Genomic DNA, 71,861 nt, shown 5'->3' with positions numbered 1-71,861 from the left:
AAACTTAGCTTAAAGAAGTATCTATCTATCTAGACAAATCTTAGCTAAAGAAAACAGTATATATCTGTTCAAAGTTAGTTTTAACTTAGCTTAAAGAAGTATCTATATATCTAGACAAATCTTAGCTAAAAGAAGACGGTATATATCTGCTCAAAGTTAGTTTAAACTTAGCTTAAAGAAGTATCTATATATCTAGACAAATCTTAGCTAAAAGAAGACAGTATATATCTGCTCAAAGTTAGTTTTAACTTAGCTTAAAGAAGTATCTATCTATCTAGACAAATCTTAGCTAAAGAAAACAGTATATATCTGTTCAAAGTTAGTTAAAACTTAGCTTAAAGAAGTATCTATCTATCTAGACAAATCTTAGCTAAAATAAGACAGTATATATCTGTTCAAAGTTAGTTTTAACTTAGCTTAAAGAAGTATCTATCTATCTAGACAAATCTTAGCTAAAAGAAGACAGTATATATCTGTTCAAAGTTAATTTAAACTTAGCTTAAAGAAGTATCTATCTATCTAGACAAATCTTAGCTAAAAGAAAACAGTATATATCTGTTCAAAGTTAGTTAAAACTTAGCTTAAAGAAGTATCTATCTATCTAGACAAATCTTAGCTAAAAGAAGACAGTATATATCTGTTCAAAGTTAGTTTTAACTTAGCTTAAAGAAGTAACTATCTATCTAGACACATCTTAGCTAAAAGAAGACAGTATATATCTGTTCAAAGTTAGTTTTAACTTAGCTTAAAGAAGTATCTGTCTATCTTGACAAATTTTAGCTAAAAGAAGACAGTATATATCTGTTCAAAGTTAGTTAAAACTTAGCTTAAAGAAGTATCTATCTATCTAGACAAATCTTAGCTAAAAGAAGACAGTATATATCTGTTCAAAGTTAGTTTTAACTTAGCTTAAAGAAGTAACTATCTATCTAGACAAATCTTAGCTAAAAGAAGACAGTATATATCTGTTCAAAACTAGTTTTAACTTAGCTTAAAGAAGTAACTATCTATCTAGACAAATCTTAGCTAAAAGAAGACAGTATATATCTGTTCAAAGTTAGTTTTAACTTAGCTTAAAGAAGTAACTATCTATCTAGACAAATCTTAGCTAAAAGAAGACAGTATATATCTGCTCAAAGTTAGTTTTAACTTAGCTTAAAGAAGTATCTATCTATCTAGACAAATCTTAGCTAAAAGAAGACAGTATATATCTGCTCAAAGTTAGTTTTAACTTAGCTTAAAGAAGAATCTATCTATCTATCTAGACAAATCTTAGCTAAAAGAAGACAGTATATATCTGCTCAAATTAGTTTAAACTTAGCTTAAAGAAGTATCTATCGATCTAGACAAATCTTAGCTAAAAGAAGACAGTATATATCTGTTCAAAGTTAGTTTTAACTTAGCTTAAAGAGGTATCTATCTATCTAGACAAATCATAGCTAAAAGAAGACAGTATATGTATGTTCAAAGTTAGTTTTAACTTAGCTTAAAGAGGTATCTATCTATCTAGACAAATCTTAGCTAAAAGAAGACAGTTTATATCTGTTCAAAGTTAGTTTTAACTTAGCTTAAAGAAGTATCTATCTATCTATCTAGACAAATCTTAGCTAAAAGAAGACAGTTTATATCTGTTCAAAGTTAGTTTTAACTTAGCTCAAACTTAGTTAAGGAAGACCATATCTATGTATCTACTCTCCTTAAAACTGTATTGTTTCAGGAGTGTTATTCAGAATTCATTATCGGGGAAAAAGAATAAACATGTTCCAATGATTGCTGCAGTGTAACTTTGATCAGCTGCTTCTCAGCTGATTGATGGTTTCCTCAGGGTTTCTAGAGAAAAGTGAACACGTCACAGCTGTTGTTCACTCACAGGACGTCCACAGTGAGGTAACAGTGTGGAGTGGACTCAGGGTTACGAGTCACACTCCGCTCACACACTCTGCTCACACACTCCGCTCACACACTCCGCTCACACACTCCGCTCACACACTCCTCTATTCCTCCACTCGACCGCTCGTTTCCAGCCAACGGATCAGAGGAGCAGAATTAGTGACGTCACATTGATGTGTCAATGAAGAAGATCAGTCACTGCCCAAAACACGGTGTCACCTGTGTTTTCATCCAGTGGATCCATTGGTTTCAATGGGTTTTACCGTACTTGGATTTTAACAGGTTTTCCACCACTTAAATTTAAATGGGTTTTGATTATAGAGTTGTTGGACAGTTTCATCAGGGTCAAACCTGTTTGAATGACTTTTTACAACTTTAACCCATTTGTATTTATTTTTGACCCATTTTTACCTTTTTGTTTAAGTGGGTTTTTGACCTGTTCTACCTCGGGTTAAATCGTTTTTTTGATACGTTTTATCTGGATTTTAATAGAGTTTTCACCAGATTAACTGATTAAAATGGGCTTTGACTTTTTTTACCATTTTGCCCCATTTTACAGGGTTTTGACAAGCTGGGTTTATAGAGTTGCTGGACAGTCTTATCAGGGTTAAAGCTGTTATTTTCGCCACTTACACCGATTTGATTGGGTTTTTACCAATTTATCCCATTTGTATTAGTTTTTGACCCATTTTTACTTAGTTTGAACTAGGTTTTTAATATATAGAAATTGATTTGACATGTTCTACCTGGGTTTAGACAGGTTTATGACCAGTTTATTTGGCTATTTTGACTATTTTGGTTTTCGACCTGGGATTAAAAGTTAAAGTAAGTAAGTAGATGTTGGATCAGACACCTAAACCTCTCTCAAAGGTCTGGACAGCTCTGACATGACTCAGCAGATGGTTGCAGAGTTTAAGAGCTGCCACAGAAAAGTGTGACACATGAAACGACCTCACACAGCACAATGTCACATTCTAGTTATTTTACAAGCTTAAAATGATTCTCCTCAAGGTTTCAATGAAGCTAAAAGACAAAAACCCTAACCTGTGCACATGGACCAGTGTTTATATAAAGTGAGGGAGTAACGCGTGAACGGGCTGCAGGTGACGAAGTGGGCGGGGCAACGCAGGTGTAGCGAGTTAGATAATTATCTGACATGACTGAGAATCACTTCTTTAAAAAACATTTTTTTATTACTCATGAAATGAACTTATGATGGAAATCTTAAATTTTAATTATTTATTTGTCTTTGAGGAAAACAATGTTGCATTTAAAGCTGCAGTGTGTAACTTAAAAAAACACACAGAGTGATGTGGGAACTTTAGGTTAAGGAGTTAACCCAAGTTCTCCGAAACGCAAGTGACATGAAACGACTGTTGATTGATATGTTTAGGTTAAGGAGTTAACCCCAGTTCTCTGAAACATAAATGACAGATAACGTTCAGCCTTCTAGAGGAATTACATACTGCAGCTTTAAGCTCTTTCTGAACTTCCTGCACTGTAGGAACTTCTGTAGATGAACAAGTGAATGTTAGGGGACTTTAGGCAACACAACGTCAACAGGAAACACACACACACACACACACACACACACACACACACACTGAAAGCAGAGCTGGACAAACATGAAGCGATGACGGGGCCATTATGGTCTGATCACTGTGCATCAACACTCGTCCATTAAAGGTGGAGACAACATCAGCCGGCGTGGTTTCCATTATTATGAACCACAGGCGAGCGACAAACAGAGATAATGCACACAATTAACCACACACACACACACACACACACACACATACATGTGACATTTCTCATCCCGATTTCATGGATTCATTAATCACACGATGTCACGTGTCACAAGTTTTTGTTCATCATCATCATCATCATCTTCATCATAACAGAGTTATAGAGTGAAAGCTGGAGCCTGGTCCATTAGAGGAGGAGAGGTGAGTCACACACACACACACACATATTTTATGGTGTTAATAGGATTGAATGGTGAAACATATGAATCACATGATTGTGTTTACAGTGAAATATTGAAGAGTGTGTGTGTGTGCGTGCGTGCGTGCGTGTGTGTGTGTGTGTGTTGACTTCTGACACAAGAATCTTAAATGAATGGGATTTTCAGTAGAATAAACCACAATAAAATTCAATGAAAACATTATGTGTGGCTGTGTTTTTCATGTGCTTAATGAACATGAATCAGTCTAACCCATTCATTTACCGATAGTGGTCACTTCTGAATCTAAGTCGAATAAACCACTCAAAATTCCATGAAAGTGACGGTGTCGGTGAGTGTAGTGTCGTCTCACCCATTCATCTTCAATGGTGGTCATTTATGACCAGGAACATCAAAATGTCAAATGATAAGTCCAATACAATCAAAGTGGTTGTGTGAGTGTAAATGTTTTTCAGCTGTTGAATGAACATATCGTAGCTTTACCCATTCGTTTTCAATGGTCGTTTCTGACCATAAACACCACAAATTAAAGGTCAGAATTCAGTGAAAGTTGTTATTTTATGAGTTGAGATGTTTATTGTGGAGGACGACATGAAGTGAGTGAGATTAAAAACACAGACTGGGTGAGAATGATGAAGAAACACGAGCTCAGACCAAACTAATTATTCTATGAATTATAAATTATTTCTTTTTCTTTTTTTCCCTTTTCCTTCTTTCTTGTGCATTTTCTGACAAAACAAAGAGTCTGTGGGACGTCATGTGTCTCCTATTAATCTGCTTCAGTGTGGAGAGACGACGCTGCTGCTGTTACTGCTGCTGCTGTTACTGCTGCTGCTGTTACTGCTACTGCTGATGCTGCTGTTACTGCTGCTGATGCTGCTGATGTTACTGCTGCTGCTGATGATGATGCTACTGCTGATGATGATGATGCTGTTACTGCTGCTGATGATGATGCTGCCGTTACTGCTGCTGTTACTGCTGCTGCTGCTGTTACTGCTGCTGTTACTGCTGCTGCTGCTGTTACTGCTGCTGCTGCTGTTACTGCTGCTGCTGTTACTGCTGCTGTTACTGCTGATGCTGTTACTGCTGCTGTTACTGCTGCTGATGCTGCTGATGCTGCTGATGTTACTGCTGCTGCTGCTGATGATGCTGCTGATGATGATGCTGCTGATGATGATGCTGCTGCTGATGATGATGCTGCCGTTACTGCTGCTGTTGCTGCTGCTGATGCTGTTACTGCTGCTGTTACTGCTGCTGATGTTACTACTGCTGTTACTGCTGCTGCTGCTGCTGATGATGATGCTGCTGTTCCTGCTGCTGCTGCTGCTGTTACTGCTGCTGATGCTGCTGTTACTGCTGCTGCTGTTACTGCCCCCTAATGTTCACTCTGAGTGAAAACATGGCAGCCAGCAGGGACACGTCTTGATCTCACTGTGAGACAGACTTTTCCAACAGGAAAGTGAAGTTTGTAAACCACTCACTCTCCCACACCAAACCCCAGAGAGAAAACCAGTGATTTTAACATCCACTGCTGCCTCCATTACTAAGTTCTAATGTCTTATTCTATTAATTCTGCATTTAAAATCCTTCATTCCAATTGACCTCAGTGACACAAAGTGACCACACGAGGCAGCAGAGGACCAGCAGCTCCTGTGTCCCCACAAAGCTGATAAAAATGGTATTCAAATGGTTTAAAAATCCAATCTAAACCTGGGATGAAACCATATTTTTAACCAGTGGAAGTGTGGCAGTAGCTCCCTGCTGCGACAGAAGCAAAAACTGCTTCTACGTGTCCTGGTTTTGTTCTTTCAGCACATGAAAGTCCCATAACAAAGCACTTCATTTTACATTTGACATTAATGAAGCCCAGTGCAGATCCATGTAATTGGTGTCAAATCCCTGGGATTCCATGGAAATGAAGTGAAAACGTACGCACACTGAGAGCCTGTGTGTGTGTGCGTGTGTGTGTGTGATTATTCCATAACCTCAGTGTACTCTATCTGCAGCTATTTTTAGGGAGGTACAAAATCTTCCTGTCCAGAGGTGGGAACATGCAGGTGGAGCTGATGGACGGAGCATAACAACTGAAAATGAGCGAGTGATTTAGCTGCTCAGTGCTCACACACACACACACACACTATTCTCTGGCAAAGTCAGCAGCTCTCACTGTGAAATCTGACAAATTTTTATTTACCTCATGGCTTCATGTGAAAAGTGCTGCTGCTGTTTTTTGAGCCGCAGCAGAGACACAGACGCTGCGCTGAGGAGCTGCTCACACATGCACTTACATGAAAAGTCAATGATCATTAGTGTGGTTTTGTGTCTACCTTTAGTTCACAGAGACACTGCTGTGCTGATATTATATTCATGTACATGCTTGGCTCCTCAGGGAGGGATTATATACTGTAAATACACTTTCTGTGTGCGTGTGTATGTGAGTGAGAACACAGAGAGGACAGTCATGAAAGTGATGGACATGAAAGGCGGTCTCTCCCTTCAGACGGCGTGTGAACGTTCTGTAATTCAAATGACTCATCACAGACTCGATGATGTGTTTACTTCAGGGAGATGTTACAGAGAACTGACTGCTGCCCAGGTAAATCACCTGGAAACAGCCTTTTAATCACAGCACACACACACACACACACACACACACACTGCTGCCTCCATCACTAAGTTCTAATGTCTGATTTTATTAACCCAGCATCTAAAATCCTTTGCTCAGATTGACCTCAGTGACACAAAGTGACCACACGAGGACCAGCAGCTCCTGTGTCCCCGCAGCTACAATCACTGATTTTCTTTGGGCTTTGGTGTGGGAGACACACACACACACACACACACACAACCATTGTCCTCAGTGTCATCACTGCTGACACACAGTAGACGTTTGAGAGCTGGAGGCTAAAAAGTCTTCATGCTAAAAGTGTGAAATGTGCAAATGCACAGAGAAGGAAGACAACACGACTGAGAGAGAGAATCATCATCTCCACAATCCACCCCTCTGTCTGAGTTATTCTCTCATGTCAGGCACCGTTAGGAGACTCAGTCATGTGACCAGAGGACCTGACGTTGTCAGAATTCAAATGTTCAGGAATCGTCATTGAGTCTGAGACACGGAGGCTTTTATCTCACTGACCACATGACACACAACCAACAGGAAACTCACTCTCCAACACCAAAGTCCAGAAAACCAGTGGTTTTAGCTCACAGGGACACAGGAGCTGCTGGTCCTCTGCTGCCTCGTGTGTGTGTGTGTGATGACAACAGGTCACTGCAAGCCTCTAATCACTCTCATCTCCTGGACACGGACGACACACACAAGCACAATGAGGTGTCTGTGTGTGTGTCTGCGTGTGTGTGTGTGCGTGCGTGCGTGCATGTGTGCATGCGTGTGTGTGTGTGTGAGACACAAATGCCAGCCTGCAGCCTTCACACAAAAGCCAAGGCGATTAAATGGAGACACTCAACTTTCTCCTCCTGTGTTTTTCTTTTCTTTGCTTTGTCTTCACGTCCATCAGTCAGTGAAGGAGGAGGAGACTGACTGACGTGTGTGTGTGTGTGTGTGTGGTCACACACTGTTGAGTTTTATAATCACAACAGATTAATATAAAAAAAACATCCTAAATCCTGCAGAGAAATAGATAGATAGATAGATAGATAGATAGATAGATAGATAGATAGATAGATAGATAGATAGATAGATAGATAGATAGATAGAATTGTTTTAACATAGCAGCAATACAATTCAAAAAAAAAAAATATTATAAACATAAAATGTAAAATGTGCAACAGTGGGGGAAAAATTGCGCAATAATAAAGGAATGGCATAATGGATCTCAAATGAGCAGTCCGTTTTTTTTTTTACATTGTTATTGTAAGTCTTGATGGCTGATGGCAGGAATGACTTCCTGAATCTGTCCTTGTGTCTCTTGGAGAATGTGCTCTCCTAGGCCTGGAGGATGTGGTGGAGAGGATGATCAGGGTCATCCATGATGGAAAAAAGTTTCTTCAGCATCCTCCTCTCCACCGTTTCCACGGTGTCCTGTTTGCAGCCGATGATGGAGCCGGCCTTCTTTATCATTTTTTGAGTTTGTTAGTTTCACCAGCTCCACTGCTGCTCCCCCAGCACACCACAGCAAAGAACAGTGCACTGGCCACAACAGACTGGTAAAATAACTCCAACATCTTGCTGCATACATCAGAGGATCGCAGCCTCCTAAGAAAGAAGAGCCTGCTCATCCCCTTCCTGTACACAGCACTGGTGTTAGCCTTCCAGTCCAGTCTGTTGTTCAGCCTCACACCAAGGAATTTGCATTCCTCCACCATCTCAATGTCCTCCCCCAGTACCCTCAACGGTTGTGTGATGTGTGGGGGAAGCAGCAGGGGGCTGTGTTAAAGACTGTGAGCTGAACCTGTTGAAGAAGAGGTTCAGCTGATTAGCCCTCTCGACGGAGCCCTCTGTCGGTTTCTCCTTCACGTTGAATCCAGTGATGGTCTTCATTCCGGACCACACCTCCCTCATGTCATTCTGCTGGAGTTTGGACTTCAGCTTCCTGTAGGTGTCTTTGCTCTGCCTCAGCTTCTCCTTAAGGTCACACTGTACCTTCCTCAGCTCCTCCTGGTCCCCATGTCTGAAAGCCTCTTTTTTTTGTTGAGGAGAGTCTTCAGATCTTTGGTAATCCAAGGTTTGTTGTTGGGAAAGCAATAGACAGTCCGGGCAGGGAGAACCGTGTGTTCACAGAACCTGATGTAATCTGTGATGCAGTCTGTCATGGAGTTGATGGAGCTCCCCATGTGGCAAGCAGAGCGCATCCCAATCAGTAGACTCAAAGCAGTCCTGCAGAGCCATGTTAGCCTCCTGTATACTCCTTCTCACTGAGCGGGTGGCAACAGGAAGCCTCTTCACTACAGGGACATACCTGGGAGTCAGCTGGACCAAGTTGTTATCAGACAAGCCAAGGGGGGGAAGGGCAGTGGCTGTGTATGCATCCCTAGCATTTGCATACAAAAGGTCAATTGTTTTATTGTCTCTGGTGGGGCAGTCGACATATTGGTGGAAGGTAGGTAAAACAGAGTCCAGGTTGGTGTGGTTAAAATCCCCAGTGATGGTGATAAATGCAGTGGGATGCTGTGTCTGTAATCTGGACACAGCAGAGTGGACACCGTCTACTGCTGCCGCTGCATCAGCTGAGGGAGGGATGGTAGACAGCCAACAATCACGGAGGTGTATTCCCTGGGGAGGTAGTATGGGCGCATTCCAACAGCCAAAAGTTCCATGTCCGGGCTACACAGACGCTCCTTCTCACAAACATGTCCGGGGTCCCCAGAGATCTCACATTCCCCGTGATTATTGCAGGTACGGCTGGTTTGTACCTCCTCGCTTTGGCTCTCACTTTGGCTCCGGCTCTGCAGCCCCGACACTTCTGCTTCAGTTCGGAAGTTCGGACCGTGTTGTGATCAGGAGTGCCGGCTCCCTCAGCGTGATCAGCTGGTCGCGTGTGTGAACAATGCAATTGCACTGTGCGTCCGTCTCGCCACAGAAAAGTAAAAAAAAAGTAACAGAAGAGCCACAGAAACCGCACAAAAGTAGCGGAGTACATGGCGCAACTGTTCTGGAAAGTGTCACGAAAAGTGTCATGCAAAAATAATAAGTTAGGAAAAAGTACTTAAATTAAAAGAAAACACTAAAACACTAAGGGAGCTGCTGTGTCAAGCTGCTGCTAGCATGGCGCCTAGTGAAGCTAACTTTAAACTAACTTTTATCAGATAGATAGCTACTATCTTCCTTTAGCTAAGTTTAAGCTAAGTTTTGGCATCATCGGCATCCATCTTGTCCCCTCCCTTGTGCCCTCTGTCCTTGTGTCCTCTGTCCTTGTGTCCTCTGTCCTTGTGTCCTATGTCCTTGCACTCACTCTCACCGTTAAATGTCACTAATCCTCACTACACCGCTCCTCCGCTCCCTTCACTGGCTTCCTGTAGCTGCTCGCATCCACTTCAAGACTCCAGTGCTTGCATTCCATGCTACAAACGGATCCGGTCCAGCCTACATCCAGGACATGATCAAAACCTACACCCCAGCCCGCCCACTCCGCTCTGCATCGGCGAACCGGCTTGCTCCCCCCTCACTGAGAGGATCGCAGAGGCATTCGCAGAACTCTAGAGTGTTCACTGTCCTAGCTCCCAAATGGTGGAACGAGCTCCCATCAACATCCGGACAGCGGAAAGCCTCCACATCTTCCGCCGCCGACTAAAAACACATTTCTTTCGACTCTACCTTGACTAAGACGACGACGACAACACTAACTTATACATCGCACTTACTTGAAGCACTTACTAACTTCTAGCTCTTGTTTGTACACAAATGTTTAAATGCACTTATTGTAAGTCGCTTTGGATAAAAGTGTCTGCTAAATGACATGTAATGTAATGTAATGTAACTGCAGCTTTAATGCTCTCTCTCTCTCTCACTCTCTGTCTCTCTCTCTCTCCCTCTGTCTCTCTATGTCTCTCTCTCTCTCCCTCTGTCTCCCTCTCTCTCTCTCAGTCTCTCTCTCTCTCTCTCTCAGTCTCTTTGTATATTTTGAGATGCACTCCATCATCAGAGGAGAGGAAGAGACTTCTGAGCAGAGAAGTTTGGCAGCAATGTGAAGCGTAGTATCTGAAATCAGAGGTCAGAGAGCCAGGACGTGCTGCTGACAGAAGGCTGAGAGGAATGAGCGGTGTGCGTGGCTGTGGGCGTGTGGTTGATCCACTGCTGCCTCCATCACTAGTAAATTCCAGTAAATTCAAATGTCTTATTTTATTAATTCTGTGTTTGAAATTCTGCATTAGCATTTACCTCAGTGACACAAAGTGACCACATGAGGCAGCAGAGGACCAGCAGCTCCTGTGTCCCCATGAGCTAAAGTGTGTCTGACATCGTAGACTTGAGTAACTGTTGATTTTATTCCCTGATTCTTTGGATTCATACAGCCACATTCCCAAAAACCCAAACTATTGCTTTAAGTCACCTCTGAATACCTTTCTTGTAATGCGTTTACACCTCTTTTCATTACAACCTAACACTTTCATGCATATTGTTTTTATTCAACTTTTTTCCGCTTCAGTTCAGACATTTCAGGATTTTATGTTTTTATAAAAAAAATTGTTGCCAACTTGAAGTTTTTGGAAGCACAGATTAAAAATGCTGATTAAAACCGTCAGGGTTGAAGGAAGGAGCCACCTTAGGTATTCTGAACCAGCTCTGTATTAGCATGAGTCATGACGACTGTCATCAAATATGTTACAGATGAGGTTCAGGGAAGCGTGCCCCGTACATCGGTCCACACGTTACCAATCCTGCCTGTCCTCCTGGAACCTGTTCTCTCCATGTCCTCCATTTATTCATGACGTTTCCGTGGCCGCAGACAGATGCCCTGTCACCCTGGGAGATGGAGGCCAAAAGTCATTTTACATGTGTGTGTGTTAGTGCTGCCTTCACGGTGCAGAGGACGGACGTCACACAGTGGCAGAAAGAGAAATGTCTCTGTCAGAGATAACGATGTCTACTGTATCATTCATGAGCACATGACATGAATCCATGTGTAAAAGGCAGTTAGACAACTTAAGAATGTGTTCACGTCTTTATCTCACAGACGTTTTTAACAGGAAACTGAAGTTTGTAAACCACTCACTCTCCCACACCAAAGTCCATAGAGAAAATCTGTGATTTTTAGTGATTTTAACATCACAGCACACAGGAGTTGTTGATCCACTGCTGCCTCCATCACTAAGTTCAAAAGAGTTTTTTTTTAATTTGGTGAGTGAAATCCTTTGTTTAAATTGACCTCAGTGACATAAAGTGACCACACGAGGCAGCAGCAGACCAGCAGCTCCTGTGTCCCTGCAGCTAAAATCACTGATTTTCTCTATGGACTTTGGTGTTAGGAGAAAACTCGGGAAAGTCTGTGTAACAGTGAGATAAAGATGTGAACATATACAGAGGCAGTAACATAACATTTTGTAAGCCTACTGCCATAAAACACTGAAGAAGAACACTGATGAGCCACATGCCTCATCACAGGGGGGCGCTCACAAATGTACTTCAAAAAACGAATTATCTTTAAAGCAGGAAACCTCACTTTTACAAACTAAATATATAGATTTTCTAAGGCCACCGTAGTTCTGTGACACATGAGGAACCCTGCGTTTGTTACACCCTGCAGTCTCAACGGACCTTTTTCATGTATTGAACACACACGCACACACACTGAATCCCCAGGTAACTGTGAGTGAATCATTAATGCTGAGGTGCAGTGAGTTCGAGTTGAAGGTCCCTGTCGTGTGACTGCAGCCTCTGAACCCTCTAAATACTGCATGTTCTCATGCTGCATGATTCACGAGGGTTGTGGTATTGGGTCTGTTTTACTGCAAATACCTAAAGTCAAATTTATGGCTGTGAAGAAAAAAGGCGCCCGGTGGACATTTACAGTGTATCATGACTGTAATAGAAAAATGTGTGCAAGAAATAGTTATGCTCGTCCCCTTAGGTACAAAAATGTACCCATTGAAACCCATTGTAAATTAATGTTTTCATCAGCAATGTTGTTTTTAAAAGTGCTTTATAAATAAAATGGGTTGATAAGGAGTTCTTTTTGAAAAGTGATACTACACAATAAATAATAAAGCAAGTGTAATATGTCTATAACACACAGTGTAAAACAAATAGTTACATTTGTCCCCTTAAGTACAAAAATGTACCCATTGAAACCCATTGTAAATACATTTTGTATTCAGAGCCTAAAATCATGCATTCCACGTTATATTAACATATTGAGGTCCTGACCTTAAATGTATTATTTAGCGATAATATCATACTGACCGTTTTTCTTCTGTTTTTGCTGATAATCCAGCAGGTGGTAGTGTATTATCATAAATTGCCTATGAAAGCCTTGTGAAAATACTTAAAATAACCTAATTAAGTTTTTTTAAGAATAAATTTACTGAAAGTATAAAGTAACTTTTAGCCTAAGGTGCTGATAGGTAGTGCATAAAAAATAATAAAGTAAGTGTAACATGTCTGTTAGAGCCATACCTACTTGAAGGCCACAGTAGGTGGCGCTCTGCACTGGGCAGGAAGGTGTTAAATAGAGCAACAGGTAATTACTCGGCAGGTGTGCTGCTGACTGGGGAAGCACAAAGTTTTTTGACTAATAAATGTTGGTGATTGCATACGACGATCCTGTGTGTAATTCATTCATCGGACCCTGAAGACGACGCGTCAACTACTACGAGTACCAGTACAGCAGCCCCCTCGAGTGGCTTAGGTTCGTTTTGTTGTTTTATTTTAAGAACAAGTCACTACAATGTCTATAATACACAGTGCAAAACAAATAGTTACGTTTGTCCCCTTAAGGACAAAAATGTACCAATTGAAACCCATTAAGAACTAGTATTTCTCTGTATTTAGAACATAAAACCATGCATTCCATGTTGTTCTACTTTTATATTGTTTACATTTATAAATAATGTATATACGTTTTCCCGCAATTCAACATCTTACACACCACTTTTCCTCTGTTCAACATCGATTTAATTTTCCTGGTAATCCAGCAGGATTATTTTAATGTTGGATTGATGGTGTTTTAAAATGAATTAATTAAAAGTGACATGTAAAGTTTTGAGAAGGCAGTTTTTTTTTTAACACAAAAAATAATAAAGCAAAAAAAGTCAGTGTCATAGGTAATCAGTGATGTATCCCTTCAACATAAAACGTAATATCACATAGTATATGGAAAATACTGCTTATATTGTGTTTTATATATGTAAATAAAAATTGTGTAACTGCAGTTGAAAATTGGCAAAAATATAGATTTTTTTAATTATCATGTTTGTTTTTTGTAGCACTGAAGATGCGCAATCGTGAATCGTGAATATGAATTTTTGTTTGACTGAATGTTAAAATTATACACCAAACAAATCACATTCTAATTGTAGTAATAACCATTTAAAAAGTAGTCAAATGCTCATCATGAAGTAGAATATTTTAATGTAGCTGATGCTGAGGTTCAGATAAGAGTTAATGTGTCCTGAGCTTCATAGGAAAGTTTCTCTTGTCCTTGACGACACATGAACAGGATTAAAGTGAACGTCCATTGTGCAGAAAACTTTTATGAAACACATTAACGTCTCTCTTAAATGACTCATCCCATCGTCTGCTGCCTTCGCTAACCCCTGCTCATAAAAAGGCTGATGACAAGAAGGTAATGAGAGAAGTGGAATAAAAGTCTGCAGACTCCAAACTTTAAACAAGCTCTGCTCTTCAAAGACACCTACACAGCTGTAACACAACTGAGAGACAGAGAGGACAAACAACACATGTGGTAAAGCGGACACAGAGGACACAAAGACACTCTGAAGGAGACAAATCCTGGAGTAATCCTATGTTTCAGCTGTAGTAAATCGGAATTTCCAGGTTTTCTGTTGAAGGAACGCCCACTTAAGTCAGGATTACAACTGTGACAGTCGGAAGATAGCATTATCTTATCTTATGTGACCTTATCTTTATCTTATGGGTATGTTGTTTTTGCTTTAAAATGACACTGATATTGTATGATTTGTGTTTAGGTGTTTAGTTGTTTGTAAAAATTATTTCTGGAGGTATTTGAAACAAACAGAGACAAAGATTATAAGGATTCCTTTGTGGATTATTTGTGAATAAACCACATTGATTTGGCAGCGACACGCTCATTGTACCAAAAACATTGTGTTCTGTATGTGTCTGCGTGGACATCTTTAGAAATGTGCAGGTTCCTCTGTCTGTGTGAAGCACCACAGGATCCTCACATCACTGCAGCAGCTGTTTACGCTTTTGTGAGAAAGCGGCGGGTGTTGTTTTTCAGAGCCACAGCTGGACACACGAGGAGGGTCTGAGCGATTTAGGACCAAGTCGCTGTGTAAGATATCGTCGCACAATCTCATTAGATCTCTCATCTGCTGTAACGAGCTGTGATGTCATCCTCATTTAATCTTTTTTTGATCGGGTGTAATCTGATTTTTGCGGCTCACAGGATATCTGGAGCACATAATACTAAAGGATTCATGTTCATGTAAATGAATGGACACACACACACACACACACACACGCACACACACACACACACACACAGGATCTCAAAATAATGACCTCCCCTCCCCTTATTTCTTTGTTCTTGGCATTTTCACTGCTCTTTGAAGCACTGTAGAGCACCATCTAGTGTTTACCATGATATAATTTTCTGACACTGTCGTTAACTGGTTCAAATAACGTCTCAAAGACAGAGAACTTAAAGTGAGCTCAGGTGAATTTTCATCAAAAAGCGTTAAAGTGTTAAAGTTCCACAGGGTTCAATTCTAGGTCCTATAGAGCTCAGGTGGATGATGTCATACGACCAAGGTGACGCCTAAATGAAACTGTTAACTTCTATGGATGTATATACTGTATATAACACATAAATAAATCAATATGTCAAGACTACTCCTCTCGATTGGGGGATAGATGTTGTGCCAAAACAGTTGGGGACAGGCTAACAGGCTAACAGGAGAGCTCCTGTGATTAAACGTGACTTCAGAATGTAAAGAGGCATGTCGGCGTACTGTCAGCATCGTCAGTGAGGGGAAGTTAATCAGGAAGTTGAAGATGTCAGAATACTGGAATAATGTCGTCTACACATGACAGTGAACTCTGACAGGTTCAATCCAGCTCCGGTCCTGGTTATTTTTGCTGAATCTTTGCCTGCCAACATGGCGGTTCATAAGTCATGTGACGCCCAGAGCTCCAGGTTATTTAGGAACACAAATGGTCTCATTCATCATAATTCACTCAAAACTCAATTAAAGTGGCGATGACCAATATTATTTGCTCAGATACTTAGTGTGGAGGATTTCATGAGGTTAAAAAACCACAATGTTTATGCTTTAATAAAGAGGTCAACTCAGGTAGAACACTGGGGGAAGGTTCATGTACAACAAATAAACCGTGTTGTCTCTCCTGTGCTGGAAAAAACACAGCTGAGCTGTATGAGGGCAGTAATGGGTGTTAATCACCTCCATAATCAACAGAGAAAACTCTTATTTTTGCATGACGGGAGAGTCTGACTCACACAGAGTCAAACACTACGCTTCTGTCAACAATGCAGTGTCCTCCCACTCTTTCTCTGCAGCTCGTCCAGTCTGTTGATTTGGAGCTTGTGGGTTTTACCACTTTTCCAGCAGCTTCCAGCAGCGAGGACAAAGACAGGAAACACATTTACACATTAATGAGTCTGTGATGAGTCATAATCCTGACAATATAAGTACCATAAATATCTGAGTGGGCCACTTTGGAAATGCACATATAGAGAAGTGGTTAAAGAGAGGGTTCAGGATTCCAGGACTGGAGACACAAGGAAAAACTGACCGTAGCCACAAAAGACTCACCTTCAGCTTAATTCAGCGTTCACATCTCGATCTCACGGCTGCTGGTGCTAGTTACACTGCTGCTAGTAGCACCGCTAGCACCGTCTCTGCTAGTGTTGTCTGCCTACCGCTGCTACTAGTGGTACTACCAGTGCTGCTAGTACCACTAGTAAATGTTAAATGGTTTGTATTAGTCTTGATGACCACTCATATCTGTTTTACATTCGAGTTTGCCATTTACCCATTCATTCACACCCATTCACACAGACTTACAGCGCATTTATCACTCATCTTTCATACCCATTCAAATGCTGCTAGCACAGCTGTCAACGGAGTGACGGGGGGGTTAAGGGTCTTGCCCAAGGACACATCAGCATTTAGACTAGTTTCATCCTTTGAGTTGAACAAAGACTTGCTCTACCACTGAGCTACCATCACCCATACTGCTGCTAGTGCTAGTAAAGCTGGTGCTAGTTACACTGCTGCTAGTAGCACCGCTAGCACCGTCTCTGCTAGCGGTGCTAATACCACTAGTAAAGCTGCTGCTAGTGCTAGTTACGTCGCTGCCGCCAGTACCACTCATGTGTTGCCTATCGCTAGCTGCCGCCTCTGTTGCTGCTAGTATTGCCAGCTACTAACGGTACTAGCAGTGGTGACATCTGCCGCTAGTAGTGCTACTACTGCTGCTAGTGGTAGTAACGCTGCAGCTGCTAGTACCACTAGTACTCCTGCTAGTGCTAGTTACGCTGCTTCCGCTGCTAGTGTTGCCTATCGCTAGTGCCGCCGATATTACTGTGGCTATTGATGCTAGTATTGTTTGCTACTAGTTGCACTAACTAGTAGCGCTAGTACTGCTGCTTGTGCTAGTGACGCTGCTGCTACTATAAGGTTATATATATATATATATCTTTTTTTTACATACACATATGTGCATGTAGTGTTAGTAGCAGCGCAACCTCTGGTTTGACAATACACACACACAACCATTACATGACTATCTGCTCCATTAACAGCTAATTAAGATGTGACTGATCTCCTATGAAGGAAAGTGTTCTACTTAACTGCCTTTCAAGCAGATCCTCGTCCCACATTAATCTCCTTCCCCAGGGAAACATTGATATTGATCTTTTTTTCTCTTTTTTTTCCCATGACACCAATCTCTCCTCCATGTCATGTGATGTGACCCACTAAATCCAAACCAGTGCCAAATTGTATCACAGCCCCCAGTGAAGATGAGTCATATTTTTATATTAGTTTTTAGTGATTCCTATTTTCTTTCATGAATATTGAATATAAAGTTTTTCATGGCGCTTCCTCGTATTTAAAAATACTGTACTGTGTTTCTGATGAACCAGGAGACTTGACTCAGAAAATGATATTTGTTTTAAGTTTCAGTGTGAGGCGTCTGCACACTGAGGGGCACTGCATCGACTTTTTTTATTGCTCTTTTTACATTAATGATGAAAAAGGAGAAGCAGCTCTCTGTAAAATCACCTGAAACGACCTGTTGATGTGGCATTAAAATAATGGAGATGCTCTTCTGAGAGGAAGAACTCCTCACCTGCTCACGTTACATGTCTGATCAAAGTGGCATTTGAGAAAGTGGCAGTGTGTGTGTGCGTGTGCGTGTGTGTGTGTGTGCGTGTGTGTGTGTGTGTGTGCGTGCGTGTGTGTGATAAGTTAAGAAAGGAGAAAGTTTCTGGTTTATTTGTTTCCAAAGTTTCTGCTTATTTAATTTTTTACTAAAATCAAATCAATAAAATCTACATCAGTTTACGATATCTGAAGAACATGTTCACGTCTTTATCTCACTGTTAGACACACCTTTCTAACAGGAAACTGAAGTTTATAAACCACTCACTCTCCCACACCAAACCTCATAGAGAAAATCAGTGATTTTAGCTGGCAGGGACACAGGAGCTGCTGTCTACTACTGCCTCGTGGTGGTCACTTTGTGTCACTGAAGTAAATCTGAAAGAAGGATTTCAAACCCCAAAGTCACAAAATGAGACATTTGAACTTAGTGATGAAGACAGCAGTGGATCAACAACTCCTGAAAATCACTGATTTTCTCTTTTGGTGTAGAAAGTTTCTGGTTCTGTGCTCATTTGTTTCCATCTGACAAACTCAGATCACTGTTACTACTCTTATGTCATCACACCAGTCCCGTCATGGTTAATATTATTTTATTTAGATTTAATTACTAAATTTTAAACCTAATCTGTTTCAAACTAATTGAAGCATGACTGAAACACATGACAAACACATGATTCCCAGACAATTTCGTCAAAATCTCTCCTTTCTGAGTTATAACGCTCAACAGAAACAACTAATATTTCTAATTCTAATACTTCTACTACTGATACCGCTTATACAAAATATTAGTATTATTTTAACAGGGAAAACCAGTGTCTTCCTAACCTTATAAGAGGAAAGTAACTGATACAACTAACGTCACATTGTATATATATTTAAGAATATATTTAAAAATGTTCTCTGTTCTTATTTATTTGGTTTAGTCGCTTTGGTTTAATTTGTAAATCAAAACCGGAAGCAGGAAGAAAACAGGAAATACGTAAGCGTGACGTTTCGTTGAAAAACAAAAACAAAGCTCGGCGTTCCATCACCGTCGCTGTTTGTTTGATTGTGTCTTCTTTTCCCGCCCTTTAAACCTACACGGCGGTGACGTCACTCGTCGTGTTCATGGTGAGACTTTCATTTACGTCATATAAGGAGTTTAAAAGACGAGCGCACCCGTGGTTTACACCGCTGCGAACTGATGCTAGCCCGTGTTAGCGCAGGATGCTAGCACGATGCTAGTGGCGGAGTGTTGCTCAACCCGCGGTGTGTGTGTGTGCATGTGTGTGTCTGTGTGTGTTTGTGTGTGTCCGTCCGTGTGTGTGTGTGTGTGTGTGTCTGCCGTGTCACAGGTTGTTGTTTCAGTCGTGGTGAAGCTGTAACAGCGCAGTGAGGCTGCTTTTCCCGCAGCCATGACTCAGCAGAGAGGAGTAAACAGCCTGCAGTTCAACCAGGACCAAAGTAAGAACCACACTGAAGGCTCAGTGCTCACAATTCAGATCCATTCACTCTAAATGTTTAGTTTAGTGTGGAGGTTTGAATCCCTGACACATTGTCAGAGCTGTGAGCGCCCCCTGTGTTGAGAACCACACTGACAGGCACTCTCACCCTCAGTGAAAACATGGCTGCCTGTAGAAAAAAAAAGTGACTAGTCACTAAAGTAAAGACTCACTTAATAAGACGCATGTCAGTTTAAGTCTACGATGTCATAACAACATGTTCACGTCTTTATCTCACTGTGAGACAGACTTTTCCAACAGGAAACTGAAGTTTGTAAACCACTCACTCTCCCACACCAAACCCCATAGAGAAAATCAGTGATTTTAACATCACACACACAGGAGTTGCTGATCCACTTCTGCCTCCATCACCAAGTTCAAATGTGTTATTTTGTCACTTCGGGGTTTAAAATCCTTTATTCGGATTTACCTCAGTGACACAAAGTGACCACACGAGGCAGCCGCGGACCAGCAGCTCCAGTGTTCCCGCCAGCTAAAATCACTGGTTTTCTCTATGGGGTTTGGTGTGGGAGAGTGAGTGGTTTACAAACTTCAGTTTCAGTGAGATATCGTGGTTTAAACTGACGTGTATTTTATAATGCAAGTCTTTTGTTAGGTGGATAACATTTCTGAAATATTATGTTTTTATATGAAAATATAGCACAAATGTGCAGGAATCTGAACACTGAGGAAATTCAGGTTGCTTCATTGATTTCATCTACTCTATATATATACATATAAAAAGATTATATTTTTATCACCATGACATAAAAATGTGTTCTCCCAATTTTTGTATGAAAATAATGCTCCATAAATCAGACAATGACTGATATATGAACAGTCAAACTCGCATAAACAAAAACAAAACAGGGAAGTGGAAGTGTCCGACTTGGGGTCAAAGAAAAACCGTCTTTGTCGATATGTAATGTGATTAAAATCCACAAGTTTAAACACAACTAAATGCATATTTTAGACATTTTCTTTTCATGTGTCTGAAAGAACTTTCTGAAAAACTGCTCACAAGCTTAAAAATGACCAGTCATGTGCTGTAATTCAGTGCCAGGTCATTAAAGAAACACAACATCAGAAAGTTGAGTTCCAATAAACAAAAAAAGCATAAAAAAGTAGATGCTAAAATCTGAAATCATAACATCAAATTATTACTAGAAAGATTGTAACAGCATAGTCAACAAGGCAATCATAAACAAAACAAAACAATTTAAGTTCATGTGCTGTAGTGGTGTCTTTGTTAATGTGCATGTACATTCATGTGTTCATCGCTCTCTGATTATAGGCTGTTTCTGTTGTGCGATGGAGACTGGGGTCAGGATTTATAATGTGGAGCCTCTGATGGAGAAAGGTCACCTGGGTGAGTCCTGCTCTGACCGTCACTGTCTTCTCTGACACTTGGAAACTAAATAATGAAACGTGTGTGTGTGTGTGTGTGTGTGTAGATCACGAGCAGGTTGGCAGTGTGGCTCTCTGCTCCATGCTGCATCGATCTAACCTGCTGGCCGTCGTCGGAGGAGGAGTGAATCCCAAGTTCTCCGAAATATCTGGTGAGTAATCTGATTACCAGTGTTCATGTGTTCACGTATAGAGTGAATGCATCATGAATGTAGATGTTCAGCTTTGTTGTTGTCTGTTTTCCAGTGCTGATCTGGGACGACGCTCGGGAGTCACGTGACCCCAAAGACAAGCTGGTCCTGGAGTTCACCTTCACCAAACCTGTCCTGGCCGTCCGCATGAGACACGACAAGTGAGTCCAGTGTCTCAGTGTCACTCACTCGCGCTCTCGTCCCGCTGCGTGTCATGTGACTGACGTCATGCTCTGTTGTTTGTTTCTTTAACAGGATCATCATCGTGTTAAAGAACAGAATCTACGTGTACAGTTTTCCTGACAAACCTGCCAAACTGTTTGAGTTTGACACCAGAGACAATCCCAAAGGTAAAAGACTCGTTTAGACATTTTTAATCTGTCGTTGCTTCCTGCTGGATATAACGATAACTGTATAACTGTAAATAAAGGCGAAAAACAAACCAGAACCTCACAAACTGTGGGTCAGGACCCATCGATGGGTCGCAGGACATTTTTTATGAATCCCCAAGTACATTTAGCTGAGAGACAATTTATGTCTGAAATAACATAAATAAAATGACGTTTTAATGAATTTACCAAACATTTCATTTCTTCATTTCTTGCAGGTCTGTGTGATTTATGTCCCAGTCTGGAGAAACAGCTGCTGGTCTTTCCAGGTCATAAATGTGGCAGCCTGCAGCTGGTGGTGAGTTACAAACTCCTAACTTTACACAATTAATCATTTACATTCAACATCTTATTATATGTATTGTTGTTGTTGTTTGGATTTTTTTAGGACTTGTCCAACACCAAACCCGGAACATCGTCTGCTCCTTTCACCATCAACGCTCACCAGAGTGAGATCGCCTGTGTGGCTTTGAATCAGCCCGGCAGTGTGGCGGCCTCGGCCTCTCGCAAAGGAACGCTCATCCGTCTGTTTGACACCACGACCAGAGACAAACTGGTGGAGCTGCGCAGAGGAACCGACCCGGCCACGCTTTACTGGTACGTCTCCAACACGGAACTCGGACGGGAAGCTTTGTTAGTGTCACAGTCGACACAGGTGGTGGGATCTTTGATTCTGCATTCTATTTACATTTGAACTTGGACGTTGGAACTGTAAGTGACGTCGCTCGTTAACACAAACGTCTGATTTACGACTTATATACTTTGAAACAAATGAAGCTATTAACGAGTTCTTGACCTTTAGAAATGTTGAGTTTTTTGACTACAAATGGAACGCACCCTGACTCCTGCTGTCGCTCAAAACAAGTAAAGGTTTTCTCGTTAGTAAGTTGGCTAATTCTTCACGTTTGGTCTGAATATTTTTTACAACCTTATGATGCGATGGGTATCATGATATGTTACATATTGCGATACACACAACAAGCTTGAATCATGACGGTTTTTGTCATAAAAGGTGTTTGATTAACGTTAAACAGCAAGAGCAATGGAAATATTTCAGATATGTGCTGCACCGTGTCATCTTGACCTCCGCTGCCACCCATTGGCTTTATTCTGCACTGCACCTTAGGTGATGTTCACGTCTGCAAAGTTTACCTCACGATATGCTGCAGAATAGCACAGGCCTCATTTTTTGTTTTCCACTTAAATGTGAATGTGATGTTTCTTGAGGTGTACCTCAGGGGTCAGTGCTTGGGCCGATGCTTTTCTCCATTTATATGCAAATATGTGAGATAATAAGCACGTAGTCACAATATGACTTTATTTTTTTATGCTGTATAAAACGGCATAAAAAATATAGAAATAATAAAACAAAAATGACAGGACATAAAATTAAATGGATTAAATTGAAGTTATTCTGAATTGTATTAAGGTTATTAAATTTCAGGTCCAGTTGTGATGTTTTTTGTTTGTTTTTATTCAGCATCAACTTCAGTCACGACTCCTCGTTCCTCTGCGCCTCCAGTGATAAAGGCACCGTTCACATCTTTGCGCTGAAAGACACCAAACTGAACCGCCGCTCTGCGTAAGAACAAACTCTCCACATCTTCTGTTTTTTGCCCCTAAACTGTGGTGAAGAACGTCTTTAAATTGAACTCGTGTCTGTCTGTGTTTCCCTCTTCTTCTCTTCAGACTGGCTCGTGTGGGGAAGGTGGGTCCAGTGATCGGTCAGTACGTGGACAGTCAGTGGTCGTTAGCCAGCTTCACCGTTCCTGCTGAATGTGCTTGTATCTGCGCTTTTGGAAAGAACACGTCCAAGAACGTCAACTCTGTCATCGGTGAGGAAACGCGTGGAAACACAGTGTTGAGAGCGTTAAATTGACCATTTAGGCGTGAATTTGTGTCTTAAATTTGATTTTCTTCCCCCGCAGCCATTTGTGTGGACGGGACTTTCCACAAGTACGTGTTCACCCCCGACGGAAACTGTAACCGCGAGGCCTTTGATGTTTATCTGGACATTTGTGATGACGACGACTTCTGAGCAAAACAAAGACTGAGAGAGAAAGAGAGAAAAGAGACGAGGAAGAGTTGATGATGATGATTATTATTATTGTTGTTTTCTGGAGACAGACAGAAACACGGACTTACTGCTGAAGCTCGCTCTTTAAAAAGTTGTGTTTCTAATCACGTGTATCTGTGAACGTATGAATGAACATAAAGTCTGTTTTATTATCCTGTGACGATGTCGCATCATGAGTTTTCAGATGAAACATCCGAGAGATCGTCCAAACTTTCTCTGGGGTTCACTCTTCACGTGTGATTGTCGAGGATGAGGAAGAGCATGAAGGCAGGAATAATCCACTTATGTTTTCCTGCCGTTTCCTCACTCTCGCAGGTTTGAAAGCAGAGGAACGAATATAAAAAAGTGTAGCTTTCACATAAACCACTATTTCAGGAACAAAAGATGTTTGGTAAATTAATTCCAACTTAATTTTATGCACGTTATTAAAAACAAACAAATCTCAGCAATAAGGTTCGGAAAATGATCTCACTTTCAACTATATTAAATATGAAATTTCACAGTATTTTACCACCATTTGGTTTAAAATCCACTCTGAAAAACTGCCTCTGATCTCGTCTTAAAACATTTAACAGTTTTTGATGAAACGTCACGGCGGTCGAAACAAAACATGTTTTCGTCTGTGACTCAAATTCAGCTCGGCTAAATTCAATTTTCAAATGAAATGACGCAAATAAGAGGGTTGTGGGTTTTGTAACCTGACAGCGATGAAACGATTAAAGCGAAGCAACGAGGTCGAGAGTTTTCACCAAAATCACTGACAACGATGTCAGAGCAACTCTGTGCTTTTATTGTGACAAGAAGTTACATTTTAAACTTGTATTATTCTGTCTCAGACTAAATAAATACTTTTGCTTCTGGGTTAACATGTGACACAATTCAATTATTATGATCACTGTCAAATGTTAAAATACTGTGGTCAAACTTCTGATTTCTTTCCTGTGATAAAAGGAAAAAGAAACTGGATAACATGATTGTGCAGTGCCCCCTCCTGGTCAGATAGTAGATTTTTGGAGGCGAAACAAACATGAACACTACTTCAACGACTGACCACAATTATACCATCTGCCCTTTTACTCCATTTATGAAGAACATTTAACAGATTTTTACAGTTTAGTTGCTCAAATGTCTTTTATATAAATGTGTTCATGAATCCTGATGATAAGTCCAGTAGTGGATCCAATAACAAACAAAAAAGTCCCAGACAGTTTGTTTGTAATGTGTCAGTGGGAAACAGGAGGCCCGAACATCTCCATGGTCTCCACCACGAGCGACAGATGATCCAGAAACGAGTTCACGGACACTCGGAGGATCCGGGCTTCGTCTGCGCTCCACCTCCTGGAAACACAAGATACACACATGAGACATTTCTTATAAATAAAATAAAACATGGACAGCAGTGAGGATCAGCTTTTCTTACACGGACAACGTGCTGCCGGACACTGTGAGACGTTTGCTGATGCCGCCTTTCCTCGGCTCTCGGTCCGGAGACAGAGAGTGCAGAGCGATGTCCGCTTCACGGGACGTCGGGAACGGGACGTCCAGAGAGCTGAGGGAGGAGTGAAGGAAGACTTCATTCTAGTTATAGTGGGTTAGTTTGTTTGAGTCAGGGATCGCAAACGCAAAAATGACCTCATCTAATCTGGTCAGGAGCGGCCAGGTCCAACTGATTGGTATAAAAACAATAGTTCAGTCAGGGTGGAATAATATCAAGATTTTCAAATGTGGCCCTTATTCTCACACACTGGACCTTTAACAGACCTGCTTCCTTGCATTATTTTAATTAATAACCAAATGTTCTCGTCAAATGTAACCCATGAACATCCTCTCTGCTTTTATTCCACCACAATCATCCGTGTTTCTAGAAAACTCCTGTTTACATGAGTTAAAGCTCGGGTAGCAACATATTTTTGTGTTTTTTACTTTTCAGAGTAACTAACTCAAGTGGGACTTTTAGTAATACATTTATGTGTCAATTGTTTTCTCAATTAATCAGTTTTAATATATGGAGCAAAGAAACCAGACATTTAAGAAGGTTTAGGTCATTGATGAGTCACTGATGAGTCACTGCAGCCCTGATATCAAGCGATTCATGAAATGAATGGGATTGAGTTAATGTGAACGTAGTAGCGAACAGGGAGGTGAGCAATCTGCTTTTAAAAACAATATTATTGATACGATATCTACATCTGCTGCAAAATAGTACATCCATTTCACGACATGACATACAATCATAGAAATATTGGTTATAAGCTCGAGCACTCTCGAAATATCAGCCAATAAAAAATAAAGTCCATAAGCTCCTCCTCCTCACAACTTCAGAATCTGCTTGAGAAACATGCTGATTTAATATTTTCTTCACTCTCGCTGTGATTCAAAGTCAGTTTTCTGCGCAGTCATTTTTCCACAATGAACAGGAGATGCTAAAAAATAATTCGGCAAATTTCTAAACTACTCAAAAGTAGAGGCTGAAAGCAGCTCGTGTTGTTGCCCCCACCCCACAGGGTCTGTCAGCACACTTCCTCCTGTCATTTAAGCCACGCGTCGCGTGTTCGTTCATTAATGTAATTAATGTAAAGCAGAAAATGTCCGCACAAGTTTAATCTCGTCAGTGAGAGTCTTAAACAAAAGTTCCGCGGCTGATTTTAAAGGATACAAGAGCAGTTTTCCTGCTTCTGCTGTGGTTTCTCCTCCCGACGCCGCCATCGTGCTTTTGTTGTGTTGAACTCAGCGGACAGGAAGTGACGTTCTACTCTGTGTCGGGCGGGGAGAGGAGAGACACGGTGGCGCGATGCTACCACCAAGCGGAGGACTATGGCACTGCACCCACATAACAACGTAACAGAAAACAATTGAGAAAATGACTCCTGAAATATAAAATAACATTAAAATAGGATGAGGACGAGTTACAAACAGCTACGGAAACCTTTTTAGATAATTTTATTAAATTAAAACTTTCATTTTTCACAATAAATACATACTTTACAAGTAAAATATGAGTCATAAAAATAGACCAATCAGAGCAGAGTCTGCTGACTTTCAACATAAGAGTGAGGTTTGACTTTTATTTTGTAGTAGCGCTGTCAAACTCAGCTGTTCCTCCTCTTCTTCATCCCTGAAGCTTCGCCCTGTGACTCTGCTTCAATCCGATTAAAACCATTTCTTTAATTATTTACTGATTGATTGTTTTTGGATATAATCTGATCAATCCTCAACGGGATCTACTCTTCCTCCTCGTCCTCCTCCTCACTCTTCACTTTCTCCTGCAGCGTTTTCCCAGAGTGAACAAGTGAGTACGTGATGCATCTGTTTTCATGTCGAACATGTGAGTCATATTTCAGTTACATCAGTACAAACATGTGGAGATTTTAGCCATTTTACACTTGAATGTATTTAAATAATTTATTTTATTAATTTCACATCATTTTCTTCATAAATTCATGTGAAGATTATTGTAAAATGAAACATATTTCAGTAGAACCAGTGTTGTTTTTTTCAATTATTGGTTTAAAATTGTAATTTGAATGAAATTCAAAAAAGATACATTTTATATATTATTAAATATAAAGGAAAACAGTAAAAATTATTAGTAATGTAATGTATTAAAAGTAATTACTCAAATGCATTTAAATAATATACATTATTATTTTTTATTGCTGTTTTATCATAGATTCATGTGGAGACTATTGTCAAATTAAACATATTTCAGTAGAACCAGTGTTTGTTTGTTTAACAAAATCACCATTAAAAAAAAAAAAATTAAAAAAGGGAAAAGCAGCAAAATCCTCATTTTAATTATTTAATTGTATTTAATTTAAACATTTATTAAACTTCTAATAGGTTATTCAAATGAACTGATTGTAATGTGAACGAAATTCAACTCAAATTTATTCAAATAATGAATGTTATTTCATTTTCTCATTAGCATGTGCAGGACAATGTAAAACCCTACATTTAATCAAATAATGCAGAAAAATAAAGTCACTGATCTATCTATCTGTCTATCTATCTATCTATCTATCTATCTATCTATCTATCTATCTGTCTATCTATCTATCTATCTATCTGTCTGTCTATCTAACAAAGTAATCTGAACACAGGTGATGTGATCGACAAAAATCTTAACTCATACAGAATAAAGACATATTCACATATTTATGATGGAATAACTAAAACTAAGACTAACTAAGAGTTATATCTCCCTTTATTTAATATTTATTGTAGATTCTTTTTCATAATTTGGATTATTTATGTGTTTATTTTTGTTTTCTCTGTCTGTTAATGTCTGTATGAGTTTGTACGTTAAATGTTATGTGTGTTACTGTCACATGATCAACGAAATAAGATACAAAATACAAAATAAGACTGAAAATCAAGTAAATTAAGATAAAAAAAATAAATGTTGACAAAATGAAAACCAAGAGTCCAGATAAACCAAAGACACCTGTGTGTGTTATTGTGCAGTAGAGCCGTGGATGCTGGTGTACATGGCCGTGTCTAAGGGGGGCAGCACTCTGCGGGACCTGCAGCTGGCCCTGCAGCTGAAGATCGAGGAGCTGCGACAGAGAGACGCGCTCATCGACGACCTGGAGCTGGAGCTGGACACCAAAGACGACCTCATCCGACAGCTGCAGTACGAGCTGGACAGACACCGCAGCTCCTCGCAGGTCACTGTTAGTGTCGCGGAGACGACAAACACAGGTGTGGCAACAGCAGACACTTTTTTAATGTGTCATAATATATTATTTGTGAAAAAACGTCTAAAACACACACAAAAACATGGAAAACAGATAGGAAACTTATTTTAGTGAACATTTTATCATGGAAAAATGTAATAATATAATAATTAAGGTTTTTTGAAGTGTGTTTGTATGAGGTAGTGACACATATTTAGTCCTGACTGAGTTGTGAGCGCCCCCTGCACTTAATTCAAAGAATAACATCTACATCTCAGATTAAGTCTATGATATCTTAAGAACACATTTACATCTTTATCTCACTGTTAGACAACAGGAAACTGAAGTTTGTAAAGCACTCACGCTCCCACACCAAAGCCCATAGAGAAAATTCTGTCCAATCAGGTTTTACAAGTCCTTTTGTCTCTGTGAATGTTTGTAGAAGAAGCAGTGGCTGTGAATCCAGTGGGTTCTGATGAGCCTCTGCGTACAAAGAGACAGGCTATCTCAGCAGAACCGTCAGCACTGGACCCGTCACAGCTGACCGATGTCACGCTAACAAGCTACTGCAAATCAAAAGAGTAAGTCAATGTCAGACAAACGCTCCAAGTTCACTTCCACAGAGACGACAAAGCAGAACTGCGTCCTAGCATTCTGTCAACGCTTAAACAGAACAGGCTAGCATGTGTGAATCGCTGCGTCATGATCAGCTGATTCAAGAAGAGCTAGTTTTTAAATATTAACTTGGAATAAAACGTTAACAGAAGTCAGAAGTGGGAGTGACGTCGGAAAAAAACATTGTTAGCGGTATTTAGTGGTATTTAATCTACGGATAAAAATGTGACAATACTATCACGTGTATTGTAAATAAATGTTTGTAAAAGTGTAATTATTACGACCTTGGACTACGACTGTAACTGACCACGAGTCAACACCGATGCTAAGCTGTGTGCTAACTGTTTATATTAATATTGTTTCATATATTTTGTTGACACTACTTCTCCAGTAGTGGCTTTTTTTATGCTAACTAGCGACATTAGTGAACAAACTAATAAGCATCAAACTAAAGCACAACACCTAAATGTCCATATCAGTTGACATTAATACTCAACTATAAAGAAGTGTGTAATGAAGTGTTTGTCCGCTAACATCGCCAGTTAGCATTAAGTCAGCGTTACTGTTAAAATATGCAATTACAGTTTAATTAGCCTCTATTAGCCTTTTCTAGCTGAGTATAAACGTCAAATAAAACAAACATTTATGTGTTTTGCTGTATTTCAATGTAAGTCAACACTGAATGTTTATTTTGTGTATTTTGTTCAAAGTAGCTGCTGTTTTTCTGCTAATTAGTCACGTTAGCTCACAAAAATTGCCATTTCAGCTCAAATTAGCCTTTTCTAGCTGAGCATTGATGCTGAATTACACTGACATTTATGTGTTTGGCTTTGTTTTGATGTAATAATCCACACTAAATGTTGAATTCATGTTTTTATTTCACACAATTTCTCTTTTATGCTAACAAGTTTTTTGTTTTTATGCTAACTAGCAACATTAGTTAACCAACAACGCCATTAGATCTCGAGTTAGCCTTTTATAGCTAAGTATTAATGCCAAATGTAACTGACATCTATGAATTTTGCTTTGTTTCGATGTCATTTATTTACAAATATGACAAATGTATGACACAGACAAATACATAGTATTTAAATAAATATGAGCCATTTTTCTGTCAGCTCGGCTGTCACTACACATTTTAAATGGCTGACAGTGATATGTCTGTGCGTGTGTTCAGTACATGAAGTCAGTGCTTTGTAGCATTTCGAGTGTCCTTCACGCTGAACAGTCCTTTGTCGGTGTTTGATGATGTAACGAGGTGGATGATCCACACTGAACAATAAATGATCTCTTTTGACTTGTTTGTGTGTTTTCAGATCCAGTGAGTTGATTCAGAAAGCTCTGATGGACAACGACTTTATGAAACACCTGGAACACGGACAGGTGAGGACACACCTGTGCTGCTTTTAGTCATTCTTTGTGTATGTGTTAATGTGTAAACATGTGTGTGTGTGTGTGTGTGTGTGTGTGTGTGTGTGTGCAGATCCTCACCATCATGGACTGTATGCGTCCGACCAGCTTAACCAAAGGCTGCTGTGTGATCCAGGAGGGAGACGACGGCTCCACCGTCTACGTCCTGGAGGGTGAGACACGGGGACGCAGTCGTCCAGCTGTCAATCAAACTGGTGTCATAACAACATCATTCACAAAATGGCGAAAATGGCAAAATGACACTGAAACTTGTGATTGAGAACATAAAGTGGAAGTAGAAGCTCATTTTGTCATAGACTTGTCGCCCCCTGGTGGCTATTGAATATATTGTTACTGTGTGTGTGTGTGTGTGTGTGTGTGTTCACAGAGGGGATGGTGGAGGTGACAAAACAAGGGAAGAAACTGTGCAGCATCGGTCCAGAGAAAGTGTTCGGAGAACTCGCCATCCTGTACAACTGCACACGCACAGCCACTGTCACAGGTGAACACATGAATGTACACAACAAACAAAAACAAACACCACTTGGCTCCATTTTAGTTTGAAAGTCCAGGAGTTTTAATTTGAAAGGACAAAAATGCAGACTTTTGAAAACAATCACAGTTTCCTGCACTCACTTCCTGTTTGGTGCTAAAAGAAAAATGAATAAAAAGATACAATAAAAGTGTATTAAACAGGCTCTAATATGAATAAATAGAATAATAGATAGGAATTCTTCAGGGTTGTCAGCGTGGCTGCAGATTGCGAGTTATGGAGGTGAAATTCTTGTTTTTTTTATCCCAAAACTCCACTTTCTAATGAAAACCTGGAGGTACAGACGCTCTGTTATCATGTTTCCAGTTGTGATGCAACACAAACACTTGAGAGTACAGACACGGCAAATACGTGGACTGTAAGTGACCCTGATGAACCCGGAAAAGAACCTGCACCACGTCCACGTCCATCACTGCTGCAGGAAATGAAAAGATTTATTCATCCTTTGACAAAAAGATAGAGGATGAAGGTCGACCGCGCCACACTCAGACTTTCTCATTCAGCGCGCGCGCACACACACACACACACACACACACTAATAAACCCACACAAATACACACACACTTGTGTTTCTTTCTTTGATGCTTTTTGAAGATCTCACACACAGATTTCTTAACGCCTGAGTGAATAAAAGCCGTCAGCGAGGCTCATTAATGTGTGTGGAGTTGCACGTACTGCATTTCACTGCAGGAGCCATTTTGTCCATCATTTTCTAGTAAGTGAGGACATTTTGACCCGCGGTGGTTTGCACGACGTTTATCAGCCGGTCTGAGACTCAGACATGAGGAAATCTACATCAGCTTCAGTCTGTTCACGTCTTTATCTCACTGTGAGACAGACTTTCCAACAGGAAACTGAAGCTTGTAAACCACTCACTCTCCTGCACCAAAGTCCACAGAGAAAACCAGTGAGTTTAACATCACAGCTGCTGCTGTAACAAGTGAACTTCCCCAGTGGGGGATTTATAACATCAAATCTAACCTAATCTAATCTAATCTGAGATAAAGTCGCCTCTATGGTGTGAAAAAGTGAAAGACAGATCCACTCCTGTGTCCAAAATCACTGACACGGTCTTTCTGTCCTCTTGTCCTTTTGTCTCAAGCCTTGACGGACATTAAGCTGTGGGCGATTGACCGGCAGGACTTCCAGACCATCATGATGAGGACTGGTCTCATCAAACTGTCCCAGTACACAGACTTCCTCCGCAGGTACAGCTCACGTTCACCACGTCACCGTGTTCACACGCTCATCACATGACATTAACCTCCTCCTCTTCCTCCCCCAGTGTCCCGTCTTTCCAGTCTCTCCCTGAGGACATTCTCAGCAAACTGGCCGACGTGCTGGAGGAGGTGATGCTTTCACTGTGTGTGCAGAGTGTGTGTGTGTGTGTGTGTGTGTGCGTGTGCAGAGTGTGTGTGTTTGTGTGCAGTGTGTGTGAACGGCAGACTGATGTGTGTCTGTGTGTGTGCAGAGTGTGTGTGTGTGTGTGTGTGCGTGTGCAGAGTGTGTGTGTGTGTGTGTGTGTGTGTGTGTGTGCAGAGTGTGTGTGTGTGTGCAGAGTGTGTGTGTGTGTGTGTGTGTGTGTGTGTCTGAACGACAGACTGATGTGTGTCTGTGTGTGTGTGTGTGTGCAGAGTGTGTGTGTGTGTGCAGAGTGTGTGTGTGTGTGTGTGTCTGAACGACAGACTGATGTGTGTCTGTGTGTGTGTGTGTGTGTGCAGAGTGTGTGTGTGTGTGCAGAGTGTGTTTGTGTGTGCAGAGTGTGTGTGTGTGTGTGTGTGTCTGAACGACAGACTGATGTGTGTCTGTGTGTGTGTGTGTGTGCAGAGTGTGTGTGTGTGTGCAGAGTGTGTTTGTGTGTGCAGAGTGTGTGTGTGTGTGTGTGTCTGAACGACAGACTGATATGTGTCTGTGTGTGTGTGTGTGTGTGTGTGCAGAGTGTGTGTGTGTGTCCAGAGTGTGTGTGTGTGTGTGTGTGTGTGCAGAGTGTGTGTGAACGACAGACTGATGTGTGTGTGTGTGTGTGAACGACAGACTGATGTGTGTGTGTATGTTTGTGTGTGAACGACAGACTGATGTGTGTGTGTGTGTGTGTTAACGACAGACTGATGTGTGTGTGTGTGTGTGTTAACGACAGACTGATGTGTGTGTGTGTGTGTGTGTGTGTGTGCATGTGAACGACAGACTGATGTGTGTGTGTGTGTGTGTGTTAACGACAGACTGATGTGTGTGTGTGTGTATGTTTGTGTGTTAACGACAGACTGATGTGTGTGTGTGTGTGTGTGTGTGCATGTGAACGACAGACTGATGTGTGTGTGTGTGTGTGTGTGTTAACGACAGACTGATGTGTGTGTGTGTATGTTTGTGTGTTAACGACAGACTGATGTGTCCGTGTGCTCAGACTCATTACAGCGACGGTGATTACATTATCCGTCAGGGAGCCTCCGGGGACACGTTCTTCATCATCAGCCAAGGACAGGTGAGGACAACTGAAGACAACAGTCAGATTATGAGTCTATATGCAGATGATCAGTGAGTTCATATATGAAGTGTATATGCACGATCAATGACTGTGATGATCAGTGGTTATATATGCAGACAATGAAGGGTTGATATATAAAGACGATCACTGACAGTGTATATGCAGATGACTAACGACTGTATATACAGTTTAAACAGAAGATAATTCACTGCATCTGATCACTGATGTTATTCCTCATCCTGACGCTGTCATTAAAGAGAGTGTTGAGCAGAGGAAGGAGCTTCTCTCGAGCTGTGAAGCTTGTGATGTGTGTGACTTCCACAGGTGAAAGTCTCTCAGCAGAACTCAGACACTGACGAGCAGGTGCCGGAGAAGACGCTCACTAAAGGAGACTGGTTTGGAGAGCAAGCACTGAAAGGGTGAGACTCACACCTGACGCTGTCGTCGCTTTGTTTCTGTTCATTTTCACCTTCACTGAGTGTTGGTGAAACCGTCCGTGTTCCGTCCGCAGCGAGGACGTCCGTACGGCCAGTGTCACGGCAGTGGGAGACGTCACATGTCTGGTCATTGATAGAGAGTGAGTTCTCTGTGTCTCTGTTTGTCTCTGTCAGTTTGAACACAGTGGTGGAGTCTAAAGGGAAACTGTGTGTGTCTCAGGTTGTTCAAACAGCTGATCGGAGGACTGGACGACGTCAACAACAAGCAGTGCGACAACGACGAGGTCAAGGCCAGGTGAGTGAGAACCAGGTTCAGCACAGTTACAAGGACTAGGACTAAACTCTGCCGAGGGAACTCCCCGCGGTGTCGTCCCCCTCCAATAACCTGGAGGTTAATAATAGTTACAAAAACACCCTGAGTCCAGATCTGTTTCCACATCACCATCAAAACCGTGACATAAATCCTCTCACTACACCATGACCGACATTCCTGGAAAATTTAATCCAAATCTGTCTCTTACTTTTACAGTTATGTTGCTCATGTTTGCTTCTTAATCTTAGATTTAATGAGATTAGATTTGACTTCATTGACCCCACACTGAGTATATTCTCTTCTCTGAGACATAAGAGGGGAAAGTACTACAAGTATCTCACTGTGAGACACACTGAAGCCTGTAAACCACTCACTCTCCTGCACCAAAGTCCAGAGAGAAAATCAGTGATTTTAGCTGCTGGTCCTCTGCTGCCTCATGTGGTCACTTTGTGTCACTGAGCTAAATCTGAACAAAGGATTTCTAACATTGAATTAATAAAATAAGACATTAGAACTCCAGCAGTGGATCAACAGCTCCTGTGTGTGTGTGTGTGTGTGTGTGATGTTAAAATCACTGATTTTCTCTGTGAGGTTTACAAGTTCTGCTGAACGCTGCACGCGTCAGGTTCATTTCTCGTCCTCTTCTCTCTCCTCAGGCTACAAGAAGAGTCAGACTTCTTCTCCAGTGTTACACTCAAGGACTTCAATATCATCTGCACGCTGGGGATGGGAGGCTTCAGCCGTGTGGAGCTGGTGAAGTTACACTTTAGTACTTCAGCTTCAGTAGATACTCCAGCGTGTTGCTGTATGTACTGATGTGTGTGTGTGTGTGTGTGTGTGTGTGTGTGTGTGCGCGCTCAGGTGCAACTGAAGAACGATTCCACGCGATCTTTCGCCCTCAAAGTGTTGAAGAAGCGTCACATCCTGGACAGCAGCCAGCAGGGCCACATCCTGTCAGAGCGCCGCATCATGATGGAGGTTCACAGTCCGTTCATCATCAGGTAAATCATCATCATCATCATCGTGTAAATACAGGATACATGACGCTTATGAGGCATTTAAAGGTCCACTCAGTAATTCTTAGGAGGATTCATTGGTAGAACTTCAATATACTACACAATAAAATGTGTCTTTTTTGCTTTGAAATAAAATGTATTTGGTTTTTGTCGCCTTAAAACATCATATTTCACTCCACTAACATAACAAAGAAGGACACAAACACAAATCATCAATTCAAACAGTCAAAAAGAACTCCCAGAACAACAGGTCACGACAAAGTGAAGCCTGGAAACACAGGTGATCTCAGCAAGGGACAGGTGAGCTTAATCAGAGATAATGACACCACACACACGACAGGAATACAGACCATAAACAAGGATTTCACTTATAAAACAAAGTGAGGATTCAAAAGTCTAAAACAGGAAAAATCAAATGTCCAAAGGAAAATCTTAGGAGTTCAAAGATTGAAAGTCCATTCATGTACATAAACACTTGCACTTGTTCATCTTAATGTAAATATCTCATCAGCCACTCTGTCGTCATGTCGACAAGCTTCAGCATGAAAAGGGAAAAATGTGATTTAAGTGAATTTAAATGTGATCAGGCGTCATGTGTACCTAATAAACTGGCTGCTGTTAATACAGTGTAAGAATAAGCATTAGAGACATGATGCTTTAAATTGATGTTTTTATTCATGCTACATGCTACGTGCTACGCTACTGTAGCAACTAACTTTAATGCCATGTATGTCGATAAATACACTAGAATACACTCACCAATAAAAGCACTGTTTCCTCTCGTTTTCTTCACAGCAACAGCAACAAAGTCACATGGTGTAAATGATTGACGGCTGAGTTCCATTTAGCTTCCACATGTTTCACTGTAGTAACACATGGAACGTTCCAGTTGTAGTCGGAAGTCGGAATTTCTGAGTTTCTAGTCATAAGTCGGAGCATAAACTGGAGCGAATATCAGAACAGCCGTGACATAGGATCCAAGATGGCTGTCACTTGCATCGATAGTGAAAAGAAAAGTGCTAATTTTGGCTGTTATTACACTGATGTCGTGTTTGTGTCGTACACGTAGTTTAATTCTTATCCATGAACATGTAGCTACACTTTAAATGTTGTAGAGACAGAGATGCTACTGTCTGGTGTTGCTAACGACAGCTAACCCTAGCTAGCGTGAGATAGCTGTGATGAGAACACTGATGTAACGTGTTACTGTTCCTGTGATGAAACTGTCGTCTCACAGGTTGTACCGGACGTTCAGAGACTCCAAGTATCTGTACATGCTGCTGGAGGTTTGTCTCGGAGGAGAACTGTGGACGCTGCTCAGGGACAGGTGTGTGTGGACCAAACCCCTGTGTTACACACACACACACTCACACACACGCAGAACAGTCAACAATTACACATTTATGAACAGAAATAAGCAGCAGGTGTAGATTTTTGTTCATATTCTCAGCGTATGTCGATAAAAACTTTAGTCAAATCAAAACCAAGGTCACTCTTGAGATTTTGCCTTGTTTTCTTTTTCTTTGGTATTTTTTTCGTTATATTTTGTCGTAAAGACGCTGACGACAGGAACACCATCAGGTGAGGATTCTGGTTTAAAGGTGCATTTTTAATTTGGGTGATTCTATTCTGTTCTGATTGATTGTAGTGAACAAATATCATTTTAATAACCTCACCATCTCAGAGCACATGACGCTCTAGCGCCCCCCTGAGGGGTGCTTGGACCCCAGGTTGGGATACATGGTTATAAACTATTTAAAAAAACAAACCTAAGTCTTCTGGTTTAAAAAGTGAAGTCTAGAAGACGCAGTTAGCCACTAGAGGGCAGAATCTAGAATCTTCCAATTTATAATTTCTGTTCCCATTCAGAGGAAAATAGACTATATTACATTACATTACATTACGTACAATAAAGTACGACACTTGTGATTGGACTGTCCAGGAGGGGGCGCACTCTTGTTTGGGTCAGAAATCATGTATCTGCACCATGTTCTCGCAGAGGTTCGTTTGACGACAGCATCACACGTTTCTACACGGGCTGCGTCATCGAGGCTCTGGCTTTCCTGCACGCCAGAGGAATCATCTACAGAGACCTGAAGCCTGAGAACATCATCCTGGACCACAAAGGATACGCCAAACTGGTGTGTGTGTGTGTGTGTGTGTGCGCACGCACGTGCCTGTGTGTGTGTGCGTTTCACAGAGAGAACTCAGCGTTTGTCTGCGTCTCTGCTCCACAGGTGGACTTTGGCTTCGCTAAGAAAGTGGGTCTGGGGAAGAAGACGTGGACGTTCTGTGGGACTCCTGAGTACGTGGCTCCTGAGATCATCCTGAACAAAGGTCACGACAACTCGGCCGACTGCTGGTCGCTGGGGATTCTGGTGTTTGAGCTGCTCAGTGGCAGGTAACCAACTCTGCTTTAGATGTTTCCCTGCTCCACAGTCAGCTCATCATTTGCGTAGCAGGGAAACATCCTAAGGACCAGGACTAGAGAAACACAACCATAGAATGACTGAGTATTTACGTCGGGTGACCTTTAACCTCTTTGTTGTCTCTGCTCAGTCCTCCATTCTGTGGCTCTGACCCCATGAAGACCTACAACATCATCCTGAGAGGCATCGACATGGTGGAGTTTCCCAAGAAGATCACGAAGAGCGCGGCCAACCTCATCAAACGCCTGTGCAGGTTTGAGTCTGAGCGACAACGACTGACACACACCGACTCACACTGCTGAGTCATCATCTGTGTGTGTGTGTGTCTGTGTGTGTGTGCAGGGACAACCCTTCAGAACGTCTGGGGAACCAGAAGAACGGAGTGAAGGACATCCAGAAACACAAGTGAGACAATTCAATAAAATGCTCGTCACTCAGTCACTGTGGACGAGAGCGTTGTCATGGCAGCAACGTTTTCTTTGTTCCTCCTTCAGGTGGTTTGAGGGATTCAACTGGGACGGACTCCGCCAGGGAAGCATCGACTCGCCGTTCACGCCTGCGGTGACACATATGCACATGCACACACACGCACACATGCGCACACACAGATGCACACACACACAGACACACGCACACATGCACACACACACGCACACACACACACATGCACATGCACACACAGGGGTTCAAGGGTGGTTGTTTGAGATGCTGACACGTGAGCGCCCCCTATGTCAAATAAAAAATGAATGAAATGTCTTAATGACGTACTAATGTAATAAAATCTACTTTATCTCACTGTGAGACAGACTTTTCCAACAGGAAACTGAAGTTCATAAAGCACTCACTCTCACACACACACTCACACACACATTCACTCTCACACACACACACACACACACACACACTCACTCTCTCACACACACACACACACAGGAGTGGTTGATCCACTGCTGCCTCCATCGCTAAGTTCAAATGTCTTTTTTTTGAAATCGTAAATTTGAATTTACTGCAGTGACACAAAGTGACCACACGAGGCAGCAGAGGACCAGCAGCTCCTGTGTCCCCACAGCTTAAATCACTGATTTTCTCTATGAGGTTTGGTGTGGGAGAGTGAGTGGTTTACAGGCTTCAGTTTCCTGTTGGAAACGTGTGTCTCACAGTGAGATAAAGACGTGAACATGTTTAGATATCATGTCTTTGGTTTTACAGTTGTACATCTGTAAAGTTAAATTAGCCCCTCCTCCTTCTTTTGTCCTTGTCAGGTGAGCGGACCACTGGACACCAGGAACTTTGACTATTTCCCCGAGGACGCTGACGAGCCGCCTCCTGACGAAGAGTCCGGCTGGGACCTGGAGTTTTAAACGTGTCAGAGAAAGAGGAAGAGAAGCCATGCGAGGAAGATGAGTCCAGAATCACAGATAGCAACAATGTCTGCAGATGTGTATAAACGTGTTTTAACTGCTGAGGAAGTCTGATCATCTCCTGGTTAAGATAATCCCTCACTAGTCCTGTGACAGGGACATCTGGGGTTAGATTTAAAGGCACCTGGTTAAATGGACGACAACACACTTTAATGTCCTTCCATCTTCTGGTCTGGAACTCTGCTTTTATCTTTCAGACTTTTCCCAACGATAAACACCAATATTTATTAAACTTTGAATTTATTCCTCAGCTGTTTGGACTGTTTTTGCTGCTCATCCTTGTTTTTCTATGTTCTTTCTGTCCGTGTGTATTTACCTCGGGTTTTTCTTCTTCTTCTACTTCATGTGCTGTGATTGTCCTCCTCGCTCTTATTCAGCCTCGTTTATATCGCTCTCTGTGCTCACACTCACCTGTTTTCCCTCGTGAAGGTGTTATTTTTCAGTGATAAAGTGTGGCTGACACATGTGTCAGTGCTCACAACACCCAGTTCCTAACACTGAGAAATCAGCAAAAACTGATTTTAGCCTCTTAACAAAAGACTGAGTTAATAAAACTCTGCGTCAGTTTAAGTCTACGATATCTTTAAGAACGTCTTCACGTCTTTATCTCACTGTGAGACAGACTTTTCCAACAGGAAACTGAAGCCTGTAAACCACTCACTCTCCCACACCAAAGCCCATAGAGAAAATCAGTGATTTTAACTGTGGGGACACAGGAGCTGCTGGTCCTCTGCTGCCTTGTGTGGTCACTTTGTGTCACTACAGTAAACCCAAATGTAGATCTTCAAATGCTGAATTGACAAAATAAGACATTTAGACTTAGTGATGGAGGCAGCAGTGGTTCAATAACTCCTGTGTGTGTGTGTGTGTGTGTGTGTGTGTGTGTGGGAGAGTGAGTGTGTGTGTGTGCGTGTGTGTGAGTGAGTGAGTGTGTGCGTGTGTGTGTGTGTGGAGGGGGAGAGTGAGTGTGTGTGTGTGGGGGGGGGAGAGAGTGAGTGTGTGTGTGTGTGTGGGGGGGGAGAGTGAGTGTGTGTGTGTGTGTGTGTGTGTGTGTGTGTGTGTGTGTGTGGGGGGGGGGAGAGTGTGTGTGTGTGGGGGGGGAGAGCGAGTGTGACTCAAAGCAGAGACATATAGTGAACGTGTTGCTCAGCGATCAGTGATTCAATTAAAGGTTAAAGAAGAAGAATTTGAGTTGTAAATAAAGTGATGTGTGTGTGTGTGTGTGTGTGTGTGTGTGACTGAAGGATGAAGGAAAGAGTTTGATGTGATGAAAACTAAAGTGTGAGAGGAGGAGGAGGAGGAGGAGGAGGAGGAGGAGGCAGATGTTTATCAGCGAGCGTTGACCTCCAGGCTGATCGGGGTCACCAGGTTTCCTCTGCGTGTGAGGGTCACTGCTTTCTGTGCGTGACGGAAACTCAACCATTCTCCCACAATTCACTGAGATAAGACACACAACATTTTCCACGTTCACACGAGGCAATAAAATAACAACTAAAATAAGTTAAAAGACATAAAACACAGGTAAAAGTAACAGAAAGAAACAACATGAAGAAGTTATTGTTTTAATCCCTTAAATCTGATTTCTTTTATGGACCTTTATGGAAAAAATCCAAATCGCTGCCTCGATTTTCTTTTTTTGTTTGAAATTAATTATATTATCCATTTATTTTATCTTTTATCTATCCTTTATTTTTATTATTGATTTATTTCGATAACTTACATATATATATATATTATTACATGTATGTAATAATAATAATATTAAGATTAAATGTGTTTTCTTTGTGACTCAGTGAAACCTGATACTGAACGACAAAGTGACGACAAACACTTTCCTGCTGTTTTTAGTTTGTTTCATAGAAACAAACTAAAGTCTTCATTTCAAAAGAGAGAAACCTTTCAAAATAAAGATTTAAATTACATAAAAAACACCAGGACATATATTTAAATATCATGAAATAACAATATATAATAAAAGTTTGTGAGCAGGAAAAATACAACATGCACAAAGAGTCAGCTGTTGGATATTTATAGAATATTTATATATATATCTATATACACACATATATTTATATATGTATACATGTAAAATGTATAATTTAAATTATTTCCAGGATTTAACAGCAATCATTCACAATATAAGAGTTTATTTTTGGGGTTTTATTGTTAAAATAAAAGGAGGAGGCTAACGAAAATTAATCTGACCTCATTCATTTTTATTTTATTTCAAATGTGATTTACAGTTAAACACATTATTAATACAGATAAATACAATATTTATACAACATAATATTGATCAGTTATATCTGTACAAGAAAATATAGATTTATCATCACATTTATATTAAAAATACTGATCAATTACAGAAAATGTTACAGAAAAAAACAATAATGCACGGAAAAATGACACAAATATAATAAGACAGCAATATACTTACCTATCATGTATACAGTAATGTATATGACGTCATTACTGTGAATCACAGTATTTAGACAAGAAAACAGTGAATAATCACAGTATTAGTACAGGAAAATGTCTCATGTATATACAGTATGTGTGTGTGTGTGTGTGTTATTTATGCTAAGATTGGACTTTTCTTCTAAGTGAACTATATCATTTAATTGTTTTTACACTTTGTGACACAAAGTGATTTAATTAAGGAAACACGTGACGTGACCAGTGACGTCACTAATGCTTTAAGGGGTAAACTAAAACACCTCAGTGAGTGGAAAGATCAGATTAACTCAGCGGGTTAATTAAAACCAGGGATTAACCATTAACTGAGTGCGCGCTCCCGCGGAGCTGCTGCGCGCTCTGGTGTCGGTGTTTGTGTATAAATGTGAGCGGAGGTCAGAGAATCATCATCATCAGCAGCAGCAGCATCAGCAGCAGCAGCAGGAACACTTTACCTTCATCCTCATCTTCACCTCCATCTTCATCATCATGCTGCGCGCCTCCTCTCTCCTCCTCCTCCTCCTCTCAGTCCTCGGCTCCGCCGTGTGCTTTGAGACGCTGCCGGAGGAGGCTGCTCCTCGCCGGGCGAGATTCTCCTCCAACAGCCCCGGTGAGTGACGCGGGGTTCTCTGCTTTGATTTCATGTCACGCGTGTTGTGTGTATTCTGTCGGAGTTTGTTACTTTGTTATTATTCACTTTAACTATAAACAGGGGCGTTTCAACAGAGTTGCGGCCCTGGTCAGACAGAGGGGCCACCAGGGGGCGACTCCACTGATCATATGTTATTATAAAGAACATGTTCACGTCTTTATCTCAGTGTGTGTGTGTGTGTGTGTGTGGGAGAGTGAGTGTGTGTGTGGGAGGGAGAGTGAGTGTGTGTGTGTGGGAGAGTGAGTGTGTGTGTGTGCGTGTGTGTGTGTGGGAGAGTGAGTGCGTGTGTGTGTGCGTGTGTGTGTGTGTGTGTGTGTGTGTGTGTGTGTGTGGGAGAGTGAGTGTGTGTGTTTTATGTTAAAGTTGTGACACATTGTGCTTATAAACCCTAGTCTAAATGTGTGTGTGTGTGTGTGTGTGTGTGCAGCTGATGTGGCCAGATGTTTGAAGAGCTCCGTCGCCGTGGGCTGTGGCTTCTTCTCCTGTCTGGAAAACTCCACCTGTGACACCGACGGCATGCACGAGATCTGTGAACTCTTCCTGCACACAGCTGCGACCTTCAACACAGAGGTCAGTGTGTCTGACCTGTCTGTCTGTGTGTGTCGTGTCTGTCTGTGTCTGAACTGTCTGTCTCTCTCTCTTCAGGGTAAAACCTTTGTAAAGAAGAGTCTTCAGTGCATCTCTCAGGGAATCTCATCCAGGATTCTTCACACCATCCGTCGCTGTAACATCTTCCAGAGGATGATCGCTGAGGTGTGTCACTGTGTTACAGTACAACGTTTCACTCTGTGTGTGTGTGTGTGTATACAACTGCTTCATAACATGTTAAATGAAATTACAGGTGCAGGAAGAGTGTTACAGCAGCTTTGACATCTGCACCGTGGCTCGTACCAACCCTGACACCATCGGAGAGGTGGTGCAGGTGCCGACCCACTTCCCCAACAGGTGAGACACACACACACACACTTTAGCTCACTGTGAGACTTTTCCAACAGAAAACTGAAGTTTGTAAACCACTCACTCTCCCACACCAAAGCCCATAGAGAAAATCTGTGATTTTAACATGTTCTTAGGATGTTGTAGGATGTTGTAGACTGTTTAAATAAAGTTTTATTTTATTTTTTAACTTCCTGTTCTGTGTGTGTGTGTGTGTGTGTTGTACAGATATTACAGCACTCTGCTGCAGACGCTGCAGTCCTGCGACGAACACACGGTGGCAGCAGTGAGGTCCGGCCTCATGGCCAGACTGGGTCCAGACATGGAGACGTTCCTCCAGCTCGTCCAGAACAAACCGTGCGTCGCTGGCTCCGCCCTCACGTTCAACAACCCGTCCAGCTGGAGGAACATGCCCGTGTTCAACGTCCAGCCGAGCTTCAGAGGACGAGACGACACACACCTGTTCGCCAGGAGGTCTGTGGACGCCGCCGAGGACGCCGCCGAGGCCGAGAAGTAGACCACAGACCTGACGCAAACCTCAGATTATCTCACCGCGCAGATTTAGATGTGAAATATTTGTCGTTCACCTCATGTTTAATATTTGTGTTCAGTTTTGTCCAGAATAAAAATCAGAAGAAGAAGAAGACGACGAGGCCTGATACGGCGACGAGAACCATTGATATTTATTTTCTTAAACAAGTTAACTTATGAAGCTGATGTATTTAAGGGGGTCAGAGGTCAGAGGTCGCCTCCATGCTGGTCGTGGACGTCCTCCTGACTCATGTTAGCTGGTGTGAGACCATCACTGTAGATGTACATGATGTTTAAAATGAGAGCTTTTTGTCATGGAAATAAAAATAATAAAATAATAATAATGTGATGAAATTAATCAAAGGTTCTGTGTTTTTTCCTTCATATAATAATAATTATAAGTTTTATTTTACTCACACACACACTGGTAGAGAGACATTAGATTAAGATGGAGCGAGAGATAAAGTGACTGATTATAATTATTATTATTTAATCTCTGATCACATGATCACACACTCTGGTACAAACAGTAGAAACAGAGTTTCTTGATTTTCCACCAGAAGATGCTCACGTACCACTGGTGGTATCCGTACCACAGTGTGAGAACCATGGCTCTAAATCACCTCACAAGGCAGATTAAAAAGACACAAATACAAGAATAAAACTGATTAAAAAAGAAGAAGTGAACAGTGTAATATCAGCATTTAAACACGGGATTGAACCAGATTGATAATAAATCTCTGTGACTGTTTTATCCTGAAGTTTAAAGGAATGTGTTTTAAAAGGAGATTTGAGAGTGAATCATAGAAGATAAGACATTTCTGTTTCACACAGATTAAACTGTGACGCCAAACTTCCTTCATGTAGTTTCCAGAGCTGCCAGCAGGTGGCATTCATGCACCACAAGGACACTACAGATTTAATCTGTGAATAATTCAGCTCTTACGTGTGATGAATGCGTGGTGAACGTGTGGTGAACGCGGGATGAATGCGTGGTGAACGTGTGGTGAACGTGGGATGAATGCGTGGTGAACGTGTGATGAATGCGTGGTGAACGTGTGGTGAACGTGTGGTGAACGCGGGATGAATGCGTGGTGAACGTGTGGTGAACGTGGGATGAATGCGTGGTGAACGTGTGATGAATGCGTGGTGAACGTGTGGTGAACGTGGGATGAATGCGTGGTGAACACGGGATGAATGCGTGGTGAACGTGGGATGAATGCGTGGTGAACGTGTGGTGAACGCGGGATGAATGCGTGGTGAACGTGTGGTGAACGTGTGAACTGTTTGACCGCCTCCTCCTCATGTTTGTCTGGGTTTGTTGTCGTGACACCACAGAGGATCTCACTCACTTCACCATCTGTCCACAGTGGAATAATGAGACCAGGCCTCAGTGTTACGACCCATTAACCTCCATCAGACAAACACTTCTTCCTCCTCCTCCTCCTCCTCCTCCGACTCTGACTCTGTTGCCTGAAGGTGTTAATAACACTCACCGTTTCCAGGAATGTTGTTGAAAAGCAGCTCCAAGAAAAAAAGAAAACACCTTAATGTGCTGAGAGAAGAAGAGAGGACAAAAAGACCTTTGTCTTCAGTGAGGACATTTACTGGAAACACCCTCAGAGTCAAAGTGTTGACGAAATTCTGACTCAATCCAGTTCTGAATTCAGCAGGAAAACAGATTTTAGCCACAAGTCTACGATGTCTTAAGAACATGTTCACGTCTTTATCTCACTGTGAGACAGACTTTCTCAACAGGAAACTGAAGTTTGTAAATCACTCACTCTCTCACACCAAAGTCCATAGAGAAAACCAGTGATTTTAGCTTGTGCGGACACAGGAGCTGCTTGTTACTCTGCTGCCTCGTATGGTCACTTTGTGTCACTGAGGTCAATCTGAATGAAGGATTTAAAATGCTGAAGTCATAAAATAAGACATTAGAACTTAGTAATGGAGGCAGCAGTGGATCAACAACTCCTGTGTGGGAGAGTGAGTGTGTGTGTGTTTGTGTGTGTGCCCATGTATTACTAATATTGTGGGGACCTAAACCTGTTTACACAGTCACATTATGGGGACTTGTCTTCCTTGTGGGGACACAAATCAAGTCCCCACAATGTAAATGACTACATTTTAAGGTGAAGATATGTTTTAAGGTTAGGTTGAGGTTAGTAAATGTAGTTAAGGTTAAAGTAAGTCTCCAGGAAATGAATGAAAGTCAATGCAATGTCCCCTCAAGTCATGAATGTCGTACGTGTGTGTGTCTCTATAAATCAAGGTTTGTTTATTGTCTCATAGACTGGTGTATATTTTTGCAAACAAATGCCAGTGTAAGTCTTGACTTACTTTTCCAACAGGAAACTGAAGTTTGTAAACACTCACTCTCCCACACCAAACCTCATAGAGAAAATCAGTGATTTATGTTTGTGGAGACACAGGAGCTGCTGTGTCACCATTGGTACTAGCTGCTAATGTTAGCACCCATGCCTAATAACTTGTACTATCATTCAGCATTTTTTTTCTACTGCCATATTAGCATGTTAGCAGCAGAGATACAGGGGGAAAATTTTTTTGTAGCCACTTAACCAGGGGTGGCTGGCCCATAGAGGGCGATAGTGCACCACCCTTCTTAAGCCACACAAAAAAAGAGAGAAAAAGAGTTTATTTTGCCTGTCTGTGTTTAGCTGTCTAAGTCTTAATAATATTGTCCAATCAGCAGCCTGAGTTTCACTTTCCCACCCCACAAAACGCGTAGCCCCGCCCCCTTGGGTGGATTTCAGTCAGATTGAAAATCTCATAGATTTACATGTTGAGATTCTTTTTTTCCTACGCACTGATGCGTCACTGAGACCTCCCACGGCCGAGCGGAAACGGAAACGCCTCCGCGTGCTTCTCTGTAAGTTGGGCTAACTTTACCAGCTCTTAATTGCCGGTTTCACCGTGAAAAAGAAGCACAAACAACTTTCTCTCACTGCAAAATAAGACGTTTTATAGAAGAAAAGCTTCAGCTTATAGAACTCGGACTAGAACAGCCATCTTCATAAAACAGCAAACAAAGGACAGGAGCTGGTATGAGAAGAAGGACCGGCTAACTGTTTGCTCTCAGACCAGCACCATGTTCTGTTTTCCCTCTCCTTTCAGAACAAGCCTGGATTCAGAGAGGTAATCCAGACTTAAATCATTTCTCTGAAAGAGCAAAAAAACATGTGCAAACAAAAGAGTGGTAGAGAAGCTCGCACAAGGGGAGATGGACTGAAAACACACAACAAAAACTTATTGTTGTGTATTTTTAAAATAATGGTATCAGGCATGAGAATGGTGCTGTGGCGTGTCCTAGTGGTGATATACAGTAACTGCATATAACCACAGCCGCCACTGCACTTAACTAAACACTTAGCTAATGGTTTCTCTATAAGGTTTGGTGTGGGAGAGTGAGTGGTTTACAAACTTCAGTTTCAGTCTGTCTCACAGTGAGAGAAAGACGTGAACATGTCCTTAAGATATCGTAGACTCACACTGACGTAGATTTTATGAGCTGAGTCTTATGTCTTTGTTGCTATGATCAGTTTTTCCTCGTGTTTTTCACATCTTATGCTCAGGTTTCTCTGTACTTGAGGCAAAAATCACACACACAGTGTTGCTGTGAGGCAGCTCAGTGTCTCAGTCACTGTGTCTCAGTGTCTCTGTCTCTCAGTGTCTATGTGTCTCTGTCTCTCAGTGTCTCAGTCTCTGTGTCTCTGTGTCTCTATGTCTCTATGTCTCTGTGTCTCAGTGTCTATGTGTCTCTGTCTCTCAGTCTCTGTGTCTCTGTCTCAGTGTCTCTGTGTCTCAGTGCCTCTGTCTCTCAGTGTCTCAGTCTCATAGTGTATCTGTCTCACAGTGTCCCTGTCTCACAGTGTATCTGTCTCTCAGTGTCTCAGTGCCTCTGTGTCTCTGTCTCTCAGTGTCCCTGTCTCACAATGTCTCTGTGTCTCTGTCTCTCAGTGTCTCAGTCTCATAGTGTCTCTGTCTCTCAGTTTCTCAGTGTATCTGTCTCACAGTGTCTCTGTGTCTCAGGGTCTTTGTGTCTCTGTCTCTCAGTGTCTCTGTGTCTGTCTCTCTGTGTCTCAGTGTCTCTGTGTCTCAGGGTCTTTGTGTCTCTGTCTCTCTGTGTCTCAGTGCCTCTGTGTCTCAGTGTCTTTGTCTCTCAGTGTCTCTGTCTCTCAGTGTCTCAGTGCCTCTGTGTCTCTGTCTCTCAGTGTCCCTGTCTCACAATGTCTCTGTGTCTCTGTCTCTCAGTGTCTCAGTCTCATAGTGTCTCTGTCTCTCAGTTTCTCAGTGTATCTGTCTCACAGTGTCTCTGTGTCTCGGGGTCTTTGTGTCTCTGTCTCTCAGTGTCTCTGTGTCTGTCTCTCTGTGTCTCAGTGTCTCAGTGTCTCTGTGTCTCAGGGTCTTTGTGTCTCTGTCTCTCTGTGTCTCAGTGCCTCTGTGTCTCAGTGTCTCAGTGTCTTTGTCTCTCAGTGTCTCTGTCTCTCAGTGTCTCAGTGCCTCTGTGTCTCTGTCTCTCAGTGTCCCTGTCTCACAATGTCTCTGTGTCTCTGTCTCTCAGTGTCTCAGTCTCATAGTGTCTCTGTCTCTCAGTTTCTCAGTGTATCTGTCTCACAGTGTCTCTGTGTCTCAGTGTCTTTGTGTCTCAGTGTCTCTGTGTCTCTGTGTCTGTCTCTCTGTGTCTCTGTGTCTCAGTGTCTCAGTGTCTTTGTCTCTCAGTGTCTCTGTGTCTCAGTGTCTTTGTCTCTCAGTGTCTTTGTCTCTCAGTGTCTCTGTGTCTCCGTGTCTCAGTGGAAGCATCTTTCATCCAGGAAAACTTCTCTGGAAAAGATTAAGCTTTTACCGAAAGCTGGAGGTCTCTGAGGAGGAAATGAAATGTTGTTCCTGTCGAACACAGGAAGGAGAGAAGCTGTGTGAGCTGAGCCAGACACACACACACGCACACGCACACGCACACGCACACACGCACACGCACACGCATGCACACACACACACACACACACACACACACACACACACACAAACACACAGTGTTATTCAGGGGATACAGTGTCACAGATGCAGATACATGGATTTCACCTGCTGCTGTCCGGTGTGTGTTAGTGTGTGTGTCTGTGTGTGTGTGCGTGCGTGCGCGTGTGTGTGTCTGTGTGTGTGTGCGTGTGTGTTTTCCCCATAATTTATCTCTTAATGTCCACCACACACAAACATAGTCATGAATTCAATAAGTGGATGGTTCCTGTTGGAGACCTTGAGACTCGGTATCCCCTCATCTCCAAGGTCAAAACACACACACACACACTGGTGTTTATGTTGTATATAGACTGTGTTGTTTTAGTTTAGCATGTAATATCTGTCGATTCAACTAATAGATTAAATTAATTTCATTGTTTGATTTAATACATTTTTACCTTTATTCACCTACAAGAGAGATGCCGGCAATTTAACATTTATTTATAATCAAAACAATAATCTAAACCAAATATAACATATCTCTGTAAGCAGGTGAATCAATTGTAAATGCAGGTGCATGGATGTGTGTGAGTGTTGGACGTGAAACTAAGAACAAACAATGTGAGCAAATGGTGAGAGAGATTGAGAGCACGGCTGGACTGCTGGGCTTTAAAGGCACAGCCCCGCCTCCTTGGAAACTGCACACACCTGCGATGCATAGGCTTGATTGCACAACCCCGCCCACTCGGGGTCGTCACAATAGATTGATTGTCTTTTTCCTGTTTTCAGGGTGGTGCCCCGTTCTAGAATTAATTAACATTTAATTAATTTTCCAAAATAATTAATTAAAAAAATTATTACAATTATTATAATTTTTTATTTTTTTTTCCATTTTTATTTTTATCAATCAAATTATTGCCACTATTGTTGATCCCCAACAGTATTTACACTTGCCAAATTGCTGAAGAATAAAATGAGGCACAGCTTGGAAAAAGACAGAGTCAGAAAGCTAATGGCGTATTTCCACCGGTTCGCCTCGCCTCGGCACGATTACGTTACATCTCCACTACAAAAAAGTACTTAATTAACGTGTGCGGAGTCATCACTGCACGGCTGAGTGAAACTGCGGTGACTTGTTTTTGTTTTTAAGTATCTAGCTGTTGGCAATTGGTGTTGCTTGAGGTAAGTTGAAGACATTTCACCTCTCATCCAAGAGACACACTGTACTAATGTGTGTTGGAGTTCACCTTTGTTTGTCAGTGGTTGAGTGTTGAAAAGAGCTAAGGGCAGCATTGTAGGTGACTAATAGTTGATGTCTTAGGCCACCTTCTCTGTTGTGTGATGGTTTTCTAGGTTAAAAAAAAGAAGATGATTCACTCCTCTTTCAAACCATATGTCCCCCTTGGTCAGAATGTGGACATTCTTGTCATCAAAAGAGTGCCTTTTGTTCTTCAGATGCAAATGGACAAGTCACAACTACATGCCAAGTCAGGACTGCCGAGCGGTCCAAGGTGCTGAGTTTAGGTCGCAGTCTCTCATGGAGGCGTGGGTTCGAATCCCACTTCTGACAAGATACGTCTTGGGGCAGCCAAGTCAAAGGGAATTTGGCTAGTTACAAAACAGTTGGTTCAAATCCCTGGACACACTTGGACACTGGCATACCCCATCGCAAACAAGCAGACCATATGAATGAAGCCACTGTAGAGAAATAGATAAAATATGAACTTGTTAAAATCAGCAACACTACCCCAACAAATAGCCCTTACTGCATTTTAGATTCACGTCTGTTCTTGTGTGCTGGTGATACATATTTGAATTCCACATTGGATTTTAGGATGGTTCATTTAGACCGTTTGACTGCAGATCCCATCACAACCAAGACAACCCCAAAGAGAAGCACTTATGAAGTCCAGAATCATGAGTGGTTCCGTCTGAAGTGATCCGAGTTGGTAGCTCACAGCCATTTTCTTTGCTATTCATTCAGTTGATATTGTCAAACAAAACAAACACACAAACACAGACACAAACACAGTTGTTCTTTTAAAACTAAACATTTCGAAGCAGACCATATGATTGTATGCCTTTTGAATGTAGCCAACGTAGAGTAATAGATCAAATATGGACATTTAGACCATTTGACTGCAGATCCCATCACAACCAAGACAACCCCAAAGGGAAGAACTTATGAAGTCCAGAATCATGTGTGGTTCCATCCGAAGTGATCCGAGTTGGAAGCTCACAGCCATTTTCTTTGCTATTCATTCAGTTGATATTGTGAAACAAAACTGCCCCAACATTATACTGAAACAAGGCAGCACAGAAATGGGTGACATCAAAAATAACTCTACCCATGACTTATCTTCGGGTCCAGGTGATCTTTTTGTAGCATCTTCTGTGGTGTGTCCAGCTACAGTGGATTTGCTTCCACAACCACGCCAATCTTATATTGGAGTGTAGCCACTCCCAACATGCTCCACCTTCTTTTTCATGATAAGACCTTGATAAAGGTTGGTAAAAGAAAGGACCACACCTCCACTAAGAGACAACCATCATCTTCAATTCATGCAGGTCTTTTAGTACTTGATGAGACCCCAATTGCTCATTTGATTGCCTTTCATTCACATATGGTACAGTGTAATTGCAAATGTATCACTATGTTGACACAACACAAACACAGTTGTTCTTTTAAAACTAAACATTTCGAAGCAGACCATATGATTGTATGCCTTTTGAATGTAGCCACCGTAAAGAAATAGATCAAATATGGACTTGTTAAAATCAGCAACACTACCCCAACAAATAGCACTTACTGCATTTTAAATTCAAGTCTGTGCTTGTGTAAGGGTCATGTTGGTGATACATATTTGAATTCCACATTGGATATTAGGATAGTTCATTTAGACCTTTTGACTGCAGATCCCATCACAACCAAGACAACCCCAAAGAGAAGCACTTATGAAGTCCAGAATCATGAGTGGCTCCATCTGAAGTGATCCGAGTTGGAAGCTCACAGCCATTTTCTTTGCTATTCATTCAGTTGATATTGTCAAACAAAACTGCCCCAACAAGTAGCACTTACTGAAAAAAACACCAAGTCAATGCTAAAGTTAGGGTAATTGTACAGACTTACAAGAAAGTGTCTCTTTCTTGTTATATCAATATGTTATCCAAGAAGATTGCCCTCTGAAATTACACAAATATGACATCAAAAAATCACCAACACTACCCCAACAAATAGCACTTACTGCATTTTGAATTCACGTCAGTGCTTGTGTAAGGGTGATGCTGGTGATACATATTTGAGCTCCAGACTGGATTTTGGGATAGTTAATTCAGGCCTTGCCACTGCAGAACAAATCACAACCAAGACAACCCCAAAGAGAAGCACTTATGAAGTCCAGAATCATGAGTGGTTCCACCTGAGGTGATCCGAGTTGGAAGCTCACAGCCATTTTCTCTGCTGTTCATTCAGTTGATATTGTCAAACAAAACTGCCCCAACAAGTAGCACTTACTGAAAAAAACACCAAGTCAATGCTAAAGTTATGGTAATTGTACAGACTTACAAGAAAGTCTCTCTTTCTTGTTATATCAATATGTTATCCAAGAAGATTGCCCTCTCAAATTACACAAATATGACCTCAAAAAATCACCAACACTACCCCAACAAATAGCACTTACTGCATTTTAAATACAAGTCTGTGCTTGTGTAAGGGTGATGCTGGTGATACATATTTGAATTCCACATTGGATTTTAGGATAGTTCATTTAGACCGTTTGACTGCAGATCCCATCACAACCAAGACAACCCCAAAGAGAAGCACTTATGAAGTCCAGAATCATGAGTGGCTCCATCTGAAGTGATCCGAGTTGGAAGCTCACAGCCATTTTCTTTGCCATTCATTCAGTTGATATTGTCAAACAAAACTGCCCCCAACATTATACTGAAACAAGGCAGCACAGAAATGGGTGACATCAAAAATAACTCTACCCATGACTTATCTTTGGGTCCAGGTGATCTTTTTGTAGCATCTTCTGTGGTGTGTCCAGCTACAGTGGATTTGCTTCCACAACCACGCCAATCTTATATTGGAGTGTAGCCCCTCCCAACATGCTCCACCTTCTTTTTCAAGAAGTTTCAATGGCCCTGATGAAGGTTGGTAAAAGAAAGGACCACACCTCCACTAAGAGACAACCATCATCTTCAATTCATGCAGGTCTCTTAGTACTTGATGAGACCCCAATTGCTCATTTGACTGCCTTTCATTCACATATGGTACAGTTTAATTGCAAATGTATCACTCTCTTGAAACAACACAAACACAGTTGTTCTTTTAAAACTCAACATTTCGAAGCAGACCATATGATTGTATGCCTTTTGAATGTAGCCACCATAGAGAAATAGATCAAATATGGACTTGTTACAATCAGCAACACAACCCCAACAAATAGCACTTACTGCGTTTTAAATTCACGTCAGTGCTCGTGTAAGGGTCATGTTGGTGATAAATATTTGAGCTCCAGATTGGATTTTGGGATAGTTCATTCAGGCCTTGCCACTGCAGAACAAATCACAACCAAGACAACCCCAAAGAGAAGCACTTATGAAGTCCAGAATCATGAGTACCATGAGTGCCATTTTCTCTGCTGTTCATTCAGTTGATATTGTCAAACAAAACTGCCCCAACAAGTAGCACTTACTGAAAAAAACACCAAGTCAATGCTAAAGTTAGGGTAATTGTACAGACTTACAAGAAAGTCTCTCTTTCTTGTTCTATCAATATGTTATCCAAGAAGATTGCCCTCTGAAATTACACAAATATGACCTCAAAAAATCACCAACACTACCCCAACAAATAGCACTTACTGCATTTTAAATTCAAGTCTGTGCTTGTGTAAGGGTGATGCTGGTGATACATATTTGAATTCCACATTGGATTTTAGGATAGTTCATTTAGACCGTTTGACTGCAGTTCCCATCACAACCAAGACAACCACAAAGAGAAGCACTTATGAAGTCCAGAATCATGAGTGGCTCCATCTGAAGTGATCCGAGTTGGAAGCTCACAGCCATTTTCTTTGCCATTCATTCAGTTGATATTGTCAAACAAAACTGCCCCCAACATTATACTGAAACAAGGCAGCACTGAAATGGGTGACATCAAAAATAACTCTACCCATGACTTATCTTTGGGTCCAGGTGATCTTTTTGTAGCATCTTCTGTGGTGTGTCCAGCTACAGTGGATTTGCTTCCACAACCACGCCAATCTTATATTGGAGTGTAGCCACTCCCAACATGCTCCACCTTCTTTTTCATGAAGTTTCAATGGCCCTGATGAAGGTTGGTAAAAGAAAGGACCACACCTCCACTAAGAGACAACCATCATCTTCAATTCATGCAGGTCTCTTAGTACTTGATGAGACCCCAATTGCTCATTTGACTGCCTTTCATTCACATATGGTACAGTTTAATTGCAAATGTATCACTCTCTTGAAACAACGCAAACACAGTTGTTCTTTTAAAACTAAACATTTCGAAGCAGACCATATGATTGTATGCCTTTTGAATGTAGCCACCGTAGAGAAATAGATCAAATATGGACATGTTAAAATCAGCAACACGACCCCAACAAGTAGCACTTACTGAAAAAAACACCAAGTCAATGCTAAAGTTAGGGTAATTGTACAGACTTACAAGAAAGTCTCTCTTTCTTGTTCTATCAATATGTTATCCAAGAAGATTGCCCTCTGAAATTACACAAATATGACCTCAAAAAATCACCAACACTACCCCAACAAATAGCACTTACTGCATTTTAAATTCAAGTCTGTGCTTGTGTAAGGGTGATGCTGGTGATACATATTTGAATTCCACATTGGATTTTAGGATAGTTCATTTAGACCGTTTGACTGCAGTTCCCATCACAACCAAGACAACCACAAAGAGAAGCACTTATGAAGTCCAGAATCATGAGTGGCTCCATCTGAAGTGATCCGAGTTGGAAGCTCACAGCCATTTTCTTTGCCATTCATTCAGTTGATATTGTCAAACAAAACTGCCCCCAACATTATACTGAAACAAGGCAGCACTGAAATGGGTGACATCAAAAATAACTCTACCCATGACTTATCTTTGGGTCCAGGTGATCTTTTTGTAGCATCTTCTGTGGTGTGTCCAGCTACAGTGGATTTGCTTCCACAACCACGCCAATCTTATATTGGAGTGTAGCCCCTCCCAACATGCTCCACCTTCTTTTTCATGAAGTTTCAATGGCCCTGATGAAGGTTGGTAAAAGAAAGGACCACACCTCCACTAAGAGACAACCATCATCTTCAATTCATGCAGGTCTCTTAGTACTTGATGAGACCCCAATTGCTCATTTGACTGCCTTTCATTCACATATGGTACAGTTTAATTGCAAATGTATCACTCTCTTGAAACAACACAAACACAGTTGTTCTTTTAAAACTCAACATTTCGAAGCAGACCATATGATTGTATGCCTTTTGAATGTAGCCACCATAGAGAAATAGATCAAATATGGACTTGTTACAATCAGCAACACAACCCCAACAAATAGCACTTACTGCGTTTTAAATTCACGTCAGTGCTCGTGTAAGGGTCATGTTGGTGATAAATATTTGAGCTCCAGATTGGATTTTGGGATAGTTCATTCAGGCCTTGCCACTGCAGAACAAATCACAACCAAGACAACCCCAAAGAGAAGCACTTATGAAGTCCAGAATCATGAGTACCATGAGTGCCATTTTCTCTGCTGTTCATTCAGTTGATATTGTCAAACAAAACTGCCCCAACAAGTAGCACTTACTGAAAAAAACACCAAGTCAATGCTAAAGTTAGGGTAATTGTACAGACTTACAAGAAAGTCTCTCTTTCTTGTACTATCAATATGTTATCCAAGAGGATTGCCCTCTGAAATTACACAAATACGACCTCAAAAAATCACCAACACTACCCCAACAAATAGCACTGACTGCATTTTAAATTCAAGTCTGTGCTTGTGTAAGGGTGATGCTGGTGATACATATTTGAATTCCACATTGGATTTTAGGATAGTTCATTTAGACCGTTTGACTGCAGATCCCATCACAACCAAGACAACCCCAAAGAGAAGCACTTATGAAGTCCAGAATCATGAGTCGCTCCATCTGAAGTGATCCAAGTTGGAAGCTCACAGCCATTTTCTTTGCCATTCATTCAGTTGATATTGTCAAACAAAACTGCCCCCAACATTATACTGAAACAAGGCAGCACTGAAATGGGTGACAGCAAAAATAACTCTACCCATGACTTATCTTCGGGTCCAGGTGATCTTTTTGTAGCATCTTCTGTGGTGTGTCCAGCTACAGTGGATTTGCTTCCACAACCACGCCAATCTTATATTGGAGTGTAGCCACTCCCAACATGCTCCACCTTCTTTTTCATGAAGTTTCAATGGCCCTGATGAAGGTTGGTAAAAGAAAGGACCACACCTCCACACCAAGAGACAACCATCATCTTCAATTCATGCAGGTCTCTTAGTACTTGATGAGACCCCAATTGCTCATTTGACTGCCTTTCATTCACATATGGTACAGTTTAATTGCAAATGTATCACTCTCTTGAAACAACACAAACACAGTTGTTCTTTTAAAACTAAACATTTCGAAGCAGACCATATGATTGTATGCCTTTTGAATGTAGCCACCGTAGAGAAATAGATCAAATATGGACTTGTTAAAATCAGCAACACGACCCCAACAAATAGCACTTACTGCATTTTAAATTCACGTCAGTGCTCGTGTAAGGGTCATGTTGGTGATAAATATTTGAGCTCCAGATTGGATTTTGGGATAGTTCATTCAGGCCTTGCCACTGCAGAACAAATCACAACCAAGACAACCCCAAAGAGAAGCACTTATGAAGTCCAGAATCATGAGTGGCTCCATCTGAGGTGATCCGAGTTGGAAGCTCACAGCCATTTTCTCTGCTGTTCATTCAGTTGATATTGTCAAACAAAACTGCCCCAACAAGTAGCACTTACTGAAAAAAACACCAAGTCAATGCTAAAGTTAGGGTAATTGTACAGACTTACAAGAAAGTCTCTCTTTCTTGTTCTATCAATTCACATATGGTACAGTTTAATTGCAAATGTTTCACTCTCTTGAAACAACGCAAACACAGTTGTTCTTTTAAAACTAAACATTTCGAAGCAGACCATATGATTGTATGCCTTTTGAATGTAGCCACCGTAGAGAAATAGATCAAATATGGACATGTTAAAATCAGCAACACGACCCCAACAAGTAGCACTTACTGAAAAAAACACCAAGTCAATGCTAAAGTTAGGGTAATTGTACAGACTTACAAGAAAGTCTCTCTTTCTTGTTCTATCAATATGTTATCCAAGAAGATTGCCCTCTGAAATTACACAAATATGACCTCAAAAAATCACCAACACTACCCCAACAAATAGCACTTACTGCATTTTAAATTCAAGTCTGTGCTTGTGTAAGGGTGATGCTGGTGATACATATTTGAATTCCACATTGGATTTTAGGATAGTTCATTTAGACCGTTTGACTGCAGTTCCCATCACAACCAAGACAACCACAAAGAGAAGCACTTATGAAGTCCAGAATCATGAGTGGCTCCATCTGAAGTGATCCGAGTTGGAAGCTCACAGCCATTTTCTTTGCCATTCATTCAGTTGATATTGTCAAACAAAACTGCCCCCAACATTATACTGAAACAAGGCAGCACTGAAATGGGTGACATCAAAAATAACTCTACCCATGACTTATCTTTGGGTCCAGGTGATCTTTTTGTAGCATCTTCTGTGGTGTGTCCAGCTACAGTGGATTTGCTTCCACAACCACGCCAATCTTATATTGGAGTGTAGCCACTCCCAACATGCTCCACCTTCTTTTTCATGAAGTTTCAATGGCCCTGATGAAGGTTGGTAAAAGAAAGGACCACACCTCCACTAAGAGACAACCATCATCTTCAATTCATGCAGGTCTCTTAGTACTTGATGAGACCCCAATTGCTCATTTGACTGCCTTTCATTCACATATGGTACAGTTTAATTGCAAATGTATCACTCTCTTGAAACAACGCAAACACAGTTGTTCTTTTAAAACTAAACATTTCGAAGCAGACCATATGATTGTATGCCTTTTGAATGTAGCCACCGTAGAGAAATAGATCAAATATGGACATGTTAAAATCAGCAACACGACCCCAACAAGTAGCACTTACTGAAAAAAACACCAAGTCAATGCTAAAGTTAGGGTAATTGTACAGACTTACAAGAAAGTCTCTCTTTCTTGTTCTATCAATATGTTATCCAAGAAGATTGCCCTCTGAAATTACACAAATATGACCTCAAAAAATCACCAACACTACCCCAACAAATAGCACTTACTGCATTTTAAATTCAAGTCTGTGCTTGTGTAAGGGTGATGCTGGTGATACATATTTGAATTCCACATTGGATTTTAGGATAGTTCATTTAGACCGTTTGACTGCAGTTCCCATCACAACCAAGACAACCACAAAGAGAAGCACTTATGAAGTCCAGAATCATGAGTGGCTCCATCTGAAGTGATCCGAGTTGGAAGCTCACAGCCATTTTCTTTGCCATTCATTCAGTTGATATTGTCAAACAAAACTGCCCCCAACATTATACTGAAACAAGGCAGCACTGAAATGGGTGACATCAAAAATAACTCTACCCATGACTTATCTTTGGGTCCAGGTGATCTTTTTGTAGCATCTTCTGTGGTGTGTCCAGCTACAGTGGATTTGCTTCCACAACCACGCCAATCTTATATTGGAGTGTAGCCCCTCCCAACATGCTCCACCTTCTTTTTCATGAAGTTTCAATGGCCCTGATGAAGGTTGGTAAAAGAAAGGACCACACCTCCACTAAGAGACAACCATCATCTTCAATTCATGCAGGTCTCTTAGTACTTGATGAGACCCCAATTGCTCATTTGACTGCCTTTCATTCACATATGGTACAGTTTAATTGCAAATGTATCACTCTCTTGAAACAACACAAACACAGTTGTTCTTTTAAAACTAAACATTTCGAAGCAGACCATATGATTGTATGCCTTTTGAATGTAGCCACCATAGAGAAATAGATCAAATATGGACTTGTTAAAATCAGTAACACGACCCCAACAAATAGCACTTACTGCATTTTAAATTCACGTCAGTGCTCGTGTAAGGGTCATGTTGGTGATAAATATTTGAGCTCCAGATTGGATTTTGGGATAGTTCATTCAGGCCTTGCCACTGCAGAACAAATCACAACCAAGACAACCCCAAAGAGAAGCACTTATGAAGTCCAGAATCATGAGTGGCTCCATCTGAGGTGATCCGAGTTGGAAGCTCACAGCCATTTTCTCTGCTGTTCATTCAGTTGATATTGTCAAACAAAACTGCCCCAACAAGTAGCACTTACTGAGAAAAACACCAAGTCAATGCTAAAGTTAGGGTAATTGTACAGACTCACAAGAAAGTCTCTCTTTCTTGTTCTATCAATATGTTATCCAAGAAGATTGCCCTCTGAAATTACAGAAATATGACCTCAAAAAATCAACAACACTACCCCAACAAATAGCACTTACTCCATTTTAAATTCAAGTCTGTGCTTGTGTAAGGGTGATGCTGGTGATACATATTTGAATTCCACATTGGATTTTAGGATAGTTCATTTAGACCTTTTGACTGCAGATCCCATCACAACCAAGACAACCCCAAAGAGAAGCACTTATGAAGTCCAGAATCATGAGTGGCTCCATCTGAGGTGATCCGAGTTGGAAGCTCACAGCCATTTTCTCTGCTGTTCATTCAGTTGATATTGTCAAACAAAACTGCCCCAACAAGTAGCACTTACTGAAAAAAACACCAAGTCAATGCTAAAGTTAGGGTAATTGTACAGACTTACAAGAAAGTCTCTCTTTCTTGTTCTATCAATATGTTATCCAAGAAGATTGCCCTCTGAAATTACACAAATATGACCTCAAAAAATCACCAACACTACCCCAACAAATAGCACTTACTGCATTTTAAATTCAAGTCTGTGCTTGTGTAAGGGTGATGCTGGTGATACATATTTGAATTCCACATTGGATTTTAGGATAGTTCATTTAGACCGTTTGACTGCAGTTCCCATCACAACCAAGACAACCACAAAGAGAAGCACTTATGAAGTCCAGAATCATGAGTGGCTCCATCTGAAGTGATCCGAGTTGGAAGCTCACAGCCATTTTCTTTGCCATTCATTCAGTTGATATTGTCAAACAAAACTGCCCCCAACATTATACTGAAACAAGGCAGCACTGAAATGGGTGACATCAAAAATAACTCTACCCATGTCTTATCTTTGGGTCCAGGTGATCTTTTTGTAGCATCTTCTGTGGTGTGTCCAGCTACAGTGGATTTGCTTCCACAACCACGCCAATCTTATATTGGAGTGTAGCCACTCCCAACATGCTCCACCTTCTTTTTCATGAAGTTTCAATGGCCCTGATGAAGGTTGGTAAAAGAAAGGACCACATCTCCACTAAGAGACAACCATCATCTTCAATTCATGCAGGTCTCTTAGTACTTGATGAGACCCCAATTGCTCATTTGACTGCCTTTCATTCACATATGGTACAGTTTAATTGCAAATGTATCACTCTCTTGAAACAACGCAAACACAGTTGTTCTTTTAAAACTAAACATTTCGAAGCAGACCATATGATTGTATGCCTTTTGAATGTAGCCACCGTAGAGAAATAGATCAAATATGGACATGTTAAAATCAGCAACACGACCCCAACAAGTAGCACTTACTGAAAAAAACACCAAGTCAATGCTAAAGTTAGGGTAATTGTACAGACTTACAAGAAAGTCTCTCTTTCTTGTTCTATCAATATGTTATCCAAGAAGATTGCCCTCTGAAATTACACAAATATGACCTCAAAAAATCACCAACACTACCCCAACAAATAGCACTTACTGCATTTTAAATTCAAGTCTGTGCTTGTGTAAGGGTGATGCTGGTGATACATATTTGAATTCCACATTGGATTTTAGGATAGTTCATTTAGACCGTTTGACTGCAGTTCCCATCACAACCAAGACAACCACAAAGAGAAGCACTTATGAAGTCCAGAATCATGAGTGGCTCCATCTGAAGTGATCCGAGTTGGAAGCTCACAGCCATTTTCTTTGCCATTCATTCAGTTGATATTGTCAAACAAAACTGCCCCCAACATTATACTGAAACAAGGCAGCACTGAAATGGGTGACATCAAAAATAACTCTACCCATGACTTATCTTTGGGTCCAGGTGATCTTTTTGTAGCATCTTCTGTGGTGTGTCCAGCTACAGTGGATTTGCTTCCACAACCACGCCAATCTTATATTGGAGTGTAGCCCCTCCCAACATGCTCCACCTTCTTTTTCATGAAGTTTCAATGGCCCTGATGAAGGTTGGTAAAAGAAAGGACCACACCTCCACTAAGAGACAACCATCATCTTCAATTCATGCAGGTCTCTTAGTACTTAATGAGACCCCAATTGCTCATTTGACTGCCTTTCATTCACATATGGTACAGTTTAATTGCAAATGTATCACTCTCTTGAAACAACACAAACACAGTTGTTCTTTTAAAACTAAACATTTCGAAGCAGACCTTATGATTGTATGCCTTTTGAATGTAGCCACCATAGAGAAATAGATCAAATATGGACTTGTTAAAATCAGTAACACGACCCCAACAAATAGCACTTACTGCATTTTAAATTCACGTCAGTGCTCGTGTAAGGGTCATGTTGGTGATAAATATTTGAGCTCCAGATTGGATTTTGGGATAGTTCATTCAGGCCTTGCCACTGCAGAACAAATCACAACCAAGACAACCCCAAAGAGAAGCACTTATGAAGTCCAGAATCATGAGTGGCTCCATCTGAGGTGATCCGAGTTGGAAGCTCACAGCCATTTTCTCTGCTGTTCATTCAGTTGATATTGTCAAACAAAACTGCCCCAACAAGTAGCACTTACTGAGAAAAACACCAAGTCAATGCTAAAGTTAGGGTAATTGTACAGACTCACAAGAAAGTCTCTCTTTCTTGTTCTATCAATATGTTATCCAAGAAGATTGCCCTCTGAAATTACAGAAATATGACCTCAAAAAATCAACAACACTACCCCAACAAATAGCACTTACTCCATTTTAAATTCAAGTCTGTGCTTGTGTAAGGGTGATGCTGGTGATACATATTTGAATTCCACATTGGATTTTAGGATAGTTCATTTAGACCTTTTGACTGCAGATCCCATCACAACCAAGACAACCCCAAAGAGAAGCACTTATGAAGTCCAGAATCATGAGTGGCTCCATCTGAGGTGATCCGAGTTGGAAGCTCACAGCCATTTTCTCTGCTGTTCATTCAGTTGATATTGTCAAACAAAACTGCCCCAACAAGTAGCACTTACTGAAAAAAACACCAAGTCAATGCTAAAGTTAGGGTAATTGTACAGACTTACAAGAAAGTCTCTCTTTCTTGTTCTATCAATATGTTATCCAAGAAGATTGCCCTCTGAAATTACACAAATATGACCTCAAAAAATCACCAACACTACCCCAACAAATAGCACTTACTGCATTTTAAATTCAAGTCTGTGCTTGTGTAAGGGTGATGCTGGTGATACATATTTGAATTCCACATTGGATTTTAGGATAGTTCATTTAGACCGTTTGACTGCAGATCCCATCACAACCAAGACAACCCCAAAGAGAAGCACTTATGAAGTCCAGAATCATGAGTGGCTCCATCTGAAGTGATCCGAGTTGGAAGCTCACAGCCATTTTCTTTGCCATTCATTCAGTTGATATTGTCAAACAAAACTGCCCCCAACATTATACTGAAACAAGGCAGCACTGAAATGGGTGACATCAAAAATAACTCTACCCATGACTTATCTTTGGGTCCAGGTGATCTTTTTGTAGCATCTTCTGTGGTGTGTCCAGCTACAGTGGATTTGCTTCCACAACCACGCCAATCTTATATTGGAGTGTAGCCCCTCCCAACATGCTCCACCTTCTTTTTCATGAAGTTTCAATGGCCCTGATGAAGGTTGGTAAAAGAAAGGACCACACCTCCACTAAGAGACAACCATCATCTTCAATTCATGCAGGTCTCTTAGTACTTGATGAGACCCCAATTGCTCATTTGACTGCCTTTCATTCACATATGGTACAGTTTAATTGCAAATGTATCACTCTCTTGAAACAACGCAAACACAGTTGTTCTTTTAAAACTAAACATTTCGAAGCAGACCATATGATTGTATGCCTTTTGAATGTAGCCACCGTAGAGAAATAGATCAAATATGGACTTGTTAAAATCAGCAACACGACCCCAACAAATAGCACTTACTGCATTTTAAATTCACGTGAGTGCTCGTGTAAGGGTCATGTTGGTGATAAATATTTGAGCTCCAGATTGGATTTTGGGATATTTCATTTAGACCGTTTGACTGCAGATCCCATCACAACCAAGACAACCCCAAAGAGAAGCACTTATGAAGTCCAGAATCATGAGTGGCTCCATCTGAGGTGATCCGAGTTGGAAGCTCACAGCCATTTTCTCTGCTGTTCATTCAGTTGATATTGTCAAACAAAACTGCCCCAACAAGTAGCACTTACTGAGAAAAACACCAAGTCAATGCTAAAGTTAGGGTAATTGTACAGACTCACAAGAAAGTCTCTCTTTCTTGTTCTATCAATATGTTATCCAAGAAGATTGCCCTCTGAAATTACACAAATATGACCTCAAAAAATCACCAACACTACCCCAACAAATAGCACTTACTCCATTTTAAATTCAAGTCTGTGCTTGTGTAAGGGTGATGCTGGTGATACATATTTGAATTCCACATTGGATTTTAGGATAGTTCATTTAGACCGTTTGACTGCAGATCCCATCACAACCAAGAAAACCCCAAAGAGAAGCACTTATGAAGTCCAGAATCATGAGTGGCTCCATCTGAAGTGATCCGAGTTGGAAGCTCACAGCCATTTTCTTTGCCATTCATTCAGTTGATATTGTCAAACAAAACTGCCCCCAACATTATACTGAAACAAGGCAGCACTGAAATGGGTGACATCAAAAATAACTCTACCCATGACTTATCTTTGGGTCCAGGTGATCTTTTTGTAGCATCTTCTGTGGTGTGTCCAGCTACAGTGGATTTGCTTCCACAACCACGCCAATCTTATATTGGAGTGTAGCCCCTCCCAACATGCTCCACCTTCTTTTTCATGAAGTTTCAATGGCCCTGATGAAGGTTGGTATAAGAAAGGACCACACCTCCACTAAGAGACAACCATCATCTTCAATTCATGCAGGTCTCTTAGTACTTGATGAGACCCCAATTGCTCATTTGACTGCCTTTCATTCACATATGGTACAGTTTAATTGCAAACTCTCTTGAAACAACACAAACACAGTTGTTCTTTTAAAACTAAACATTTCGAAGCAGACCTTATGATTGTATGCCTTTTGAATGTAGCCACCATAGAGAAATAGATCAAATATGGACTTGTTAAAATCAGTAACACGACCCCAACAAATAGCACTTACTGCATTTTAAATTCACGTCAGTGCTCGTGTAAGGGTCATGTTGGTGATAAATATTTGAGCTCCAGATTGGATTTTGGGATAGTTCATTCAGGCCTTGCCACTGCAGAACAAATCACAACCAAGACAACCCCAAAGAGAAGCACTTATGAAGTCCAGAATCATGAGTGGCTCCATCTGAGGTGATCCGAGTTGGAAGCTCACAGCCATTTTCTCTGCTGTTCATTCAGTTGATATTGTCAAACAAAACTGCCCCAACAAGTAGCACTTACTGAGAAAAACACCAAGTCAATGCTAAAGTTAGGGTAATTGTACAGACTCACAAGAAAGTCTCTCTTTCTTGTTCTATCAATATGTTATCCAAGAAGATTGCCCTCTGAAATTACAGAAATATGACCTCAAAAAATCAACAACACTACCCCAACAAATAGCACTTACTCCATTTTAAATTCAAGTCTGTGCTTGTGTAAGGGTGATGCTGGTGATACATATTTGAATTCCACATTGGATTTTAGGATAGTTCATTTAGACCTTTTGACTGCAGATCCCATCACAACCAAGACAACCCCAAAGAGAAGCACTTATGAAGTCCAGAATCATGAGTGGCTCCATCTGAGGTGATCCGAGTTGGAAGCTCACAGCCATTTTCTCTGCTGTTCATTCAGTTGATATTGTCAAACAAAACTGCCCCAACAAGTAGCACTTACTGAGAAAAACACCAAGTCAATGCTAAAGTTAGGGTAATTGTACAGACTCACAAGAAAGTCTCTCTTTCTTGTTCTATCAATATGTTATCCAAGAAGATTGCCCTCTGAAATTACACAAATATGACCTCAAAAAATCACCAACACTACCCCAACAAATAGCACTTACTCCATTTTAAATTCAAGTCTGTGCTTGTGTAAGGGTGATGCTGGTGATACATATTTGAATTCCACATTGGATTTTAGGATAGTTCATTTGATCTTTTGACTGCAGATCCCATCACAACCAAGACAACCCCAAAGAGAAGCACTTATGAAGTCCAGAATCATGAGTGGCTCCATCTGAGGTGATCCGAGTTGGAAGCTCACAGCCATTTTCTCTGCTGTTCATTCAGTTGATATTGTCAAACAAAACTGCCCCAACAAGTAGCACTTACTGAAAAAAACACCAAGTCAATGCTAAAGTTAGGGTAATTGTACAGACTTACAAGAAAGTCTCTCTTTCTTGTTCTATCAATATGTTATCCAAGAAGATTGCCCTCTGAAATTACACAAATATGACCTCAAAAAATCACCAACACTACCCCAACAAATAGCACTTACTGCATTTTAAATTCAAGTCTGTGCTTGTGTAAGGGTGATGCTGGTGATACATATTTGAATTCCTCATTGGATTTTAGGATAGTTCATTTAGACCGTTTGACTGCAGATCCCATCACAACCAAGACAACCCCAAAGAGAAGCACTTATGAAGTCCAAAATCATGAGTGGCTCCATCTGAAGTGATCCGAGTTGGAAGCTCACAGCCATTTTCTTTGCCATTCATTCAGTTGATATTGTCAAACAAAACTGCCCCCAACATTATACTGAAACAAGGCAGCACTGAAATGGGTGACATCAAAAATAACTCTACCCATGACTTATCTTTGGGTCCAGGTGATCTTTTTGTAGCATCTTCTGTGGTGTGTCCAGCTACAGTGGATTTGCTTCCACAACCACGCCAATCTTATATTGGAGTGTAGCCCCTCCCAACATGCTCCACCTTCTTTTTCATGAAGTTTCAATGGCCCTGATGAAGGTTGGTAAAAGAAAGGACCACACCTCCACTAAGAGACAACCATCATCTTCAATTCATGCAGGTCTCTTAGTACTTGATGAGACCCCAATTGCTCATTTGACTGCCTTTCATTCACATATGGTACAGTTTAATTGCAAATGTATCACTCTCTTGAAACAACACAAACACAGTTGTTCTTTTAAAACTAAACATTTCGAAGCAGACCATATGATTGTATGCCTTTTGAATGTAGCCACCGTAGAGAAATAGATCAAATATGGACTTGTTAAAATCAGCAACACGACCCCAACAAATAGCACTTACTGCATTTTAAATTCACGTCAGTGCTCGTGTAAGGGTCATGTTGGTGATAAATATTTGAGCTCCAGATTGGATTTTGGGATAGCTCGTTCAGGCCTTGCCACTGCAGAACAAATCACAACTAAGACAACCCCAAAGAGAAGCACTTATGAAGTCCAGAATCATGAGTGGCTCCATCTGAGGTGATCCGAGTTGGAAGCTCACAGCCATTTTCTCTGCTGTTCATTCAGTTGATATTGTCAAACAAAACTGCCCCAACAAGTAGCACTTACTGAAAAAAACACCAAGTCAATGCTAAAGTTAGGGTAATTGTACAGACTTACAAGAAAGTCTCTCTTTCTTGTTCTATCAATATGTTATCCAAGAAGATTGCCCTCTGAAATTACACAAATATGACCTCAAAAAATCACCAACACTACCCCAACAAATAGCACTTACTGCATTTTAAATTCAAGTCTGTGCTTGTGTAAGGGTGATGCTGGTGATACATATTTGAATTCCACATTGGATTTTAGGATAGTTCATTTAGACCGTTTGACTGCAGATCCCATCACAACCAAGACAACCCCAAAGAGAAGCACTTATGAAGTCCAGAATCATGAGTGGCTCCATCTGAAGTGATCCGAGTTGGAAGCTCACAGCCATTTTCTTTGCCATTCATTCAGTTGATATTGTCAAACAAAACTGCCCCCAACATTATACTGTAACAAGGCAGCACTGAAATGGGTGACATCAAAAATAACTCTACCCATGACTTATCTTCGGGTCCAGGTGATCTTTTTGTAGCATCTTCTGTGGTGTGTCCAGCTACAGTGGATTTGCTTCCACAACCACGCCAATCTTATATTGGAGTGTAGCCCCTCCCAACATGCTCCACCTTCTTTTTCATGAAGTTTCAATGGCCCTGATGAAGGTTGGTAAAAGAAAGGACCACACCTCCACTAAGAGACAACCATCATCTTCAATTCATGCAGGTCTCTTAGTACTTGATGAGACCCCAATTGCTCATTTGACTGCCTTTCATTCACATATGGTACAGTTTTGTTGCAAATGTATCATTCTCTTGAAACAACACAAACACAGTTGTTCTTTTAAAACTAAACATTTCGAAGCAGACCATATGATTGTATGCCTTTTGAATGTAGCCACCGTAGAGAAATAGATCAAATATGGACTTGTTAAAATCAGCAACACGACCCCAACAAATAGCACTTACTGCATTTTAAATTCACGTCAGTGCTCGTGTAAGGGTCATGTTGGTGATAAATATTTGAGCTCCAGATTGGATTTTGGGATAGCTCATTCAGGCCTTGCCACTGCAGAACAAATCACAACTAAGACAACCCCAAAGAGAAGCACTTATGAAGTCCATAATCATGAGTGGCTCCATCTGAGGTGATCCGAGTTGGAAGCTCACAGCCATTTTCTCTGCTGTTCATTCAGTTGATATTGTCAAACAAAACTGCCCCAACAAGTAGCACTTACTGAAAAAAACACCAAGTCAATGCTAAAGTTAGGGTAATTGTACAGACTTACAAGAAAGTCTCTCTTTCTTGTTCTATCAATATGTTATCCAAGAAGATTGCCCTCTGAAATTACACAAATATGACCTCAAAAAATCACCAACACTACCCCAACAAATAGCACTTACTGCATTTTAAATTCAAGTCTGTGCTTGTGTAAGGGTGATGCTGGTGATACATATTTGAATTCCACATTGGATTTTAGGATAGTTCATTTAGACCGTTTGACTGCAGATCCCATCACAACCAAGACAACCCCAAAGAGAAGCACTTATGAAGTCCAGAATCATGAGTGGCTCCATCTGAAGTGATCCGAGTTGGAAGCTCACAGCCATTTTCTTTGCCATTCATTCAGTTGATATTGTCAAACAAAACTGCCCCCAACATTATACTGAAACAAGGCAGCACTGAAATGGGTGACATCAAAAATAACTCTACCCATGACTTATCTTTGGGTCCAGGTGATCTTTTTGTAGCATCTTCTGTGGTGTGTCCAGCTACAGTGGATTTGCTTCCACAACCACGCCAATCTTATATTGGAGTGTAGCCCCTCCCAACATGCTCCACCTTCTTTTTCATGAAGTTTCAATGGCCCTGATGAAGGTTGGTAAAAGAAAGGACCACACCTCCACTAAGAGACAACCATCATCTTCAATTCATGCAGGTCTCTTAGTACTTGATGAGACCCCAATTGCTCATTTGACTTCCTTTTATTCACATATGGTACAGTTTAATTGCAAATGTATCACTCTCTTGAAACAACACAAACACAGTTGTTCTTTTAAAACTAAACATTTCGAAGCAGACCATATGATTGTATGCCTTTTGAATGTAGCCACCATAGAGAAATAGATCAAATATGGACTTGTTAAAATCAGCAACACGACCCCAACAAATAGCACTTACTGCATTTTAAATTCACGTCAGTGCTCGTGTAAGGGTCATGTTGGTGATAAATATTTGAGCTCCAGATTGGATTTTGGGATAGTTCATTCAGGCCTTGCCACTGCAGAACAAATCACAACCAAGACAACCCCAAAGAGAAGCACTTATGAAGTCCAGAATCATGAGTGGCTCCATCTGAGGTGATCCGAGTTGGAAGCTCACAGCCATTTTCTCTGCTGTTCATTCAGTTGATATTGTCAAACAAAACTGCCCCAACAAGTAGCACTTACTGAGAAAAACACCAAGTCAATGCTAAAGTTAGGGTAATTGTACAGACTCACAAGAAAGTCTCTCTTTCTTGTTCTATCAATATGTTATCCAAGAAGATTGCCCTCTGAAATTACACAAATATGACCTCAAAAAATCAGCAACACGACCCCAACAAATATCACTTACTCCATTTTAAATTCAAGTCTGTGCTTGTGTAAGGGTGATGCTGGTGATACATATTTGAATTCCACATTGGATTTTAGGATAGTTCATTTAGACCTTTTGACTGCAGATCCCATCACAACCAAGACAACCCCAAAGAGAAGCACTTATGAAGTCCAGAATCATGAGTGGCTCCATCTGAGGTGATCCGAGTTGGAAGCTCACAGCCATTTTCTCTGCTGTTCATTCAGTTGATATTGTCAAACAAAACTGCCCCAACAAGTAGCACTTACTGAAAAAAACACCAAGTCAATGCTAAAGTTAGGGTAATTGTACAGACTTACAAGAAAGTCTCTCTTTCTTGTTCTATCAATATGTTATCCAAGAAGATTGCCCTCTGAAATTACACAAATATGACCTCAAAAAATCACCAACACTACCCCAACAAATAGCACTTACTGCATTTTAAATTCAAGTCTGTGCTTGTGTAAGGGTGATGCTGGTGATACATATTTGAATTCCACATTGGATTTTAGGATAGTTCATTTAGACCGTTTGACTGCAGATCCCATCACAACCAAGACAACCCCAAAGAGAAGCACTTATGAAGTCCAGAATCATGAGTGGCTCCATCTGAAGTGATCCGAGTTGGAAGCTCACAGCCATTTTCTTTGCCATTCATTCAGTTGATATTGTCAAACAATACTGCCCCCAACATTATACTGTAACAAGGCAGCACTGAAATGGGTGACATCAAAAATAACTCTACCCATGACTTATCTTCGGGTCCAGGTGATCTTTTTGTAGCATCTTCTGTGGTGTGTCCAGCTACAGTGGATTTGCTTCCACAACCACGCCAATCTTATATTGGAGTGTAGCCCCTCCCAACATGCTCCACCTTCTTTTTCATGAAGTTTCAATGGCCCTGATAAAGGTTGGTAAAAGAAAGGACCACACCTCCACTAAGAGACAACCATCATCTTCAATTCATGCAGGTCTCTGAGTACTTGATGAGACCCCAATTGCTCATTTGACTGCCTTTCATTCACATATGGTACAGTTTAATTGCAAATGTATCACTCTCTTGAAACAACACAAACACAGTTGTTCTTTTAAAACTAAACATTTCGAAGCAGACCATATGATTGTATGCCTTTTGAATGTAGCCACCGTAGAGAAATAGATCAAATATGGACTTGTTAAAATCAGCAACACGACCCCAACAAATAGCACTTACTGCATTTTAAATTCACGTCAGTGCTCGTGTAAGGGTCATGTTGGTGATAAATATTTGAGCTCCAGATTGGATTTTGGGATAGCTCATTCAGGCCTTGCCACTGCAGAACAAATCACAACTAAGACAACCCCAAAGAGAAGCACTTATGAAGTCCAGAATCATGAGTGGCTCCATCTGAGGTGATCCGAGTTGGAAGCTCACAGCCATTTTCTCTGCTGTTCATTCAGTTGATATTGTCAAACAAAACTGCCCCAACAAGTAGCACTTACTGAAAAAAACACCAAGTCAATGCTAAAGTTAGGGTAATTGTACAGACTTACAAGAAAGTATCTCTTTCTTGTTCTATCAATATGTTATCCAAGAAGATTGCCCTCTGAAATTACACAAATATGACCTCAAAAAATCACCAACACTACCCCAACAAATAGCACTTACTGCATTTTAAATTCAAGTCTGTGCTTGTGTAAGGGTGATGCTGGTGATACATATTTGAATTCCACATTGGATTTTAGGATAGTTCATTTAGACCGTTTGACTGCAGATCCCATCACAACCAAGACAACCCCAAAGAGAAGCACTTATGAAGTCCAGAATCATGAGTGGCTCCATCTGAGGTGATCCGAGTTGGAAGCTCACAGCCATTTTCTCTGCTGTTCATTCAGTTGATATTGTCAAACAAAACTGCCCCAACAAGTAGCACTTACTGAGAAAAACACCAAGTCAATGCTAAAGTTAGGGTAATTGTACAGACTCACAAGAAAGTCTCTCTTTCTTGTTCTATCAATATGTTATCCAAGAAGATTGCCCTCTGAAATTACACAAATATGACCTCAAAAAATCACCAACACTACCCCAACAAATAGCACTTACTCCATTTTAAATTCAAGTCTGTGCTTGTGTAAGGGTGATGCTGGTGATACATATTTGAATTCCACATTGGATTTTAGGATAGTTCATTTGACCTTTTGACTGCAGATCCCATCACAACCAAGACAACCCCAAAGAGATGCACTTATGAAGTCCAGAATCATGAGTGGCTCCATCTGAGGTGATCCGAGTTGGAAGCTCACAGCCATTTTCTCTGCTGTTCATTCAGTTGATATTGTCAAACAAAACTGCCCCAACAAGTAGCACTTACTGAAAAAAACACCAAGTCAATGCTAAAGTTAGGGTAATTGTACAGACTTACAGGAAAGTCTCTCTTTCTTGTTCTATCAATATGTTATCCAAGAAGATTGCCCTCTGAAATTACACAAATATGACCTCAAAAAATCACCAACACTACCCCAACAAATAGCACTTACTGCATTTTAAATTCAAGTCTGTGCTTGTGTAAGGGTGATGCTGGTGATACATATTTGAATTCCACATTGGATTTTAGGATAGTTCATTTAGACCGTTTGACTGCAGATCCCATCACAACCAAGACAACCCCAAAGAGAAGCACTTATGAAGTCCAGAATCATGAGTGGCTCCATCTGAAGTGATCCGAGTTGGAAGCTCACAGCCATTTTCTTTGCCATTCATTCAGTTGATATTGTCAAACAAAACTGCCCCCAACATTATACTGTAACAAGGCAGCACTGAAATGGGTGACATCAAAAATAACTCTACCCATGACTTATCTTCGGGTCCAGGTGATCTTTTTGTAGCATCTTCTGTGGTGTGTCCAGCTACAGTGGATTTGCTTCCACAACCACGCCAATCTTATATTGGAGTGTAGCCCCTCCCAACATGCTC

General features: G+C 41.1%; 4 protein-coding genes across 5 annotated transcripts; 3 read left to right on the top strand and 1 right to left on the bottom strand.

Moving 5' to 3' along the window:
• The first annotated feature begins 18,848 nt into the window (after positions 1–18,848).
• On the top strand, positions 18,849–23,571 carry wdr45 (WD repeat domain 45). Of its 2 annotated transcripts, XM_058618112.1 has the most exons (11): positions 18,849–18,976; positions 19,201–19,309; positions 20,642–20,716; positions 20,802–20,906; positions 21,001–21,106; positions 21,201–21,295; positions 21,553–21,632; positions 21,723–21,931; positions 22,815–22,916; positions 23,024–23,169; positions 23,263–23,571. In XM_058618112.1, the coding sequence occupies exons 2-11, from the start codon at positions 19,261–19,263 to the stop codon at positions 23,370–23,372; spliced, it is 1,077 nt and encodes a 358-aa protein (XP_058474095.1). In that variant the 5' UTR covers positions 18,849–18,976; positions 19,201–19,260; the 3' UTR covers positions 23,373–23,571. The 2 variants fall into 2 exon arrangements, with proteins under 2 accessions (XP_058474095.1, XP_058474097.1); XM_058618114.1 differs by lacking the exon at positions 18,849–18,976 and having other exon boundaries at positions 19,005–19,309.
• A 609-nt stretch (positions 23,572–24,180) lies between these two features.
• LOC131446710 (EKC/KEOPS complex subunit Lage3) lies at positions 24,181–26,156 on the bottom strand. Its single transcript, XM_058618115.1, has 3 exons — positions 26,068–26,156; positions 24,832–24,960; positions 24,181–24,749 (listed from the first exon to the last, which is right to left on the bottom strand). Exons 1-3 carry the CDS (start codon positions 26,115–26,117, stop codon positions 24,635–24,637), a joined length of 294 nt encoding a protein of 97 aa, XP_058474098.1. The 5' UTR covers positions 26,118–26,156; the 3' UTR covers positions 24,181–24,634.
• Positions 26,157–26,538: 382 nt separating this feature from the next.
• On the top strand, positions 26,539–38,961 carry LOC131446374 (cGMP-dependent protein kinase 1-like). The gene is made up of 21 exons (XM_058617557.1): positions 26,539–26,700; positions 27,876–28,112; positions 28,530–28,668; positions 30,019–30,085; positions 30,186–30,285; positions 30,501–30,614; positions 31,768–31,873; positions 31,951–32,014; positions 33,067–33,144; positions 33,472–33,566; positions 33,659–33,724; positions 33,805–33,879; positions 34,554–34,650; positions 34,759–34,898; positions 36,151–36,240; positions 36,913–37,054; positions 37,151–37,314; positions 37,473–37,595; positions 37,685–37,747; positions 37,837–37,903; positions 38,605–38,961. The coding sequence occupies exons 2-21, from the start codon at positions 27,887–27,889 to the stop codon at positions 38,701–38,703; spliced, it is 2,115 nt and encodes a 704-aa protein (XP_058473540.1). The 5' UTR covers positions 26,539–26,700; positions 27,876–27,886; the 3' UTR covers positions 38,704–38,961.
• Positions 38,962–41,620: 2,659 nt separating this feature from the next.
• stc1l (stanniocalcin 1, like) lies at positions 41,621–43,690 on the top strand. The gene is made up of 5 exons (XM_058617480.1): positions 41,621–41,827; positions 42,297–42,439; positions 42,515–42,622; positions 42,711–42,814; positions 43,034–43,690. Exons 1-5 carry the CDS (start codon positions 41,707–41,709, stop codon positions 43,320–43,322), a joined length of 765 nt encoding a protein of 254 aa, XP_058473463.1. The 5' UTR covers positions 41,621–41,706; the 3' UTR covers positions 43,323–43,690.
• The last annotated feature ends 28,171 nt before the right edge of the window (positions 43,691–71,861 follow it).

Source organism: Solea solea, chromosome 19 (assembly GCF_958295425.1).
Source record: "Solea solea chromosome 19, fSolSol10.1, whole genome shotgun sequence".
NCBI classification, from domain to species: Eukaryota; Metazoa; Chordata; class Actinopteri; order Pleuronectiformes; family Soleidae; genus Solea; species Solea solea.
Note: the sequence above shows the minus strand (reverse complement) of the source record. Positions and strands in the feature narration are given on the sequence as shown.

Bases quoted from the DNA above. Each gene is read 5' to 3' on its own strand.
- wdr45 (XM_058618112.1), top strand. From the start codon at position 19,261: ATGACTCAGCAGAGAGGAGTAAACAGCCTGCAGTTCAACCAGGACCAA. The intron at 21,296-21,552 runs GTAAAAGACTCG...CATTTCTTGCAG, and splicing joins CACCAGAGACAATCCCAAAG to GTCTGTGTGATTTATGTCCC. The intron at 21,932-22,814 runs GTACGTCTCCAA...GTTTTTATTCAG, and splicing joins GACCCGGCCACGCTTTACTG to CATCAACTTCAGTCACGACT.
- LOC131446710 (XM_058618115.1), bottom strand. From the start codon at position 26,117: ATGGCGGCGTCGGGAGGAGAAACCACAGCAGAAGCAGGAAAACTGCTC. The intron at 24,961-26,067 runs GTATCCTTTAAA...CTCCTCCCTCAG, and splicing joins GAAGCAGGAAAACTGCTCTT to CTCTCTGGACGTCCCGTTCC. The intron at 24,750-24,831 runs GTAAGAAAAGCT...TTGTGTTTCCAG, and splicing joins TCCGGCAGCACGTTGTCCGT to GAGGTGGAGCGCAGACGAAG.
- LOC131446374 (XM_058617557.1), top strand. From the start codon at position 27,887: ATGCTGGTGTACATGGCCGTGTCTAAGGGGGGCAGCACTCTGCGGGAC. The intron at 36,241-36,912 runs GTGTGTGTGGAC...ATGTTCTCGCAG, and splicing joins TGGACGCTGCTCAGGGACAG to AGGTTCGTTTGACGACAGCA. The intron at 37,748-37,836 runs GTGAGACAATTC...TTCCTCCTTCAG, and splicing joins AAGGACATCCAGAAACACAA to GTGGTTTGAGGGATTCAACT.
- stc1l (XM_058617480.1), top strand. From the start codon at position 41,707: ATGCTGCGCGCCTCCTCTCTCCTCCTCCTCCTCCTCTCAGTCCTCGGC. The intron at 41,828-42,296 runs GTGAGTGACGCG...GTGTGTGTGCAG, and splicing joins ATTCTCCTCCAACAGCCCCG to CTGATGTGGCCAGATGTTTG. The intron at 42,623-42,710 runs GTGTGTCACTGT...ATGAAATTACAG, and splicing joins TCCAGAGGATGATCGCTGAG to GTGCAGGAAGAGTGTTACAG.